Raw genomic sequence first — 62,492 nt, forward strand, 5'->3', positions numbered from 1 at the left:
AAAGATCAGGAACACAACAAGGATATCCACTTCTGACTACTTTTATTCAAAGTTGTACTGAAGTTCTCACCACGGCAATAAGGCTGGAAAAGGGAATAAAAGGCATGTAGATTGGAAAAGAAGAAATAAAACTGTTCCTATTGACAGGTGGCATGGTTGTCTTTGTACAGCATCTCGAAGATTCTATAACACTGGTGGGCAGATGGACACATAGATCAATGGAACAAAATAAAGCACCCAGAAATAGGTCCACAAAAACAGGCCCAACTGATTTCTTAAATCAATTAATTTTATTGTGGTGAAATACACATAACATAAAATTTTCCATTTTAACCACTTGGAAGCTTAAAATTCAGCTGCAATTATTAACATCACAATGTTGTGCAACCATCACCGAACTATTTCTAAAACTTTTCCTTCACCCCAATGGAAACCCCAAACTCACTAAGCAGCCACCCCTCCCTTCTTCCTCCCCCAGCTCCTGGAAACCAATCATCTGCTTTCTGTTTCTATGGATTTGCTTCCCTGTTCTGGGCCTTTCATATAAATGGAATAATACATTATGTTACCTTTTACGTCTGACTTCACTTAGCATAACGTTTTCAAGGTTCACCTACGTTGTAGCATGTATTAAAATTTCACCTCTTTCATGGCTGAATATATTCTATCGCATGACTGACCACAGTTTATTCATCCATTCTCCTGTAGACAGACATTTGGGCTGTTTCCCCACGCCTCTGAGGCTATGGTGATAGTACCACTGTGAACACACGTGTACCCTTTTCTTGAACATGGTTTTGATTGGGTGTACACCTGGGAGTGGAACTGCTCGGTTACAGGGCAGCTCTACCTCTAACCTATTGAGAACCGCCTGCGGAGAAGTCGCGTGCCCGCTTCCTGGCGGAAGACGGGGGCCTGGAGACAGCCTCATGAGCACCAGCCACGTCACTGCACCTGGTGCCTCACTGAGACACTGAGGCTCATTCCCAAGAAGGCAGCGACCCTGCTCCTGGCCCCCGTTGCCTTGACCCTCTGTGGGGCATGCAGGCCACCTTCACAGACCCCGGCAGCTCCAGGTCACCTGCAGTGAGGCGCTGTCATGGAAACCCCCTCCTGGTGGAAAGTCCAAAATTCTACAAGAGCCTCTTTGCTAATTTCCAAGCAAGTGGCTGGGGGACGCACTCGGCGGTCGGGCTCTGCTCCATGGCACAGGGGCACCTGCAAGGGGGTCATGGCTCTAAAAAAGTGAAGGGAGGGCTGATCTTCTCGGCAGTTCTTAATCCGCCTTGGACCACGTCTTACGGCCAATGGTCCCTCAGTGAGCACTCAGCTAAAGGGATGGGGGGGATAGTCCGCTGGCTGCAGAGCGGAGCTGGGGAGCGATGATACTCCAAAGAGAGTGAGGCTGAGTTACTGGAAACCGTGTTCATTGGTCACCCCTAAAACCACGGTTCCCAGGCACACTGGGTGACTTTGTGTGGGAATTTGGGAGCAGGCTGGCCCAGCAGGTGCCATTAGATGTGATGTGAAGTGGCTTTGCTTTCCTGAGGCTGGGCCCCCATGAGTGAGGGGACTGGGAAGGTTGATCCAGAAGCTTCCTTTGCAAAGGAAAGGAAGGTCAGCAGACTGTTGGCAGGTGCAGAGTGGGAACTGGCGGGTGGAGGGGGCCACGTCTCACTCAGTTACAGGGAAGTTTCCAGGTCCGCCCCTCTGGAAGCTCCCCCAGGCCCTGATTGGCTTTGAGGCAGCTCAGCCTTTGCTCTTTCCGTGGAGAGTTCGGTATAACAGGGACCCCTCGGCCGGCTGCAGCCGCAGAGGTGCGCGTCCAGGTGTGCAGGCCCAAGGGCCGGCCCTGGTGCTCGGCGGGGCTGCGAGAGCGTGAGCAGACACTGCCCAGACATCTCACAAGCCCGGTGGCCCCCCGCGGCCGCGAGACCCAGGCAGGAAGAGGGGCCCCCAGGCTCGTGCCCCCGGACCCGGAGATGGCAGGCGAGGCCCGCGCCGGCGGGGACGCGGCGCTGCGCCGCCTCCTGAAACTGCACCGCACCGAGATTGCTGTGGCCGTGGACAGCGCCTTCCCGCTGCTGCACGCGCTGGCCGACCACGACGTGGTCCCGGAGGACAAGCTCCAGGTGGGCCCCAGGCCGGCCCCCACGCGTCCCTAGCCTTCCCCAGCCCCGCCTAGGAGCCGGGGTGCGGGGTGGGGGGCGTGGCCCTGGAGAAGAGGGGTTGGTGCCAGGTGGACCTGCTTCCGCAGCAGCGGAGGGACTCTTCCGCTTCTCAAGCTCCCTCTCATGGCCCCTAGCCTCCCCTTGCCCTGCCTACGAGCCAGATGCAAGGGCCCCAGGACAATTTAGAGGTTGGCCCCTGCCTCCAACGCCCTGGCCTGCTCCAGGCCCCAGCCACCAGCCTAGAGGATTGTCTCCTGGATGCGTTCCAGTTGTGCCCCCAACGGCGATCCCCAAAGTCCCCCTCCCAGCCCTCCCTGAGCCTATGTTCAAGCCAGGGGACAGGTCCCCTAAGAAGAGTTTCAAGTGGGCCCCCCCCACCCCAGCACCCCCACACCAGCCTCAAGCTTGCCCGAGCCAAGGAACAGACACAGTGCCCGATCTCCAGCAGCCTCCTCTGGGTTGGCGTCCACCCTCTAGTCCCACAGCGGAAGTGGGAGATAAGGGGGTGCAGACAAGCACAGGCAGGGCCCCCACCGCCCCGCTCTTGCTTCAGGAGACGCTGCGTCTGAAGGAGAAGGAGGGCTGCCCACAGGCCTTCTACACGCTCCTCTCCTGGCTCCTGACCCAAGATGCGGCCGTGATCCTGGACTTCTGGAGGGTTCTCTTCAAGGACTACAACCTGGAGAGATACGCCCGGCTGCAGCCCATCCTGGACAGCTTTCCCAAAGGTGCGGGCCCTGGGCTGAGGCCGGGGGTCCCTGTGGGTCAGCCTCGCTTGCGGGGGCTGAGGTTCCTGAGCAGTGTCGCTGAACCCCAGTGAGACTGTAAGACGGAAGAGGCTGGGGGTTAGGGACACTCTGGGCTTGACTCAGGACAACCTTGAGTTCTAAGAGGCAAAGGCCCAAGGCCTTGCCCACCTGGCCCGGGGGTCAGTTCTGGCTTCCACTCTTGCCCCTGCCTTGCAGATGTGGACCTCAGCCAGCCCCGGAAGGGGAAGAAGCCCCCAGCTGGCCCCAAGGCCGCAGTGCCGATGCCCAGACCCCCAGCCAAGAGGAAGGCCCTGGAGGAGCCTCGGACTGCCCCATCAGCAGCCCTGTCCCCACGGGGCACCTCCAGCCCAGGTATGCGGTTTAAGGAGCAGGGCTGGCCACAGATCCCCCCAGGAGCCCAACACCTGCTAGCTCTGGGAGCATCTGGCCCAAGTGGTGAGCAGGAGCCAGCCTGGAGGGAGCAGGAGTGATCCCCTTTGGGTGCTTAGTGGACTCCCTGGAGGTTGCCCAGTGCCCGTGAAGTAGTCAGGTGGGTGTCACTTCCTTTTCACGGACGTGGGCAGCAGAGCCCTGTAAAGAAAGGGGGCCCACAGGATTGGAAGACAGCGCACCCCCTCCCTGTGCTCTCCACCCTGCCTGCCAACTGGCTTCGGGAGTGGAGAGCAGGGCTGGCTGCTGCAGCTCCCCCTACAGGCTCCCAGGCGAAGGCCAAGCCCCACAAGAAGCAGGAGAGCACCACAGAGCCGCAGCGCCTGCCGCTGGGGAACGGTGAGCCGGCCCCAGGGCCTCTGCTCCTGGGCCGGGGTCTGGGGGTCTGGGGTTGGGGGGCTGTCCTCTGAGGGCTTGTCCTGGGACCTGGGGCCACCTGGCCTGGCATTTGACCCCAAAGCCTCCTCCGGGAAAGGGGGCTCACCTCGGGTTGTCCCTCCTGTGCCTGTCCTTTAGAACTAGCTAAACTCTCCTCGCTCCAGAGAATCCTCCTTGGTCCCTTGGCTGGATCAGCCTGTCCCCTCTCTGCCCCAGAACCTGGGACCCCAGGGACCCCTGTGGTCACCTGGTGATGACCTAGGTTTAGGCCCTGGGTACTCTGCCTCCCTCCCAGCACAACCCAGGGCCGTGTCCCAGGGTCCCTGTTCATTCCACCTGCCGTGTTCAGTTGTCTCTCACATCTCACACAGACACACACACACACACACACATATAGCCTGTCTGCTCTGACACATGAGCTGTCTGTCTGTGTGGAGGGGCTGGGCCCCCTCTGAGGCCTGCCCTGAGCTGAAGGAAAGAAGGAGGATTCCGTGCCCAGGTGCCTCCAGCTCCCCACTTCCTGCCTGGAGCAGGTGCTCAGGGGCCCAACTGATGGCCCCCATCTGGTGCTCCCTTCCCCAGGAATTCAGACTATGTCTGCTTCAGTCCAGAGAACCGTGGCAGTGTCGTCTGGGGACGCTCCCGGAGCCTGCGGGGCTGTGGAGGGGATCCTCATCCAGCAAGTGTTTGAGTCAGGTGGACACGCTGGTCCCTGGGGTCTGCGTCCCCCCAGCTCTCTGGTGGCCCTGGAGCAGGCAGGACTGGGGACGAGGCAGCCAGCATCCCCCGAGGGGTTCTGCTGGCTCTGGAGGGGTGGTGGGGGGCAGTGGGGGTGCCGAGGGCCCCCCATGGGGGAGGGGCTCCTGGGTATGCCAGCCGGGAGTCTTCTGAGAGGCCAGAAAACTTCCTCTGCGCTGGGTACCAGCTTGGGACCCCGAGGACAGCCAGGATCAGCCGGCCCCTGAGAGCTGCTGTGGGTCCTGGTCTCTCACCAGGGAGGGACCCAAGGACCCTGCAGTCATTTCTTAAGACTGTTATGACAAACTGCCACTAACAAGGTGGCTTACAGCAACAGAGATGTCAGCATCTCGGCGTGAGCAGGTCACTCTCGGGGAGGCTTGACAGGAGAATCTGTCCTGCCTCTCCCGGATCCTGGCGGTGCCAGAGGTCTGTCCCGGCTTGCGGTCCAGTCCCTCCTCTCTCTGCCGCCATCGTCACAGGGCCCCTTCCTCTGCCTCTCTGTGTCCTCCCCTCTTCTCACAAGGACACCTGCCATTGGACATGAGGTCCAATGCGAGCCCATTTGAACTAATTACATCTTCAGAGACCCTACTTCCAAATAAGACCCCATACTAACATTCCAAGTGGACATGAACTTGGGGGACAAGCAGCACAGCTTCCCAGCAGTGAGCCCTCCTGTGCCCAGGACGTTGGCCCCAGATCTGCCCGGGGGTGCGGGGGTGGGTGAGGGAGAAGGAGCATCCAGCTGCAGTGCGGCTGGGCAGGCAGCTGGGCCACTCAGCCTCTCCTCCCAGGTGGCACCCAGAAGTGCATCCAGGTTGGGGGGGTTTATACTCCCAACAAGTTTGAAGACCCAGGCGTGGCGAAGAACAAAGCCCGCAGCAACGGTGGCCTGAAGACGCTGGTCCGAGCGAAGGGGGCCCAGGTAGCTGCACCTGTAAGCGCTGCCCGACTGCCCCTGGGGAGGCCCCTTGGCGCCCACCGCAGGGATGCACAATGGCAGCAGCATCAGCTCTGGGTCGGGAGCTCTGCCTGCAGCTGGGGCTTCCCTGCCCCGGGGTGTCCCCGCTGTTGGCAACCCTGTCTTCTCCCTGGCAGGCTGGAGGGGATCTGAGGGCCAGTCAGCAGGGCAGGGCCCCGGCCCCGGCTACGCTGCCCAGTGAGCCCCAGCTCCACCAGGTAACTCCCAGACGTGGGGGTGGGGGGGCTGCCTCTCATCCCCACGACCCTGAGGGCTTGCTGCTTGTCCAGGGCACTCACTCCAGTGGCCGCAGGACAAGGCCTAAGCTCCTATTCACAGGGCGGAGTTCGTTCTTTTTTTTTTTTTTTAATAGTATCTTTTTTTTTCTGATAACACACAATTGCAAAAATTCAAATAAGTCAGAGAAAGCGAGGCTTCCCGGGCTTTTAAAACTGTAGCGTTTGGTCCAGGTGCCAGCTGTCCCTCATCTCACAGCTGGCCCACGGCTGGGGCAGCGGGCCCTGCTGAGACCCGGGAACCCAGTGCCAGGCGCATGCTTGGGCTCCCAGCACCGTAACGAGGCAGAACTCATCACAGATCCCCGCCTCTCCGCACCAGGTTCTGTCTGGGCGCGGGCACCCAGGAGTGAGCAGGCTCCATGCCCGCCCTGCGGGCGGGGTCCGGGAGGACTGTTACAGCGAGTGTGCTCATTGCTGTGTGGGCTGCCCACCATGGCAGTTCAGGGGGCTGCTGCAGCAGCCCGCAGCCAGGAGGGCGTGGGGGTGCCATGTAGGCAAGGGCACAGGGAGGCTGGAGGCTTCAGGGGGAGGGGACAGAGGGAGCCTGGGGCCAACAGGAACACTGCTGTGCCTACCCCTCCTTGCCCTGAGAGGAAGGGGCAGCATGGGGGTGGGCGTGCAGTCTCGGGACCCCTTGGAGCCATGAGACCCCCGGCTTTCTAAAGGTCTGTTCTTCCCGAGAGAGGAGGACCCGGGAGGTGTGCAGGGTCTAGAGCCACGGAGATGAAAGGGATCTTGGGGAGGCCACGGAGCAGGCCAGGGGATCTGGGTGCCCCTGGGGGACCTGCCGTGGAGCAATTCTGGGGGCCCTTGGCGAGGCCAGGCCTCTACCCCCCACAAGATGTGGTCTCTTTCTGCGTCAGAAGAACGAGGACGAGTGTGCCGTGTGTCGGGATGGAGGGGAGCTCATCTGCTGTGACGGCTGCCCCCGGGCCTTCCACCTGGCCTGCCTGTCCCCGCCACTCCGGGAGATCCCCAGGTGAGCCCGGCATGCTGGTCCCCCCTCAGCACCATCCCCATCCACCCCCAGGTGGCTTCACAGCTACCTCCACCCACTCACGCCGAGTGGAGGCCACCCGGAAGTCTCTCTGTTCCACGAGGGGGAAGTGAGGTCCACCTTTGGGGGAGCCCTGGTGCCGGTCCCTGAGCACTGGGGCTGGGGCCGGGGCTGCTCTCACTCCACCTCCCTGCATGGCCGCACTGTCCCCAGCACGGCCAGGAGGGCCCTGAGGCCACCCTTGGCAGAACGGGGGCTGGAGGCGAAGAGCGGTCAGCTCACCCCAGCTCACTCCACACTCCCGGGCAAACTCCTACGAGCAGCTGACCCCAAGCAAAGTCAGGGATCCCAGAGGCCACAGAGCTGCACCCCAAGGCCTGGTCTACCTCCTGACACCCCCTCCCCAGCCCCCAGGAGAGCCCTGCCCTCTACCACCCGTGCGCACAGGACTGGTGGTCTGTGGGCGGGGCCTGGGTGGTGGCAGCCCCGGCTGTGGCCCTGCTCGCTGCGTGACCATGGCCAGGCCACGACTCCCTAAGCCTCAGATGCTTCACTCCCATGAGGGGTCAGGCCCAGGCCATTGTTCAGCATCCCACTGACGCAGACGGTCTATCATTCTCCCGTTCTCTCCTTCCTGCCCTTGACACCTCCCTTGTACTGGGCACCATCTCCCTTGTACTGGGCACCGCCTCCCTTGTGGAATGTGGTGGGTCCACGGGTATAAACAGACCAGGCTGAGGCCAGTGCCACCTGCAGGCCCGGCCTGTGACAGCCAGGCACGGGCTGCCAGGGGGCGAGGGTCTGGCCCTCTCGGGGCTCCTCAGAGTAGCATGCAGTGCAACACTAACCCTCCCAGGGGTAAATAGTGGGCATCCTTGGCTCTCCTGCCAACTGACCAGGCAGGTTGTTCCTGCCTGGGCTCTGCCCACTTCCTGCCTGGGCCCCAGGTCCTCTCTCTGTAAAAGGAAAGGGTGACTTGGAGGAGCCCTCAGGCCTCCCCTGAGTTTTGGGTATGGGAATCTACCCAACCTTCTGCCTTGTCCTCCATGGCTCTGGCCGGCGACAATGTGAGCAGTGGGACCTGGAGGTGCTCCAGCTGCCTCCAAGGAAGAGCCGAGCGGGACCTGCCCCGGGCTGAGGAGCCGCCAGCGGAAACCCCGGTGAGCACAGGACCTCTCCCAGGCCCTCTGTCTGCCTGGAGCCTTGCCTGCTGGCCACTCCTGTGGGTCGGGCCTGCCCAGCAAGCGAACCAAGTGCGCCACCCCCCGCCCCAAAGCCCGGCCACATCCATTTGACTTCTTGCAGTGGGGCCTGAGGGGGTGCCAGCTACTGGGCAGCTGCCCTTACAGTGGCCTTGGTGCTCAGCCTGGGGGCCTTGGCTCTGTCAGCCCAACACAGGGGATGCACTGTGACCACTGATAATGTGCACCCCCAAATCTCTGAGTGTCTGTTGCAGCAAAGACATGAAGGATACAACCCATGCCTGGCTGTAGAAAGAGCGTTCGCCCTGACGGTCCCTGAGGCCTTGGGGCACCCCATCTTTAGATGGGGAAAGGGACCACAGATGGAGCTGAGGACCACAGAGCTGGGGGCTGCACCTGGGCCTTTCCGACCCAGCGTGGGGGTGCTTCCCCAGCCCCCAGTTCCCAGCAGTCAATAGCTCCCCAGGTGGTGCCCTGTGGCCTCTCCGAGCACTGACCCGCTGGTTCCAGGTCGTCCTGGGACTGAGGTCCTCAGGAGAGGAGGTGAAGGGCCTGCTCAGGGAACCCACGGCTATGATGGACACAGCTGTCACCTACAAGCACGTGCTGCCCCCAACTTCGGCAGCCCCCCTGCCTGTATTGGACCCCTCTGCCTTACGCCCCCTACTGTGTGTGGGCCCTGAGGGGCAGCAGGTGAGGCGCCTGGGGTCCTGGAGTCCTGGGGTCAGGGAGCTCAGGGCCCAGGGCCCGCAGGGAAGCCTGCCAGAGAGGGAGAGTGATGGCGGGGTGGGGGAGGGGAGGTGGTGATTGGAAGGAGGGAAGTGGGTGGGAGTCTAACGCGGGGCAGGGGGTTAGGGGCCAGAGCTGGGGGAGGCCTCTGTCAGGGGCAGCCCCCCTGGCCATGGGGAGGGCAGCTGGGAGGAGGCACAGGGCTCAGGTGCTGGGGGAGAATATCCAGAACAAGGTCAGGGGCGCTGGAGGGATTCCTGCATGGGCGAAGCATCCTCGCATTGTTGCTGAACACCCCGCACTCCACCCCCAAAGGAGGCAGGACAGTAAAAGAGGGTGGGGTGGCATTTTGGGGACCCCTTGACCAGCCCTGAGAGGGGTCCAGGCGCGCCAAGGGGAACGAGGTTGGAGCACGTGGTTTCTCCGGGCTGCAGCCCAAAGGTGAAAGGAGCCCCTGTGTCCCAGGGCTTAGAGACCCAAGCCTCCTCTCTCCCGCGTGCGCCCCACCCCGCCCTCCAGCCCTGGTGGGTTCCTGGGTCAGGGCAGAGGGCTCAGGGTCGGTAGCGCGCCCCTCCCGGCCTCCGGACACGGCTCCGTCCGCCCCGCAGGGCCCGGCGTCCGTTGCGCGGTGCGGAGTGTGCGGAGACGGCACGGACGCCCTGCGGTGCGTGCACTGCGCCGCCGCCTTCCACTGGCGCTGCCACTTCCCCGCGGGCGCCCGGCCCGGGTGAGTGTGATGGCCAGGGGGCGGGGCGGCGCCCCCCGCGGTCCCGCGAGAAACCCCCGTTACCCGCCAGTTCTCGGCCGAGCCGGGCAGCCACAGCCTGCCCTCCTCTCTGCGCAGGGCCCTTCTGCGCTGCAGGTCCTGCTCTGGAGACCCCGCCCCGGCCCCCGCGGAGGGGGCGCCCGCCCCGAGCCCCGCCCGCCCGATTACCGGGCCCGCCAAGGTTAGTGCCCCCAGTGGGGGAGGGGGACCCCGCGGGCTTGATAGGTGCGAGGAGTGCGTCTCGAGAGCGGGCTTTGCACCATACCCTCCACCATGTGTTTCTGATTTGTATGCAAGGGTTTTTTTTTTTGTTTGTTTTTTTAAATCGACTCTTTTTTGATCATTTAAATGTATTTAAAAAGGAAACGCGTCCGTGCCCAGAGCGCCCCTAATCCTCGGCGCCCCTCCCCCAGCCCGGGAGTGCCGGGTGGGACAGGGCCACGGGCGCGCGGAAGGAGGCACCACGGTGGGAATGAGCACCCACAGGCCGTGACCGAAGGTGACCCACCCGTGCAATCACCCCTGTCCACAAAGGAAGTCCATATTCTTAGAGAGCTTTTGTAAAAATTTATCTGAGTCAAGCAGGATACACCAAGCAGGATTCAACATACTGAGAAAAGTGCCCCCACAGAAGAAGAGTGTGCAGTTTCTCCTCTGCGTTTGTGATTAAGCAGGGACAATGAGGAAGGTGAAGGGAGGCGGGAGACAGCGAGCAGGGGATCGGATTACGCATTACAGGATAGAGGAGACTAAGTGTCCCCTTGAGGGTGCTCACGGTCTAGAAGGCGGGGTCTGAAAGGGGCTTTTCAAAGGTGTGTTAACAGAAACAGTGGACAGGGCTGGTTTAAGGCAAAGACAAGCCTTTTACTCAAGAAGTTTTATGCTTGTGACAACCGCCCACGGTGGCCCGCCCAGCTAGGAGTTTATGACCAGATCGCTCAGTGAGGTTACCTTGCATAGAACCCCTTTTCCGTCCACACCCCAGTCCTCCAGCAGCCCTGGGTCGGGGCCTTCCCAGCCCCATCCTGTAGCCGGAGTCCCTGGGGAGAATCAGCACCTGTCCCCGTCCTCATTTGTCCTGGAGGAAAGGCAGCCAAGGCCCCGCAGCAGTCACCCTGGGCTCCCTCAGAACTGGGCTCCTGTGCCTCCCCCACTCAGGACCCTCCAGAGGGTGGTGCCTCAAAGGCCTTCCCGACCACTCCCAGGGCCTGGAGGAATCTTTGGGGGCTCCTGGGGGTGGTGACCCATCCAGCCCCCATCCAGGTGCCCCTGGACAGGCTGTGTGGGAGATGGTACCCCCAGGCACTGCACGAGGCCCTGCCCAGGAGGGGCTTCATGGGACCACCTGGCAGGGCTTACAACTGCGGGAAACCTCTCTCACGGTCCCCACCCATCTATCTGCAGGTGTGGGCCCAAGCCAGCTCATAGCCTCCTCCTCCAGGCATCCTTGGGGGTGGGTCTCCCAAGGGGGCTGCCTCCCTCCAGAATGCGCTTCCTTCATGGAAACCTGGGCTCTTTCCTCTTAACAGCAAAGACCCTTTTCTCTTCCTTGTGTTGTAAAATGTCATGCCATTTTGGAGTAAAACGTTGCAGCTCCCTTTGCCCCCTCCCCCCGCTGCCGTCCCCAGCCATAGTCACATGACCCTTGCCTGAAAGCTCCTGCACACGCTGGGGCTGTGCTCCTCCTTCAGGCACCCAGGGCTGGGGGCACCCGGCAGGGCCTGAGTTTATCAGACCCACCCAGGTGGCAGAGCTGACATTTGGCTCTTTGGAGCTGCAAATCGGGCAATTTCCCGTGGTTCCACTCAGGGTAGACGTCTCCCCTCCCGCCCAGGAGCTGCGTTCACTGCTCTGGCCCGGGCCATGCTTGTGGGATGGTTGGATGGCTGGCACCGGGACAGTCACTGCCCTCTCTGGGCCTGTTTTCCATCAGTGACAGTTCTTTCAGTCACCTCACATTCTCCGGGGGGCCACACGCAGCGTGTGGAGGCCGGCTGGCCTGGGGGCTTGGGGCAGCCGGCTTGCAGAGGCGTGGGGCCCTGGGCCGGCAGCCCCCAGAAGGAGCTACGTGTCAGAATTCAGTTCTCAGGGACTCCCGCCCCGAAAGAAGCACCCGCAGCATCCTCACGGCCCTTGCACCTGTCACCCACCGCCAGCCCCTGATGCCTCTGCAGGGAGTCCTGTTTCCATAGGGGTGTCCCCAGCAGGGGTGTGGAAGTTGGGGGTGATCTTCCTTTTCTGGGTTTTAGGCAGGGGATGATTCTACTGGTCAAGAGCCCGTTCTACACAGGGATGACCTGGAGTCCCTCCTGAGCGAGGTAACGCGTCACCTGGCCCGGCCTGCACCTGTCCTCCACCTTGTCCTGTACTGCTCTCCCCACCTCCCACCCCTGAGGCAGCCAGCACCTGAGCCACGGAAGGGGCTAGGAGGCCCGGCTCTGGCCGCTCCAAGCAGCCAGGTCAACCTGCTCCGGCACGGCGCTGACCCCTCTGCGCACAAGAGCTCGTAAACACAGCAAGGGGGCCCTGAGCCGCTCTGCTGTCCAGCTGGCTTGGAGGTCCTGGTGCAGCAGGGCCACCAAAGCCTGCCTTGGAGGCCATGACTTTCCCTGGGGTGGAGTGGGGGCCCCGGAAGCTCTGCTGTTTGTAGGTCTCATTCCTGCTCTCGAGCCAGGCCTCTCTGCCCGAAGATGGGCAGCTAGATCAGCTGGGAAGAATATGTGGCTTTTAGGGGGCGTCATCTTCTTTTGACAGGAGGTCAACACCTCCAGCCGTTCCCCTACCCCAGGTGGCCAGGTGGGGGCAGGGCGGGCACACCTGACCCGGAGGTTCTGGCCAGGACCAGTGCCCCCTTCTGCTCTGTCCTGCAGCAGTCCTTCGATGGCATCCTGCAGTGGGCCATCCAGAGCATGTCCCGCCCGCTGGCTGAGGCGCCCGCCTTCCCTCCCTGACCCAGGAGGGCCCAGGCCTCGCAGTAAGGGGAGGAACTGAGTGAGAGCCGACCCTCCCCTCCACCCCTGCATCAGTGGACCCCCGTGTGCCCGCTCATGCTCACTGTGCCTCTGCTCTGAGAGGGACAGAGGGGACGTGCTCCCTCACCCCAGAGCTGTCCAGGTCAAGGCCAAGGAGAACTGAGAAGTTCCAAGTGCTATCAACACAGCTTGTAAACACAGCCCGTCTTTGTAAACACAAAGCCATCTTGTGCGCTAAAATTAAAGTCGCTTCTGTGCGGTGTTAACATGTTTTCCAGTGGATGGGGTGTGTTTATTTTGGGGGTCTGAGCACCTGTGTTTCTAGTGCCTGAAGTATAGGCCGAGTGGGCTGGGTGGGAACTTGCGGAAACGGAAGAGAAATGCCTGGGAGCGGGGCTCACCCTGCGGGGAGCGCTCCTGCGCTGCCCTGGCCCTGGAGTGAAATCCGGCCTGTGTTGGGCCTGGTCCCTCCCACCCTAGCCTCTGCCCCGGCCTTGCGCCTCCTGCCTGCTCCATTCCGTAGGGGCCAAGCTCATCCCTCCCAGGGCCTTTGGGGGCTGCTCCCTGGGCTCCCATTTCCTTCCCTTGGTTCCTCACAGTCTGTTTTCTCAGCATGGAGAGCTCAGCTCCGGGGTCACCTCATTCATTCGTTCAGTCACTTATTTATTCCATCCTTCCTTGTGGATCTTCTATGCGCTGAGCATTTGTCCAGGCATGGGGTCCCAGAGGGATAGTCCAGTGGAGGGGTGGATCGCATGCAAGAGGACAGTGGCCTCAGACGGGGTAGCTGCTGTGACACAGAGGCAGGATGGGAGCCTGGGGGGCGGGAGCATGCCGGCTTGGGATGTGGCTTTTGTTCCCAGGCACAGAGTGGTAGTAAGAATAGGGGTCCCAGCTCAGGACTCGCAGCCTTGGCCTCTTGGGGGTCCAGCTGTCCCACACAGCCCCTCTGGGGCCCTCTGGGTCTCTCTGGGTCTCTCTGCCTGCACATGGGCTCTTAAGGTAGCACCTGTGGGGTGAGGTGGGGGAGGGGCAGGCCCACGTAGGACAGCTCATGCTTAGGGTCTGTTTAGCGCTGGAGGGGACCTGACTGTCACCAGCACAGGGCAGGCGCCCCATGCCTCTTGACTGAGCAGGTGTGCATGAGTGGGTGAGCAGGTGTGCATGAGTGGGTGAGTAGCTGTTCCCGGCTGGGCCAGGCCAGGCAGGCAGCGATGGGACTAACGGCAGTGCAGGAGGGAACGGAAGAGCTGCGAATGCACTTGGAGTGTCCTGGCTTGCAGGCTGGATCCTGGTCAGGGAAAGACAAAGGAGGGAAGGGCCAGAGAGGAGGAGGACTGAGCGGGAGCACCCACAGCAGGCACAGGCCCCTTCTCCCAGAGCAGGGGAGGAGGGAATGGGGCAGGGGACCCTCCCCACCTCGCAGGGCCCCGCCCACCTGAGAGCCCAGCACTGCTGAGCCCCACCCCCACCCCAGGGTGACCCAGGGCTGGATGAAGGCTGCAGAGGCCGGTGGGGGGGGGCACTGGGGTGCATGTTGGGGAGCTGACCAGGGCGAACTCAGATGCCACGGGTGCCCTGCCCATCAGTGTCCACATCCCTCCTCCCCCAAGGGCAGCCCCGCTGTGACCTCTTCTGCCGATGTGCACACATGTGGGCCGGCCCTCCCCTCAGCCTGGCGCAGCCCTGGCACCACCGGGTCTTAGCCGGTGGGTCCTGGGGACCCGGACACACCAGTTTCATCAGAGGCCCCCTAAGACAAGTCCATGGAGGCTGTCCCCTGGGAGCTCAGTGCTCCTGTTGGTGGCCCAGTGTCACTTCCTGAAGTCTAGCCTTCTCTTTAGGAGGCCTTCAAAGTGTGGGAGCCTGGTTGACAGGTTGGGGGCTCAGCTGTCACTGCTTTGAAATTATTAACAATTTATGAACAAGGGGCCTGAGTTGCATTTTGCGCTGGGCCACTGCCCCGCAGCACCCGGCCCCCTTTGGGGACTAAGAAGGACTGTGGTCCTCACCCAGAATCAGGTGAAGAACCTGGTACATGTGGGTGTTCCTAGTGGGCTCAGAGAAAGACAGGCTCGAGGCCGCGAGGCGGGCCTGGCCCTCGGCGCCTTCCCTGAACTGGACTGAATGCCCGCCTCGCCAGCCACTCCTGAAACTGGAGCTCTGTCATCTGATGGTTGACTTGGTGTTCCAAGGACAGTTTTGAGAGGTTGCATCTTCATTAGTTCTCCCAAGACTCTGAGAACCCCACTCTGGGAGGCCGGTGGCTGTCCCTGAGGGGGGCGTCTCCCAGGGCTCCTAGGGACAGGCTGCTCAGTGGGGACAGGTTGCTCCGTTCCACCTTCAGCAGCCCACCTGCGACCTGGCTCCAAGCTGGTGGACAACCGACCGGTCCCCACAGAGCGTTTGGTGTGCCGAGCTGCAGCCCCCCACAGCCCACAATAGAGAGAGAACTCCGCAGAGGAAGTCCATCCCTAAGCGGGGACGGCAGCCGTGCCCTAGTCTCAGGTAGGCTCCTGTCTGCTGCCACAGCCTCCTCTCCTCCCTGTCAGGGCACAGTCCCCTTTGTGACGCACTTTCTACCTCCGTGGAGTTACTTGTTCACTGTCCATCTCCCTTCCAAACCCTGTCGCCAGGGCAGGTTGTGTGGTTGGTGGTGCAGAGCCCAGGCCAACCAGGGCCAGGCACAGGGGTTGTTGGCAAATACTTCCAGAATAAGCGAGTAAGGCTTTGAAAATGCAGTAATCGTCCAGTATTCAAGAACGTTTTGAGAAATAATGTTCTAGCCACAGACTGGGGTATTAGCCAAAGAACAAGAAGAATGAGCATGCGCTGGCCAGGCACTCTGTTGGTTGGAGCATTGTCCTGACACCAGAAGGCTGCAGGTTCAGTCCCCAGCAGGTCACATATGCGGGGGCAACCGATCGATGTTTCTCTCTCACGTTGATGTTCCTCTCTCTCTTTTCCCCCTTCCTCTTTCTCCAAAATCAATGAACATGTCCTCAGGTGAGGATTAAAAAAAAGGAATGACAAGCACAAGCCTGATGGATAAACAGAGATAAGTATTACATTATATGCATTATTTATGTCTATAATATATGTGTATATACACAGAGTGTATACTACCTATGTGTGTATAAAGAAAAAGTATGTATGTGTATGTATTCATATATACATACATAGAAAGAGAGAAAAACAGGTGTATACACTTAGTCTATTTACTTATTTACAGGGAAAAAGTGTGTGTGAAAAATAGAAATAAATATATATTTAGAGAGTATACACAGGGTTGGGCAAAAGTAGGTTTATAGTTGTGAGGATGCAAAACACAGAGCTTATTCTTGTATTATTATTATTGTATTATTTTGCATATGAACAACTGTATATCTGCTTTTGTCCCATGCTGTATAAAGAGAAGGGAAAATATATATAAAAAGAAAATACGAGGTCTATCTAGAAAAAGTCCAGCCGTTGTTAATGTAACAAGAACGGTTTGGGTGGCATTGATGTCACCTTGCAGCCAAGGAGAGTGGACTGGAATGTGCATGTGTAACAACAATGACTTCACTGTACTAGTCGGAAGGGGTGGTAGACATCACCGAGTGAGCCTGGGTACTGTGTGGCCATCACATTCAAAGTGACTGAGCGAGTAGAACAATGAATCTGCATCAAATTTTGTGTTAAGCTTGCACATTCCTCTGTGGGAACTATTTGGATGATTCATAAGGCTGCAGCTGTGGGCACCTGGTGATTGACAGCTTCATCACAACAACATGCCTGCTCAGGCATCACATCCTGTGCAGGGGTTTTAGGTGAAACATCGAATCACCCAGGTGACTCAGCCCCCTACAGCCCAGATTTGGTTCCCCGTGACTTCTGGCTTTTCCCAAAACTAAAATCACCTTTGAAAGGGAAGAGATTTCAGACCATTGATGAGATTTAGGAAAATACTATGGGGCAGCTGATGGCAATTGGGAGAACTGTGTGAGGTCCCAAGGTACCTCCTTTGAAGGGGACAGAGGTGTCATTGTCCTGTGTACAATGCTCCTTTTGTATCTTCTTCAGTAAATGTCTCAATTTTTCATGTTACATGGCTGAATACTTTCTGGACAGACCTCATGTATGTACATGCATGTGTACATACATGTGTGTATACACATGTATGCGAGTACATACACATATGAGTATGTGTATATATCTAGAGAAATACTAGAAGAAAACACAACAATACAGACAGTTGTGTTATAGCGGGGGTTATAGAGGATTTTCCCTTTGTAAATTGTCCTGCCATTCTAATTTCTGAATAACCGTACAAGCATGACTTCCAGAAGGCAAATCCACTTCATGCGGACAGTCAGCTGCCAGCCTATACACAGGCTGTGAGCCCCCTGGCCTGGGTCAAGTGCCTATTCTATCCCAAGCAGAGGTCTGCCAGTCTCAACAACCCTGTGCATGAGTGAATGAGTGAGCGAGTGAATGAGTGAATGAACACCACTTTGTTCTCCTACGTATTCAAGTGCATCATGCGGGAAGCCAGCTGCCATGCTGTGAGGATGCTTAAGCAGCCGCGTGGCCCTGAGGCCACATAGGGAGGGGCTGAGGCCCCCCGCAACAGCCACTTGGGGGCGCCATCCCAGAAGCACCTCCTCCAGCCTTCGATGATGCAGGCCAGGCTGGGTCTTGACTGAAGCCTCACGAGAGATCCTGAACTACAACAACCTAGCAGAGCCACTCCCAAAGCCTCGGGCCTCAGAAACCACGAGATAATAACTATTTGTTGCCTTTCAGGCCGCTACACTTTGGGATACTTTCTTACATAGCAGCAGATATTCAGTGCTGTCAGTTTTCCCGGGGAAAGGGCAAGCCTGTGGCTGGACGACTGGTCACCTCCTTTGGGAGCCTTCGTCCAATGGTGGCTGTGGTGGCCTCTCCTTGCCCAGTGACACTGCATTTGCCACTTAGCTCTTCACAGCAAAACCATGTGTTTTCAAAAACATACCCAGGCATACTTAGACACGTGATGAAACTAGAAGAAAAGCAAGAAAATGATACTGGAACACGTCAGCACGCTGGTTACCCTGGGGGTGACACATGGCTCCGTATTCCTGCTCGTTAACCTGGACGTTGTGCTGGTTCCTCCTCCGTCCTTACGTTTCCCAGTTACTGAGGGCGGTCCGTGTTCATGCTCACCATTTCCCGGGCCCCCTCCCCTCCCCTGGGCAACCCTATTCCTCCACGATTTCCAAATACTTCACAAAATGGAAAATTGGTGCTTTTTTAATAAAAATATAAATTTTTTTCTCTTGGCCCCTTTATTATTATTATTATTATTTTATTATTTAGGATAAGCACACTCCCCAGAAAACCTGCCCTCGCAGCGAGGCGGGAGCGCACACTGCAGCATTGCGAACCATGCAGGCCCTGTGCGGGCCAGCGCAGCCCCGGGGCGCATTCACCTTCCAGACCTGAAACCCTGTGCCCTTTGACTAATACGTCCCAACACTCCTCCCCCAGAGTGGGATATTTTAAAATAAACTTTCTATTAGAACATAATCCATAAAGAACAATGCACAACTCCTAGATGATCCGCTTGTTAAATTTTCATAAGCAAACACACCTTTCTTACCACTCAGCTCAGAAGGCTGCCCCCTCCCAGCCTCAAGCCTCCCAGCGGCTGGCTGGGCCTTTCCGACCGCAGCCCCGGGTCAGGGCTCCCTGGGACAGACGCCCTTCCTTGCAGCCTTTGATTCGGTTTCCAGGCATTGGGTAGGGCAAGGTTCTTAAGATCTGGGCAGGTCTAAATGTTATTTCCTGATAAACATTTTAAAACAGCACAGTATTCTGCATATGCAGCAATAAGCAAGATGAGCTGACAGGAACTCAACTGGATGATAGTAGCCAACTGCAAAGAAGAAATCAACATATCATTGACCAAATAGCATATATAGGTAATGGCTTAACCGCCCTTTGAGGGGGCAGGGCTTTGGAATATGAATTGCCTGTTTCCTTTCTTCCCTGCGAGTACAGTAAATAAAACTACCTAGTGACAACCACGTCTCATTTCTTAATAGAGCCCCCAAGTGAAAACCCCTTGAGTTCAGTAACATGGGGACTCTCCCACCAGCTGCCAGGCTCTCTAAGGATTGGGGCAAAGTCTCTCCTGCCGATCACGCTGAGTCCCTACTGGGTAGAGGTGGGGGTGGGGACACCTGGCTCAGCCCAGGGGCTCCAGCCCTTAGCCTGACTGACTGTGAAGCCAGAAAAGCCGGCGTTGGGGCCGCCTGTCACCTCTGGACCCAATAAGCAGAGACAGAGATTGAATTTTTATGGGCGCTTTATTCAGAAGGCCAGCGATCTGAGAAGACAGCGGGTTATGTACCCTAGAAGACTTACACTTCATTTCAAGCCAGTCTTTTTATAAGGAGGAAAAAGTGTAGGTAAGAAATTTGAAACTCAGGAGAAAGGTTAATCAGATAGAAGCTACAGTCTGGCCATTTCCCTAATATCCTTCCATCTGTTGATGGGTAATTCTTGATCTGTGTTTAAGGTGATTCATTCCTTATCTGTGCCCTGGGAGGGGGATATCTCTCCCTGGAACACAATGGCTCAGATACCATACCTGGGGCACAAAGGTCAAATTGCCTGTGGTCTCCTGGAGTCGGGGTAGGCCGTATCTTCAGGTCCTGAAACGACAGCGTTTTACAGGTGTTCATTGCTAAGCTTATTAATTATTACTTAAAACTAAAATTTTCCAACTTTCGGTTTCTCCCATCTACTGGACCCTCTGATCGTCCAAGGTAGAGGCCACTGCCCTGCTCCAGGTCCCCGCCCTGACACGCTGCCTGGTGTGCAAGACTTTTCCAAGGGCGAAGCAAATATTCAGTGAAGTAGCGAGTAACAAAATGCTGGCCCCATTCTCTAAATCCCACCGGGTATCTTCACCGGGGCCGCCTATCAGCAGCCCCTCAGCTAAAGTGGGAAGGCCAGAGGACTACTTGCTGCTCCTGCAATGAACTTCTAAGAAACAAAGTTAAAGTAGGCCCTGGGCCTAGAATTACAGCTTCTGCGCGTCCCTTTTGCAAAGGTCTGTGTCTATGTGGCCAGCGTCCGGTCTGGCTATGCTAAGGTCAAGCTGTTCCCAAAGCCTCCAAAAGCTCTGCTAGGTTGGGTTAACAACACCTGGGCGCTTATAGATGGGACCTCAGTAAACGGACGCCTTTGTCGAACAGCTTTAGAAACTTAAAGCAGCTGGCCAAGCTCTGCTAAGGTCGCAGGTCCCCACTAGCGGTGATGCTGGGCACCCCGGGACCCTGGGGACAGCTGCGGGCGCTTTCCGAGCGGTGGCGCTGGACCCTTCCTCGGTCGTCCCACAGGCGTGGGCAGCGGTGACCTCACACGGGGGCGGGGCCGGGGCGGGGCGGAGGCGGGGCCGGGGCCGGGCAGAGCGTGCCTCCTGGGCAGAGAGCAAGCTGCCCGACTTGGAGCCACCATGGCCACCGTGGACCTGGAGAAGCTGCGGATGTGCGGGGCCGGCAAGGCCATAGGCGTGCTGACCAGCGGTGGCGACGCGCAAGGTGGGCGGGCAGCGGGGCCTATCGCGGGGCAGCGGGCGGGGGCCGTCCACCTGTCTCCGGGACCCTCTGCACGAGCACCACGGTCGGCCAGGACCTGGGGTCAGCGACGTCCCTGGGCCGCGCGGCGCCTCCCGTCCCCGCCCTGTCCCTAACCCTCCTCCTCGGTTCCCGGACCCTCCCTGACGCGCCCGCTCGCCCGCGTACGTGCGGCACGCCACGGCTTCCGCGCCCCGCCCTCGCGCGCCCGCGGAGGTGTGTCTGCACGGCGGCAGTGGCCCGGTCACTACCCGCGGGGCAGGCGCAGGGCTGGCCGCTGTCACCCCTCCTGCCGACCCGAAGGCTTCCTGCCCCGCTTCCCGGTGGCACGTGTCTGGGGAGCTGTTTCCTGAAGGCCGTGCTGAGGTTCCGGAATTCCACGAGAGCCAGGCTCTTCCTGGTTATGAAACGGAGAGCTCGGGACACTTTGAGTCCCCCAACCATGGCCTCCAGGGCGGCTCTGACGCCTGCACCCCGCCCCCTGCCTTTGCCCTTTATCCTGGCTGGCATACCTACCCAGAACAGCCCCTCAGTCTCTTTTTGAAGCCTGGTGAGGAAGAGGGTACCTTGGGGAACTGCGCTGTCTGTGGCTTGGGAGTTTCCTTTAGCTCAGACCTATTCTCAACGCCTGTGCAGGGAAAGCCCAAGGCGTCCTGCAGTTGGGGCCTGGCAGAGATGAGCAGGTGCCCTGCCTGGGGGCTGGGGGCCATCCCAGCAGTCCCCCACGGGAGCCCTGTCTTGTCCTGACCGCTGTTTTTCAGCTCCTCTGACCTGGTATGGCCAGTTCGGCACCTGTGGTGCTGGGCCATATGGCTACACCCTGAACCCCAGGAGGGACCTTAGGTAGACCAGGAGGGAAGACCGGAAGGGATGGAGCCAGCACCCCCAAGCTGCACCAGCTGGGCTTGGTCTGCCTCCCTCCAGATCAGAGAGTGTGGACACACACCTCCGCTTCCCACCTCAGGCCTGGGCCTCCCCATTCCCCACTCAGAGTTGCAAAGAGTTTTTCACAAGCCAGGGAAGGGCGGGGAGAACCGGCCTCTGTCTGTGTCCCCACCTGCAAGGGGCCTCCTGAAGATGCAGGCCAAACCCTTCGAGCCTGGCCTGGCTGGTGCTCAGTGTGCCCTCCCGCACCTCCACAGCCCCTCATGGCCAGAGCACCTGCTGCCTGTTCCTCTGGACAGCATGGCCAGTGAGCCCGGGCTGGGGGGAGCAGGCTCAGAGGGTAGCCCTGGGGAAGAAGCATCATCCTGCGAGATTAGACTGCGAGAGAGGGCACACCCTGGGAGGGCCGGACCTACGTTGCCAGACAGGCACCAAGAGGCCAGCGAGGCCCCCAACTCCCGTGGCTGGTGCAGGCAGAGCGGTCTCCACCCCGCACTGTTGCCTGCACAGCGGAGACAACAGCACCCAAGGGGGGCTGGGAGGATAATGGCATGCCGAGAGGTCAGGGTGCAAAGCTGGTCTGAGTTGTGGCCCCGGTGCCTCATGCAGAACAGGCGGCGCTTCCTGAGCACAGCTGGAGCGTGGCCATCAGAGCACCTGCTGGCTGACCTTCATGCCTTTCTCTGCAAGTGTCGCCACTGCCCCAGAGCGCTGGCAGCCTCCGCGCCTCTCCTGTGTGCTCGCTGCAACCCGCAGACATGGGAGCTGGCCGTGGTTTCTGGTTGGAACTACGCAGAGGAGAACTGCACAGACTCCCCCAGTTTACGGTGCTGCTGATGCCGCGAGGAAGACTCAGGGCCAGCGGGGACAATGGCAGAACATAGCGTTTTAATTTTGTAACTTCTGGGAAGTCAGTAGGTGCACTCCTACCTGGTTCCCATCCCGGCTTCTGTGATCCAGCTCCAGACGTGGGTGCTCAGGTTGTCTCTGGGTTTCCCGCAGGTCCTTCCAAATAAAGGCTGCCCTCACGGAGACATGATGGTACCGTGGAGGCCCTCCAGAGGCTGCCTTCCTGGGTCTCGCATGTGCCCTCCCCATCTGTCCTCCTTTGTCCTGTGCATGCCCTCCCTGGTCGGTGCTGGCCTCCCGCATGCTACAGTCTGCTTCTGTTGGAACCTGCACACCGGCCCGCCTCACGGTGTGGAGGGCCAGACCCAGGTCCTGGTTGGCCGGCACTGACCATCCCTGTGACCTGAACCAAGCACTTCCCTTGGGCCTCAGTTTCCCGTTTTGTAAACAGGGCTGGGGGAGGGGAGAGGCAAGACAGGCCACCTGGCAGGTTCCTTCTAGTCAGCCTGGAAGTGGTGTCCTCCACCAGCTCGGGGGCCTTATTGACCACAGGAAGTGTCAATAAGCTGAGGGACAGCAGTTGTTCAAGGAAGTCAGAGGACTGTGCAGAAGTAGCTGGAGTCGGGCCCACCCTGCCCCCCATCCCGCCCCACACCACGGCCACTCCCTGTGAGCGGCTTCCTCCTGCCCCCTGAAGAATGGGCAGGACCTGCCTTTTCCTGTAGATCAGCAGGACATTGATGTCCAGTATTTGCAGCTGAGGCTTCAGCTTCCTGACCCCCCATCTCGTATGTCCCAGCCAGGCCCTGTGTCTCCATGTCACCTGTTAATGTAGTTTCCTGCGGAGGCTGGTGTCCTTTCAGGATCACTCTCTTGTACCTTTTGTTTTTCTGGGAGCTGACCGTGGTAAAATCACAAACACATCGACCTCACTCTCTTTGGTGGCATCGCGGCTTCCCGCCAACAGGAAGTCACGGGATGCACCTCCCTGGCTGGTCCTCACCGAGGGTTTGGGCCTCGTGCCCCCTCAGCCGGTACATGCAGCCGCCCTCCTGCCCACTCTCCTGACTGGCCCAGGGTTTATTTTGAGGAAGAAAAGCAGATTAAGAGGCCGTTAAAAATACCTTTTTAAGGCGGCTACTTACAGTGAGTTGCGCTGGGTAACCCATGCGTGCAGGCTACTGTCTCCATGGCATCGCTTCCGTTGTGGGGTGTCCTCCTCCAAAAGGCTGAAAATGTTACTCTACTCCTGGGGTCCCTCGAGCCCACCAAGCTGGCTAGAGAGGTGGCCTTGTTCCCAGGCTGGCCAAGTCAGGGGTGGGTGACCAGAGAGAGGTCTGGATGGGACGGTGGGCCTGGGTCCCTGGCCACCACCCATACACCCCCACCCCCTCTCCTCGCCCTGTTCCCAGCTGCTGGCGTCCCCCCTTGAGCCTGCGGTGCACCCGAAGTGGCCTCACCAGTGAGGGCGGCCGGGGCAGGCAGACACCCTGGAGTGAACCACCCGCTACCATGGGTGGGTGGGGATAGGGGCCACAGCAGGGAGCTTTACTGCTGTCTCGTCTTCCTCAGCGCCCCCCACCCCACCTGTGAAGCAGGGTGGGCCGGCGACCCTGCAGTCCTTGGGCCCCCCAACCACGGGCAGCAACTTTTGAGCTTCCAATCTGGGTCCCTCGGCCAGCCCAGCTGTCTGGTGGGGGAGTGGGTGTTCTCCGGGTCCCTGCCCCCAACATCAGCCTCTGCCACCCTAGTTCCATGCACTGGAGGGACACGGACCATTCATGATTTATTTAGAAATGGGGTTCTCTGGTTACAGCCCTGCGTGGAAGCTGCGAGTGTGGCCCCTGTGCTCCTCCTGCCCCGACGTCTGGGCACCCCATGCCAGAAGCCCTGGGCGCTGGACAATGGGCAGCCAGAGCTGTGGCTGCAGGTGGGGACAGGGTGGCTCACTGCGCCCAAGGAGGGGTTGGGGTGCCCTCAACTGCTGGGCTCTGGCAGGTCCCTACCCTCCCTCCGGGACCTGGGCTTCTCATCTGTAGCCGGGTCAGTGCCAGTGCCTGCTGTCGTGGGAGCCCGGCGCCCTGAGCCTCCGAGGTCCTGCCCGCTGGGTCTTCCTGAGGTGCCGTGCGGCCCTCCATGTGTCGCCTATGTCCTGCTCACTCCCCCGGGCCCTGCCTTCTGGGCTGGAGACCGGCTGAGATGCCTGTAACCAGGGTAAAAGTTGAGAGTCCTCACGTCAGAGTCACCGTGTGGGCCGCGCATGACGCCAGGGAGCCTGGCAGCTCTGGCACCCCTGCAGGACACCCGAGCAGACGGGCACCACCCGCTCCATGCGCTCAGGGACCTGGAAGGCAGGGTTCCGGGGGGGCCCTTGCCCCACTGGCGTTCCTACAGGCCTCCAGGGAAAAGGCTTTCTTTCGAAAGCTCGGGACAGGATGTGCATGTGTGCTCTGGCTCGGGGCCAGGGACAAAGGCCGGGGTGGGGGGGGGGGCGGTGCGGGCAGCAGGGTCCTCGGGGGACACCGAGCGCAGCGCTCCTGTGGTCCGGCCCTGGGCCCAGCGTCACAGGACGGAACCCTGGGTGGTGACTGTGGGTGTCATTCTTTCTTCCTCTCGGAGGGCAGGAGGAATCCTGCTCGCCCCTTTTGTACTGAAACACAGGTGTCCTTGTGGCGTGGACTCTCAGTAAAGACGGTTTTGGTCAGTCCCGCACCAGGGCCGCTGCCCGGGGACCTGGCCTGGCATTCTCCAGACCTGTGGTGGCCGTGGCCCTGGCTGTCGGGCCACCTGGAGGCCTGTGTCTGGGGCAAGGCCCCAAAGCACCCTCAAAACGCAGCTGGGGGGGCCACCATGCGGGGCCATTACGGGTGCTCGGTGTCTGTCAAGGGGTCCCTTACGTGGGCTTCGTTCAGGTTGCATCTTGTCGGGAGGACCCCAGGTGGACACCTTTGTCCTCTGCGGGTCTTGGCACCGGCCTGAGGGAAGGGCCTGAGGCTCCTCCGGGTTCAGAGCTTTCCCCACGTGCTGCCCCCGGCAGCCCCACGAAGGTCCCCGTTTTCCAGGATGCCTATGCTGCAGGGGAGTAGCCAGGCGCAAGGGCCAGGCTTGGGGGACAGGGAAGAGGGTGGCCTGCCCGGCCCTGCCGCTGCCCGGTGCGCCTGCCGGAAGGGGGCTGCGAGCCTGCTCAGCCGCCCCGCCTGAGGCTGCGGGCGCCCTGGCACCCCACGCCCTCGGGGTCGCTGCCCTCTTCTTGTTTCACGGAGCCCACCTGTGGGGGCCTGGAGCAGGGGCTTATGGTCTCAGGGTGGGCACTGTGCCCAGGGTGCTCCCTGAGCTGCCCCCAGGGCCGTGGCCGGGGAGCTCAGTAGAGGCGGCGGGGGCAGCACGGGGCCGGATGAGGCCTGAAGTGACCGGACGTTCGCACACAGCTCGTTGCCACGCTCAGGCTGAATGAAGCCTGATGGGGAGTGTCCGGGTTTAACTCTGGGGCGGCTTATTTCTGACGGTCCGGAGCCGAAGGGACTGGGGTTCACCCTGTGACCTGGGGCTGGACCTCCCACTCCTGGCTTGGCGTCCCCTGGAGAGGCTGGTCTAGGACCCTGACATCTGTGCACCTCCACTGACGGTGTCGCCCTGACTCCCTGGCAGGTATGAACGCCGCCGTCCGGGCTGTGACGCGAATGGGCATCTATGTGGGAGCCAAGGTCTTCCTCATCTATGAGGTAAGGCCGGGCGGGGTCCGGGCCCCACACGGGGTGGGGGGCTGCGTGTGCTCAGCAGGGAGTCGTGGGGGACGCAGGGGGACACCTGCCTTGTCCCACAGTGGTCCCTTGTGGTTCAACTTGAGGCTTAGGCCCAGAGCGAGGGGTGGGTGACGAGGAGGCGGAACGGGGGGGGCCGGGCCCGGCTCTGGGGTGTGGGTGAGGAGCCTTTGCCCCAGCCTGGGTCCTTGTGGGGTGGGCCGTGTCCCTGGGGAGATCGGAGGGCACCAACTGCTGTCCTCCTCGTCTGAGGCCGAGGACCTCAGCCCCCATCTGCCGTCCCCCAGCCCCCCTGCACCCGTACATGCACACACCCTGTGCGAAGCATCCAGGTAACAACAGCAAACAGCCCCCTCTGGACCAAGTGGCAGAGACGTGTTCTCTTTTGTTCTAGCCAAACTGCTGCCCCCTTTGCCTCATCCACTGCCCCCTCCCCCCAAAATCCCTGTGTCACATTTGGGGCTCACAGACAGATGGACACACACACACTGTGGAACCCCTCCATTGTCTTGTGGTTTTCTGGAGGCACTGTGTTATTTTGTTTGCACTTTTTAGGCAAGAAGTAGCAAACCCTGGCCTCCCTGCTCTCCCTGAGCCTCCTTCCTCATCCTGCGGGCTGTCCCTGTCCCTGCCCCTGTCCCCGGCCCCACGCTGGGCCAGGCCACACCCAGCCCTTGGCTGCATGAGTGAATGAGTGGCAGTTTGTGGGCCCCCCTCTCCGCAGGGGTCTGGCCCTCGGATCAGGACTGGGTGGCTGGGACCCTGCACAGCCCCAGGTTGTTTTGGGAGGCAGGCGTCTCAGAGTCTCAGCCGCTGGGCAGGTGCGGCCCACACCCTGATGCTGGTCTAGAGTTTTCTGGGGGACAGGGGAGATTCTCTGGGGAGTGGACTAGGTGTGTGGCCTCCAGGCAGGGAGGGGTGGGTCCAAGGCCTGCCTGAGGTTGTCCACAAGTGACAGGTGTGTCCCTTCACCTCTGTGACCCTCAGTTTCTTCTGCTATTAAGTGAGGATACCTATCCCTTCTTTGTGGGGAAGTTAGGGCACAAAAGCTAAGGCAACATTGTTAGTTAAAACGCTTTTCACAGCCAACACCACAAAAGGCTCAGTGAATGGAAATGGCTTTTATTCACCCAGGAGCCAAAACTGGACTTGTGGGCTCAGCATTGACATAGAAGAGCTGCCAGCAATGTACTTGGCCTGCAGCCAGTTTTGGGGCTGCCTGGGGGCCTGCCCTGGGTGGGGGGAGGGAGGAGAGGTGGGGAGGGTAGAGGTGACGGAAAGTGGGGCGAGTTGTGCAGAGACATTCTAGAAAAGGTTCTAAGGCTAGGAGAGGAGGATTGTGTCCATGAGACTTTTTTAAAAACAGTTTTTTATTTTTCAGTTACGGTTGATGTACAATATTATATTAGTTTCAGGTGTACAATCTAGTGATTAGACAGTTCTGTAACTTATGAAGTGGTCACCCCTATAAAGCTAGTACCCATTTGACAGCATACATAATTATTACAGTGTTACTGTCTGCTGAGTCTGACCCTTGAGGGTGTCGCCTATGGAGGTGGTTGGTTTGTGCTTTGGTGTGGGCTGGACCTGTCTGTTGGGTGCACTGGCTCTGGGGCCTCCCGGGAGGTGCAGACCAAGGTCAGTTGCTGCCTGTGCCCTTCCTGGGGACGTCCTGCCCGAGCTACAAAGTAATCTGCAGATGGCTGCTACTTGTACTAGGCCTGGAGGCTCCTGAGAGAGGCCAGGCTGTGAACCAAGGCCGGCTGCTGCTAGTGCCGGGCCTGGGGCTGTTTCGCAAGAGGAGAGGGGCAAGTCGAGGCCAGGTGCTGCCTGTTTAGGAGATTTTAGGAAGGTCCACAGCATGAACCAAGACAAGCCATTTGTATGGAAAAGACCCAAGAGTTGGGTGGGGTGGGGTCTTGGAATCGCCAGGATGGGGCACACGGTGTTAACCAGGTTGATAGTGATTCAGATATGGTACACACCTGCCCGCTTTGTGGGACTGGGGACACTCAGCAAAGGAACAATGACCTCTGCCAGCTCTTCTCTCTGGGTTAGCCCTCACTCAGACCAGACAGTTGAGTTCCTTCCAGTATGTCCCTGGTGCCTGTCAAGCTCTGCCCCAGCACTTGGAGCTCAGAGGGAGTGAGTCCGAGTCACTCCCTGCATGGGCTCTTTAAGAGGAACGCCTGGGACTCCAGAGCCCTCCATATCACTTAGCCACAGTCCCTGCTGGTTTTCACAGCCAGGAGTTATGGGAACTTCTCTTCCTGGAACTGGATCCCTGGGCTGAGGTGTCCGGTGTGGGGCGGGGCCCCTCCCTCCTCAGGGGGATCTCCGCAGCCGGGATGATATCCCTCCTGATTTTTAACCACCACACATGGGTGAGGGGCTAGTCTTGACGTGGCTTCTTCTATCCTTCGTTCTAGGACTTCTGTTCAGCTAGGTTTCAGGCAGCTCTGAATGAGGGTGGTTCTGCAATTTTGTAATTTTGATGTGGTTGTGGGAGGAGTTGAGGACCGTGTTTCCCTACACTGCCATCTTGACTGCAGGCTGTAATCTGTTCTCTGTATTCTGAATTCAGCAGAAGTGACATTCTAGAACTTACAAGGCTAGGTCAAAAAAAAGTCTAAAGCCTTCTCCCGAGTCTCTCAGAATGGCGGTTTAGGAGGGAGCCAGCTGACACATGAGAACTCCAGCTGCCCCGAGGCTGCCATGCTGTGGGGGAGGCCTGAGCTCACAATACGGAGAGGTCTGCCCGGCTCCCAGCTGTTCAAGCCATCGTAACCCAGGCGCGTGATTACGGAGGCTGAGAAGCCCTGTGATCTGCCGTCCGCAGGTTGCAGACCCAGCAACGCTGGTGGTGTAAGTCCTGTTTCCAGTGCAATCCTGAAGGCCGGAGAGTCCGGAGCACTGAGGTCCAAGGGCAGGAGGAGCTGGGGTCTCAGCTCCAATGGGGCTGTGTCTTGAGACTTCGATACGAGCCGGTGTGCGGGGGCAAGCAGGGGCCAGGCTGGCTCTGCGCTCGGGTTCTGTGCCCGGTCCTGGGTTTTATAGACTGAGGTCCGCCTGTTTGTGTAGTTGGTTGCTCTGGGTAGTGCCTGCTCTGGATGTTCGGGTAATTTTCCTGTTTTTCTGTTCAAGGGTGGTGGTGGCAGGGCTGGCTTGTATCCTTGTGGCCAAATTCCTGACCAAAGAGTGGGGGAGGGAAAGAGGGAAGGAAGAGAAAGACATAGCCTGGCCTAAGCTGTTGAAGGTAGCTTGGTGGTCCCCAGACTGCGGTCTTACACCTTCTGCGGCCCTGAGGACCTTCTTCTAATCCTGGTTCCCGGCAGGATGGGCACCTGCCTGCCATCGTGGGCTCGGCTGTAGCCCTGAGCGGGAGAAACATTCCTCCCTGGGACCTCACTGCAGCCTCTTGTGTGTAGTGCCCCACCTCCACTCCCAGGGATAGGAGTATTTGCCCCTCCCCGCTCCAGGGCCTGCTGCCCAGGGCCGTATAAGCCTGGGTGACAGAACAACAAGGCTGGAATGGCCCAAAGGGAGGAGGCAGGGGAAAGTAGATGCCCCAGAGCCAAGCTGGGCTCCCACCCCAAGCAGGAGCAGTGGCTCATCCATTACTTCACTGGAGGGGCTAGAGGGCTGCCTGGAGGAGGTGACCCTGCTTATCTTAGCTTGATGGTGGCACGTCTTTTCGCCATTTATAAAATGCACCTGTCCTCTCTCCAGACTATATAAAGAACTACTGATAAGAAAGGAGTAGCCACACAATAGAGAAAATGGACAGGACATCTGACCAGGCACTTCTCACAGAGGTGGTCCAGCCGACAAGTGGCCTATGTCATAGACAATCAGCATGTGGTCACCAGGGAAACTCGACACACTACCACCGGCAGGGACCCACATGCAGCGGCTGGGATGAAGACTAGCATGGCCCGGCGCTGTGGGGTGGAGCTCCCAGAAGCCCGGCTGCACGGCTGGCTGGTGAGGAGGGCAACAAAGCTCAGCGGGCGCCTGCCTGTGAGCCGCCGACGGCGCTCGTGCGCCCAGCCCTCAGGAGCCCTCGTGCAGGGGACGTGTGTTCTTCGCAGCCTTATTTCTTCTAACCTCAAACTGGAGGCCTCCCACGTGTCCGCCATTGGGGCGGACCCAATCATGACCGTGGGGCGCGCTCAGCGGTCTGGGGTACAGCAGCCAGTCAGACCCTGCTGTGCACAGCGGCGTGGGGCCTCGCAGATGCCGGGCTGAGGGGCACTCAGACACACACCGCAGACACTGCTGTCATCTCTACATCTAATCAGTCCGGCCCTTAGGAGGCAGGATAGCCCGTTCCTCTCAGAGGGAGGGTCCTGGAAGGGCAGAGGGCGGCGGGGCACTGGGCTGCTGGGTGCTGGGCACGGTGACCTGGGTGCTCGAGAACACTTGCCCAGTGGGCTGCCTGTGAGGGGAGCACGCTGCCCTGTGAGCTACACGGCGTAGAACATCCTTGCCAGCCCTGCAGAGGGGTTCCGGAAGGGCCACCTGGGCGCCCTGGCCTCACCCCCGACAGCCCAGGGCTGTCGGCCCGCCCCGGCTTCATTATCCAAGCCCCTGGGAGGGGGGGCAGGAGCGGCCCAGCGGTCAGGACACATGAGCCTGCTTCCTGCCGGGTGGGGTTTTGGCCAGGTTCCCAGCACCCTGCTTGCCGATGAGGGGGCTGTCTGGCCGCTGCGGGGGCCTGTCTCATGCCTGTGCTCCTTGGTTTCAGGGCTACGAGGGCCTCGTGGAGGGAGGCGAGAACATCAAGCCAGCCAACTGGCTCAGCGTCTCCAACATCATCCAGCTGGTGAGGCCTGCAGCAAGCCCTTTGTGCCTGTGAGCGCGTGTGTGGCACACAGAGGCACACGGACACGCGGGCGCACGGATGCATGGACACGTGCACAGAGGCACACCCTGTCCCCCCGGGGCTCGGTGCCAGGCTGACCGTGCCCCCTGGCAGCCATGGGGCTGTGGAGTTGCAATGGCCCCGGGACATCTCTGCTACAAGAATTTGCCCTCGGTTCCAGCTAAGGGTGCAGGGGAGGGGAGGACACTTTGCAAAAGGCATGGCACAGCATTGGAGTGGCCTCACTGCGCCTCCACCTGGCCCCCCACTGACCAGGGCCAAGGCTGCCCTCCAGCTGACTGAGGGCAGCGGGCAGGCGCCTCGCTGGCCGGGACTCCTCGGAGGGGTGGTTTTTGAACCATGTCCCTGTGGGGAGACCCTCGTTCTCCCACAGGGCTGGGACAGTGGTGCAGGCATGCGTCACCTGTTTATCCCAGGCCACTAGGCAACACCGGCTCATTCAAATGGCCGGTCATCAATCATGAGGCACACATGGGTGGGTGGGAGCAGCGGACAGATGGGCGCAGACCCCGGTGCCCAGCATGCTGGTGCGGGCCTTGTGCGGGCATGGCCAACCCCGAGGGGCTGCCTGCCGCTCCTGCCCAGCCCAGATGGCAGCGACGGGCTGTGCTCTCCTGGCACCTGGGGGACGGAGTGGGTTTGCCACCCTGGCCCTGGTTGGTCCAGCAAACAAGCAGGAGGCGGGACAGCCCCTGGGATGCCCGAGGGGTGCTGTGGGGGACAGAGGAGGGAGGGCTTGGGCTCTGCCTCTAGGGCAATACCACTGGGTGAGCCCAGCCCGGAGCGTCCCAGGAGCAGCATGGCGGTGGGGGGGGGGGCCCTATGTCCTGGTGGGCTGCCTGGAGCACAGCGGGCAGGCAGGTGTGGGCTGAGGGCAGGGTCCCTGGCGGAGCTCGGCTGAAGCTGAGCAGGGAGGTGTCACATGACTGTTGGCCCAAGCTGCCACAAGCGTGTCTCCTCGGGGCTCTGGGTTCTCCCCGTGTTGTTACCTGGCCCGTGTGCATGCATGTGTGCCCTCAAGTGTGTGTGTCCATGCGCACATGCACATCGCGTGGCCCCTTAGTCTTCGGAGCCTGCTCACTTGGTTACCTTGTTTGAACTTCCCAGTCCTGACAGGTGGGTGTTCTCCGCGTTACCTGTCTGCAGAGAAAGGCCCGGGGGTGAGGGACACCTGCCCAGGCTTCTGGAGGAGGCCTTGAGCTACACTCTTTCAGTTCTGTAGGGTCCACCAGTCCCCCCTGCCCAGCACCAGGTCCCTGCAGCGTCCTCGTGGGGCCCTCTGCTGCCCTGTTGGCCAAGGCTCCTGTCTCCTTTGCGCAGGGCGGTACCATCATCGGCAGTGCCCGCTGCAAAGCCTTCACCACGCGGGAGGGGCGCCTGGCAGCGGCCTACAATCTGGTCCATCGCGGCATCACCAACCTGTGCGTCATCGGTGGGGACGGCAGCCTCACCGGAGCCAACATCTTCCGCAGCGAGTGGGGCAGCCTGCTGGAGGAGCTGGTGAAGGAAGGTGGGGCGGGGAGTGGGGTGGGGTGCGGGGTGGGGTGTGCAGAAGCTGGGCAGTGGGCACAGGCAGGACTGGGGGTGGCGGGCGAGAGCAGCGGCCTGGCCCAGCCTGAGGTTGGGACGACCCTGGGCGGCTGCAGAAGCTGTCTGGTAGAGAGCTCAGTGTCTGAGCTGGAGCCCCTGGAACCCCACATCCGGGACCCCCAGGCATGGTGGACAGCAGGTGCAGGCTGGTTCACCCCACGCTGTGTGGATAAGACTTGGCTGTATTTACCTCCTGGGTGTGGGTTACAGACTGTCACAGTTTGCAGACGCGTAATAGTTAATATTCGGTAACACCCAAGACACGTAGTCACAAGGTTGCCAGCTGGAAAACGACCTCTTGAAGTTCAGTCTGTGCCGCTTGTGCGGGGCCTGGAAATGAGGGGCACGGTCCCTCTCTAAGGTCCCTGGAGGTCTCCCGCTTGGGGTGAGGAGTCTATGCTTGGCATTAGGGGCTCAGCAGCCCCCTCCCTGCTTGGGAGTCCCGTGGCAGGACCCGGGTATGGGGAAGCTGGGCCTGGGGACCTTCCCATGCCACACTGCCAGGTGGACGGGCTGGAGGTGGGGCCTCTTGCCCCGTGCTGTGGCCAGTGGGCCTCAGCTGGCCCCCGCTGCTGCTTCCAGGCAAGATCTCAGAGAGCACGGCTCAGACCTACTCACACCTGAACATCGCCGGGCTGGTGGGCTCCATCGACAACGACTTCTGTGGCACCGACATGACCATCGGCACGGACTCGGCCCTGCATCGCATCATGGAGGTCATTGACGCCATCACCACCACTGCCCAGAGGTGAGCAAGGCCCATGGACTGTACTGGCCCCGCCCAGGCTGCAGACGAGCAAGCCTGTCCTCCTGGCGAGGGGCGAAGCCACCACTCTGCAGGGCCAGCAAGGGCCCAGGAATGGTGGTACATCCCGCGGTGGGGGGAACACTGGACTGTTGCTGGCCAGTGATGGCCAGGCCCGGGCAAGGTAAATGGCCTTCAGCTTTAGGAACAGAAAGTGAAAACCGGACCGATCGCTGGTCAGGGACCCAAGGCCCTAGTCTGCTCAGACGCTTGGCTTCCCTGGGAATAAGAAGGGCTGTCTGTCTTGCCCGCTTCTCCTGTGTTCACGGTGTCACCTGGGTACTCCTGAGCAGAGCTGGGCCGTGGGTGGTGTGGCTTGGCTCCTGTGGCCTGAGGGCGGTTGTTTCTGCCAGCCTGTGACGCTGGGCCGTGAGCCCAGCTCACGGAGGCTCAACACTGAGGCCTTCTGTCCTGCTCCTGTCCACAGCCACCAGAGGACCTTCGTGCTGGAGGTGATGGGGCGGCACTGCGGGTAAGGGGCTGCCCTGGTCAGCCAGGGGGGTGCGGGGCTACCGGGAGCGGGAGCCGGGCGAGGTGCCTCTGTGGCACCTGGTCCAGGGCTAGTGCTCCTTTAACGTCGTGGGTGTGGGAGTCCATCTCTGGGGCTGGATGCAGGGAGGACAAAGGTGGCGAGGCCCAGGTGACCCAGGCCTGGGGTCCAGCCCCGAGCAGGTGGCCCTTCCCGCTCCTCTAGGTACCTGGCCCTGGTGTCCGCCCTGGCCTCAGGGGCTGACTGGCTGTTCATCCCCGAGGCGCCCCCCGAGGATGGCTGGGAGAACTTCATGTGTGAGAGGCTTGGCGAGGTGAGTGGGAAGGGTCATCTCACCGGTAACCATTTGCCTTGTCCCTGGCTGGAGGGCCTTCCGCCTCCTTTGCTGCCCCCAAATTCCCAGGCCTGCAGCAAAGCAACCCCTCAGCCCACCTCTCCCTGCTCCCAGGAGGGCCAGGGGGTCCCTGTTGGCCCCTCCTCACGTGGGTTGTGGGCCCTGCAGTGTGGGCCTCAGGAAGGGATGGTGGGTGGTGGCTGTGTTGGGGCAGGTGACCAAGGTCGCTGAGCCCGGGGATGTCTCTGACCCAGACCCGGAGCCGAGGATCCCGGCTCAACATTATCATCATCGCCGAGGGTGCCATTGACCGCAATGGAAAGCCCATCTCCTCGCACTACGTGAAGGACGTGAGTGCAGAGGGGCCCCCAAAGCTGCCTGGGTCGTGTGGGTGGGATGGAGGTGGGGCCTCAGTGGGTTGGGCTCCCTTTATCTTCAGTCCCCAAGCTTTCTTGCTGGGGCACAGGAGGCTTCTGGAGGGTTTCCTCAGTGACAGCCCCGGGCTCTCCAAGAAGTCCTGGCCGCAAAGGCGAAGGTTCCCCCCATGCCTGGTGGGAGCTCTCCATCCACTGGCTCTCGGTCTTCATTCAGAACATGTTCTCCGCAGAGCCAGGCCTGCCTGGGACTCTACATCCACACACTTAGTCGGAAACACATACACAAACATAGCCTCTGCACATGGAGATATGTGCACACACTCACAAGGAAACACATCCATGGAATGCACACCCATGCACACAGAAACACACCCGCACACCTACACGCTGTGGGCATGACCCTGGGCCAGCTCCATGGGGACCCCGGGGCGCTGACACCCTGGGATCCCCGAGGCCTGGCAGGAGAGGGGTGGGGGCCTGGGAGTGGGTCCTGTGGGGTGGTGGGGACAGCGGGAGTGGGCAGCGGACCTAAGAACCCCCTTGCTCTCTCCCGGTGAACAGCTGGTGGTGCAGAGGCTGGGCTTTGACACACGTGTAACTGTGCTGGGCCACGTGCAGAGAGGCGGGACCCCCTCCGCTTTCGACCGAATCCTGGTAGGTGGGGTGGGGCCCTGGTCCCCAGTGCGTGTGTGTGGCTAGGTGTGCATGTGTGTGTGGTGTGTGAGCATCTCTTCATTGTGTCTGTGCTCGCGTGTGAGGCCGAGCTAGGGCTCCTCCGTTACGCTGCGGGGCTGGGACGCACAGACCTGGGACCTGTGCCTCCTGGCCTAGCCCCGTCCCTGCCCCGTGAGCCAGCAGCTCCCAACCCTCCTGGCGGCGGCTGTGACAGGTGCCTGGGAAGGGAGGGCAGGGTGCGCAGCGGCAGGGCCTGTGGCTCGGCTCTCCTGCAGTCCGATGCTTGGTGGTTCTGAGTCCGGCCCGCGGCCGAGGCCACCACAGTTCTTATCCCTGGGGGGGTCAGGTGCTGGGGAGGGGGTGTGTCGGATTCTGGCCCGTGTGTGCCATTGTCGTCTTGATGATTGCTGGGTCCCACCTCGTCCTCTGTGAAGTGGGACCCGTGTTGCATACAAATGGAGATAGGGTCTCAGGCCAGGGAGGGCCCCATGGGTGGTAAAGGGTCTGCATGTGAGGGCCAGTCACCCTGGGTAGGGGCTGGAGACTGCCTGGGCCACTGTGCTGGCGTGAGGCCAGATGACCTGCTCGGACCCTCAGCGAGCTGGAGGTGCCCTGCTGCACCGAGCCTTTCCCAGGAGGCAGTGCATGGTGTCCTCAGTCCCACACAGAGCGGCGGGACCCTGGCCTCATGGAGGGGCCTTGCCGACCCGGACAGGCACCTCTGCACCCTGTGTGAAGCCTTGGGTGGCTCAGGGCAGCCTCCTGAGGGGCCTGGGGCATCAGGGCCAGGCACCGACCCTCTAGCAGGCCTGGGCAGCTGAGATGTGCCAGGGTGGGCCTGGGGCCTCTGTGGCTTGCAGGAGAGCAGGCTGGCCTGCCGTTTCCTGGGCGCTGGTGGGACACGTAACGAGATACCTGCGTTGGAGCAATGGAGTACATTGCTCACAGACATAGCGGCAGCATTTTGTGCTGGTCCCCTGAACCCTGTTCCCACAGGGCGGCACTGGCTTACGCAGTGTGTCAGGTTATGGGACACTGAGCTCCAGGAGCCCCAGGCTTCCCTAAGGAGCCAGCAGCACGGCCCTCCTGAGGGGAAGGGAACTTTCTTCTATAGTTGTTACTGAAACAGATCTGACCAGTTGGTGACTCGCTCCCAGAGGGGCAGGAAGCAACGGAGACCTGGGGCGTTGTCTGCGTGTGCCACAGGAGCAGGGGCCCCGCCTGCCACACCTCGCAGAGCAGAGCTCAGTGACTGCGGGCCTTCCTTCCTCGCACACCCGTCCCCGTCGACTGTGCCAGGACCTGCATTTGTGATTTGTCCCCAGGGAGGGCCGTTCCTAAACGTTTCAGCTGGCCCAGCCCGCCAGCCCACGCTCCCCATTTGCACACACACCAGCAAAGCCCTGACATACGGGAGCCCTAATCGAGAACCCTTGTCACGGCGGAAAGAACCCTGGGGACCTGGTTCCAATCCTTGCCCTTCCCATTGGGCTGAGTGACCATGGGCAAGTCACGTCACTGCGGGCCTCGGGTGCGGGGCCACACCGGCTTAGTAGAGCTGTGCGAGACCCCATGAAGTGGGGCTGGATGGGCTGTTGTGAATGGTAGACATATTAAGTCACTGTTTCTGTCGCCATCTGTTCTAGAAGCTTCATCCAGTATGGGTGCGGGGAGCTCTGAAAGTTGGGGGTTTTCACATGGCGTGGGTGCTGGCTCGGTGTGGCTCCCAGAGCAGAGAACGGCCCAGCAAGCGCGCGTGTGCGCGCATGTGCCTGTGTCCGCATGCGTGTGTGTGTGCGCCCCCTGAGGGGTGGCACCTGAGCCCTGCCCCCCTACCGCTCAGAGCAGCAAGATGGGCATGGAGGCGGTGATGGCGCTGATGGAGGCCACGCCCGACACGCCGGCCTGCGTGGTCAGCCTGTCGGGCAACCAGTCCGTGCGGCTGCCCCTCATGGAGTGCGTGCAGGTGGTGAGTAGGCGGCCTGGCCTCCGAGGGAGGTGCCCTGGGGACCTCGGTGGCTCTCCCCTGCCCCCAGCACCGCCTGTCCTTTCAGGCTCCTCTGGTGCTCCCGGCAGGGGTCCCCTCTCCCCCTTGTCCCCTCGTGTGTTACGTTCCCCTGCCCCCTCCCCCTAAGCTGGCCTCAGGGTATCAGCAGCCTGCAGTCCTGGGGAGGGGAGTGAGCATGGCCCCAATGTGGGTGAGCCCTGAGAGAGGTGGGAGCTAAGCTGAGGTCCCTTAGCTTCCCAGAGCCAGTAGCCACGGATTTACCTTGTAAGTTAGGCAGTCGTGGGGGTCATGTAGGGCAAAGATGGGAGGGAAGAGGAGGAGTGGGTGGCCGGAGCCACGGGGTAAGTTCTGGCAGGTGTGGGGGACATTTGGTGTGGCCAGAGCGGGGACCACCGGAAGCGGGAGTGGGAAGTGAGAGCAGAGAGGTTGAGAGGCTGGGCATGGGGGTGCTGACCCTGGCTCTACAGGTTTGGGGGACCCTGCAGCCGAGGGAGGGTGAGTGGGTGGGGGTGGTGTGGGTCTGAGGGCCAGATGGGCCTCAGAGTCCTTTCCCAAGGCCCTGGTGGGGCCCCATGGCACTGAGAGGGAGTCAAGTGGCTGGGAAGGGCCCATTGGCCAGGCCAGGCGGGGCCCATGCAGCCTCAGCCAGCTTTCCTGATTGCTGGCCTTGGCAGTGACTGCTGCTGGGCAGGTCTGCAACAGGCCCACCGAGTCAGGTGGCTGCTGTGCACGCTCCAGGCCTCCTCCAGCCTGCGCTTTTGCTTTTCTTTAAGACAAAGGATGTGCAGAAGGCCATGGATGAGAAGCGGTTCGATGAGGCCATCCAGCTCCGTGGCAGGTGAGGGCCTGTGGCAGGAGGTCCACGGCAGGCTCCTGGCAGCTTGCACACGTCTGTACCCCTGCACAGAGGACACGCATAGCGGTAGGGGTGGCCTCTGAGTTTCTCCTGAGACCCTACCTTCCACGTGTGTGTGGCTGAGCAGCCTGCCGTTAGGAACAGGGCCTCAGGGGTCCCCATGGAGGGAGGCAGGCGAGCTGTGGGGCGGCGGGTGGACAGCGGCTGCCCACCGCGGATGGGCTGGATTCAGGTACTGGCTTAGCTGAGGGCGTGTTGGGATTGCACGTTGTGTGGGGTCTTCCACCACCTAGTGATGGCACCTGGCCCCGGTTTGGGGCAAGAAAAGAGGAGGGGGCTCCTTTGCGGCCGAGCAAGGGGCCAGGCGCTGTGCTTCCTCGTTTGACTGTGGGCTATGGCCGTGGGTTGGGGAGTGGACTGTGGGCGTGGGCTGCACCATGCATGACTGACTTCCGTTCCAGGAGCTTTGAGAACAACTGGAACATTTACAAGCTGCTTGCGCACCAGAAGATCTCCAAAGAGAAGGTGAGGTGGTGTACATGGCAGAGCCTGTGGGGCCAGGGGCTGCCCAGGGGGCTGCCTGCTGCTGCCCACCCAGGAAGCAGGGTGCTCTACCTGGCCTAGGTGGGCTGGGACCCTCCCTCCTGTGTGGGGTCGGAGCTGTGAGCTGGGAGGGTCAGGCTCAGCCTCTGCTGGACCGGCAGGTGTCCAACAGCCAGTGTGCAGCCTGGCGATTATCTTGGCCGGTCGCTTATCAGGCAGTCCTAAGAAATTAAGTCAGGCCCATAGATTTAGCTCAGGGGAGAAGGCATCCTGCGTGTAAGAGCTGTTCCAAGACAGCCAGACACCAGGGGAAATGGCCTCTCTTCAAGGGAAGTGTGAGAGTGGGCCTTGTTTCCGAAGTCCTGGGGGACAAGGAAAGGGCCCCGTTAAGACACTGTTGGATGCTGGGGCCCTGGAACTGCCCCTGGAACCACTGTCATGGGGGTGGCCGACACAGGGAGTGGAAGCCACCTCATGGCAGAAGCTGCGGGGTTGGTAAATGCTTGTTGTGGCCATTGTCACTAATGTCACCATTTTGAGGAGACTCTGCAGTGTGTCTCTAGCCTGGGGGCACCTTCCGTGGTCCATCTCTCTAGCCCCCTTTTATCCCAGGAGCTAATGAGGGCCCAGCAGCAGCCTCTGCACCCCCCGCCCCGACCTGCCGTGCTGCCTGCAGGCCCCTTCGGAGGGGGCAGCAGGGCGCGTTACCAGGGCCCGCTGCCTGGTGAAGCCTCCGGCCACCTGTGGCCACAGAGCACTTGGCGTGAGGCCAGGTTCTAAGGCCGGACAGATGTGAAACAACCTGTTAGGAATTCCTTACACTGATCCCAGGTGGAGGTGATACTATTTTGGTTTTACCAAGTTAAATTAACCCAAGTAGTATCATTTGCTTGTTCGTACTTAATGTGGCTACTAAAACACTCACAACTGCGGCGGCCCCCTTCCTCTCCCGGTGCTTCCGTCCCGCGGACCAAGGCCTTGGGGGTCCTGGATGCTGACCCCCGCGTGCAGGGTGATTGCTGAGGCTGCTGGGCAGGCGTGGACTCTGGCCTGAGCCCCGCTGTGGCCACCGCGGGGGGTGCGAGGCCCTTAGGGACCACATCCTGCGGCCAGGCCCCTGCTGCTTATGAGCGCGGCCTGCACTGCAGCCTGTTTGCTCTTCCCCAGGAGCTTGTGGCATCCCGAGGACAGATGCTTGTCACTCCCAGGGCAGTCAGGCTGGCGCGACAGCCTGCCTCTCACTGACTTCTGTCCTGTCAGGGGTCTCTCCCCACCCCCGTGCTCATGCTCTCGTCTTTGTCCCCTTCTCTGAAGACCCAGTTCTCCCTGGCCATCCTGAACGTGGGCGCCCCGGCGGCGGGCATGAACGCGGCCGTGCGTTCAGCGGTGCGTTCCGGCATTTCCCAGGGCCACAAGGTGTACGTGGTGCACGACGGCTTTGAAGGCCTGGCCAAGGGTCAGGTAGGTGAGAGGTGGCGGGGCCTGCTGGTCGTTGGCTGATTTATTACCTGCCTACCCACCCACGACCCAGCTTGCTCACACACAAACCAGGAAAAGGAACCACCCAGGGGAAACGCAGTGAACAGCCAGGTCCATGAAGAAAGCAGATCAGAGGGTGAGGGAGGGGGGTTGGTTCCCGGGGTGGAGCTGCCCAGCCCAGGCACCAGAGACTGTGCTGTTCCCCTGTGGACATGCTCTCCCTGAGCACAGGTTCATCATCTGGGGAGGAATTGGCCAGCACCTCTGGCCTGTCCCTCTGAAGCTGTGCCTCCCTCCTGCAGGTACAAGAAGTGGGCTGGCATGATGTGGCTGGCTGGCTGGGGCGCGGAGGCTCCATGCTGGGGACCAAGAGGTGAGCGGCTGGCAGCTGGGAGATCCAGAGCGCAGGCTGGGTTGGGGGTGGGGGGTGCAAGGGGAAACCCATCCTGGGCTCTGGGCTAGGTCCCCCTTCTGGCTGGTGACCTGCCAGAGTGGGGTACGGGCCCTCCTGCCAGGGGCTTCCTTGCTGCGGGCTCTCCTGGGATCGCCTGCGTTGGGGAGGGCTGCTAGGCTGCCCCATGGCCTGCAGGGAGCTCACAACGGGCTCCAGGGGTGAGGGGCTCCTCCATCACCTGGCAAGTGCCTGGCAAGGCCACTGAGGGGGTGCCAGGCTGCCCCCTCAGTGACGGCCCCACTCGGCTCAGGCACTGAGCCCTTGCTTCCGCCTCTGCCCGGGAGTTGGAGCCTGTACTTCCTGCATTCCGGTGCAGGTCGGAGGCAGGTCAGGGGCAGGGCAGGTGCAGCGTGTGTGCGTCCTTCCAGCCTGGCGGTCTGTGCAGAGGCCACGTGTTCATCTCACTGTCTCCCACTGCAGGACGCTGCCCAAAAGCTACATGGAGAAAATCGTGGAAAACATACGCACGTACAACATCCACGCCTTGCTGGTCATTGGAGGCTTCGAGGTGAGGCCACCACAGGGGATCAAGCCTGGGGAGGGGACCTGATGTATCTCCCTCTGTCTGGGCTGCTGAGGTGGCCCTTCCAGAAACCCTATGTGCAGGGAGGTTATCGCCACGGTCCAAGGAAAGTGGTGTTGGGCTTTGGGAGGTTTTCCCTTCTCCCGAGGCTTCACAGCCGGGATTAAAGCCGGCGGTCTGGGTGCTGGGGGGAGGCGGGGGCCGCAGGGGCAGGGCCAGCTCTGGCCTGAGGCCAGGGAGCAGTGCCCAGCCTGGCCCCTGAGGTGGGGGCGGGGCACTCTGGGGCAGGGCACTCTAGGGCAGGGGTCCGGAGCAGCCTCACTCCTGCCTGTGTGCTGGCTCCGGTGCTGGCAGCCCAAGCGACCTAGTGATGGGCAGACGTCCTTGCTCTTCCCCGAGGAGCCAGGACCCCCTGCCTACTGCAGGCAGTGGATCGGGGTCAACAGAGGGCCTGCAGGCCTCCTTCCTGTCCTCCCTGGACCCCACTTTCCTTGGCCAAAGGAGCCGCAGGGCCCCTGGGCGGGTCCCGTCCGCCACCCCTGTAGCCCCCCGCGCCGCCCCGCCTCTCTGGCCCTGAGCCCCCGCGCCCACCCCGCAGGCCTACGAGGGGGTGCTGCAGCTGGTGGAGGCCCGCGGCTGCTATGAGGAGCTGTGCATCGTCATGTGCGTCATCCCAGCCACCATCAGCAACAATGTGCCGGGCACGGACTTCAGCCTGGGCTGCGACACCGCCGTCAACGCTGCCATGGAGGTGGGGCCTCGTGGTTCAGACACCCATTACCTCCCTGTTTTAGTTCCCTTTTCTCAATTCAGAGTGAGGAGTGTTATTACCTGTCACTGGCACATCGTCGTTAGCATCTGAAGAACCCGTGTCACCCACGCCCTTGATTACCTTGACCAGCGCTGGCAGCAGGGCCCTCCCTGTGCATCGATGGGGGAGACCCTCGTAGTGATGTCCTTGGCCTGAACCCAGTAGATACCAGCGACACCCCCGTTGTCCCCCAGGGGCAGAGTCACCCTGGCTGAGGGCAGCTGTACGTGGCCTGTGGAGAGCTCATGGTGAGGGCCATCAGCACACGGCCTCCCAGTGACCCTCAGTCAGCGTCGGAGAGAAACCGGGTCCCTGCGGCATAGAGGGTTCCTGTGGCCCACCAGGGGGACCCTGACCACCCTGTCCCCCCAGAGCTGTGACCGCATCAAGCAGTCGGCCTCAGGGACCAAGCGCCGGGTGTTCATTGTGGAGACTATGGGGGGCTACTGCGGCTACCTGGCCACCGTGACCGGCATTGCTGTGGGGGCTGACGCCGCCTACATCTTTGAGGACCCGTTTAACATCCAGGACTTGAAGGTGAGCGAGCTGGGCCCTCCGCCTTCTCCTGCTGCGGGGTGGAGTCGGCCCCTCCTAAGACACACACAGGAGCCAGCCTGGCACGGGGTGGCGCCCAGCCATGGAGCCACGGCCCCCTGCCTGCGAGGGGACCTGGCCATGGGCCCTGCGCCCCTTTTCTCCTGTAGCCACACCCAGTGTCCACACTGCAGCTTCTGTGGCCTCGTGGCCCAGCTGGTATCCCGCAACGCCCTCCTGCCACCTGCAGACCCACATGCCCCCCCTCACCCCTGGGTCACATTGGCTCTACCTGTTGGTTGGTCTGGAATAGTCCTTCCCAGGCAGCCTGCCTTCTGGCTGCGGTGGGGCAGTGCAGGCTGCTGCCCCGACCCTGGCTCACTGGTCCCTGGCTCCTATAGGCCAACGTGGAGCACATGACGGAGAAGATGAAGACAGAGATCCAGAGGGGCCTGGTGCTGCGGTGAGGCTGCGGGCAGGCCCGGGCCCGGGCGGGAGGAGGGTCTGCCCAAGCTATGGCAGGGGCTTCCAGACCCTGGGCTGTGGGTCGGAAGAAGGTGGGCGGTGGGGGGCACTTGGGGAGGGATGGGAGGGGTCAGCATTCCCCTGAGGCCTGTGTCCTGGCCCAGCAGACTCAGCATCGGGGAGGCCTGAGCAGGCTCCTGTGTAAAACTTGGGTCCTCTCGTCCTCTTCCCAGAAATGAAAAGTGCCATGAACACTACACCACAGAGTTTCTGTACAACCTCTACTCCTCCGAAGGGAAGGGCATTTTTGACTGCAGGACCAATGTCCTGGGCCACCTACAGCAGGTATGGCGTTAGGGGCATGGGTCCCTCACCCCGTGCCTTCATCTGCAACTGGGCCAAATGGTCCAGAAGGACACAGCAGGATGAGGGCCTTCTATATGCACAGCTTTGTGGGGTCCTGGGTGTAGGTCACTGCCTGCTTCTCCCTCCTGGCCCGGAACAAAGTGCTTATCACCCCATCACTTCGGTGGGGACATCATGCTCCATCTGCTGAGGGCTTGCCGCCGGCCAGGAGGGGGTGGGGCCAGACCCCTGGGGTCACCTGTACCTGCCACATCCGCTCTCTGTCTCAGCCTCCTAGTTACCGTACAAGGAGCTAGAGCGGTGGGGTTTCCCAGCCCAGTGTTAGGACTGTGTGCACCCCAAGGGCTCCCCTCCCTGGGGGCGTTCCTTGCTCACTGTGATGGGACCTGCCTGCCAGACACCTGGGCCCATGGGGACTGCCCCACCCAGTGCCTAGTCAGCTTCCTGCCTGGCCCCTGGTAGTGGCTTTTAGGGCAGATTTGAGGTGGAAGGGTCAGGGGTGCTGCAGGCAGAAGGGACGGGGTGTCAGAAACTGCCTGCAGAGCTCACCTGAGGCCACAGCAGGGCCAAATTTTGGGACTTGTGGGGACAGGGCCTGCCTTGGCCAAGTCTCCTCTCTGCAGGCTGGATAATAGCTTCACCCACTGTGTCTCCAGGGCGGGGCTCCAACCCCATTTGACCGGAACTACGGGACCAAGCTGGGGGTGAAGGCCTTGCTCTGGATGTCCGAGAAGCTTCGGGCTGTCTACCGCAATGGTACGTCGGGGTGGTGGCTTGTCCTGCCCTTGCCTTCTGCCCCCGGCTGTGGGGGCGGGGCCACAGCACGTGCCTGTGTCCACAGGGCGGGTGTTTGCCAACGCCCCTGACTCGGCCTGTGTGATCGGCCTTCAGAAGAAGTCAGTGGCCTTCAGCCCTGTCACTGAGCTCAAAAAGGACACCGACTTCGAGTGAGTGCCTCCCGAGTGAGGGCGGATGGCTGGGCCCAGACCTCCCCGGGCGAGCGCGCTGGGGCACGGGAGGGGCGCGGTGGGTCAGCTGGACTGCAGGTCTCGGTGCACGCTCCCCGCTCCGTTCCTGGCGAGGGTACTGAGTCCGTCCTGGGTGCATGCCCACCCAGGGTGCATGACCACCACCGGGGGCCACTCCTGTCAGGGGGTGCGTCCGGTCCAGGGCTCAGGGGAGGAAGTTGCGGCTGAGGGAGTGCCCTGACCCCTGACCCCGCCCTGCACCAGGCACCGCATGCCCCGGGAGCAGTGGTGGCTAAACCTGAGGCTGATGCTGAAGATGCTGGCGCACTACCGCATCAGCATGGCTGACTACGTGTCTGGAGAGCTGGAGCATGTCACCCGCCGCACCCTGAGCATGGACAAGGGCTTCTGAGGCTGCCTGCCACCCTCCTGGCCACCTGGCCCTTCCCTGCCGGGCTGCTGCCGCCTGGAGCCTGCAGGCAGGCGGGCGGGCAGTGGGTAGGCTGCGGCCCTCTTTCAGCCCTGCCCTGGGGGGCTCACGGCCCTGCCTCCAGGACCCTGGCCACCCACCTTCTAGCCCTGGGGGACATGGGGCCTCCGAGTCTGGACACCACTGCCCCTCCTCAGCCCCTTGCATGGCCCTGAGTCACTCCCCATGCCGGCCCTTCGCCCTCACCAGCCCTTGGGGTCCAGTGCCCGAGTCTTCGTGCCAAGGGAGGTGTGTCCCTGGGGGCCTTGCTGCGCACTGGACAATGTGGTTGGGCAGAGCTTGCCATCTTTTGTAGGAATAAAAGCAGCCCAAGAGAGGAGTGCCAGCGGTCTGTGGAGAGCAGAGCCCACGGGACTCTGTAGGGAGGCCGGGCTGCTGGTGGTTGGCAGAGGGGGTGGCTCTGGGGTTGTGCTCTGGCTCCGGGTCCGGGGCTCCATGACATATGCCCTCTGGGGCCACACTCTCCTCCCATGACCTGAGGCTCTGCTGGCCCTGTCCTGAGCCCTTCCAGACTGTCCGGAGGGGGGACTAGAAAGCCCTCAGCCTTGTCGTGAGAGGGGACCTGCACCCTCCCGCCCTGTTCTGACAGTGGACAGGCCTGGCCTCCGCCAGGCTGAGGGTTTCTCAGCCTGGATCCAGGCTCCAAGCCTGATCTTGAATGGCCCCCCAGACTCAGCCTGGGCTGGGGTCTCTCAAGCCGGGACGGGAGGCTGATCTGAGTGAGGCTGCCGGGAGACCCTAGTGGGGGTGCACAACAGGAGGGGGAGTAGCCAGCAGCTCCATCACCACGGGCCGGGCCGTGGGCTGATCCCCCAGGAGTTCCAGGGCAGCCTTGAGGAGCCTCGGTCCTCGGCGCGGTGCCGGCTCCCAGGAGGGCTCGCTGACCTGGACCGCGCCAAGGGGCGCTTTGGCGGGACCCGTCACCCCCGGGCTCGCTGCCCCACCCAGGTCTTTTCCCGCCATGGCTACCAGGGAGCTGAGTCCCGGGCTGCTCGGCCCGCACTCTTGCCCTCACCCCCGCAGAGGCCCAGGACATCGGGGGTTCTGGGCAGGGGGTCTCCTGGTGGGGCCTGGCTCGGTGGCTCCAGAGGCCAGGTTGGGCCCTTCCTCCCCCGGGCTGCCTCATGTCCTGCCTGTGGCAGGGAGCCTTGGTCGCTCCAGGGGGCCAGCAGGCAGGGCTGGACACACCAGCCTCAGCACGGCGGCCCTGAGCCTGAGCACTAAGGGGCCCGGGAGCTGGGCGCTCGGGTCCGCTCTGCCTGCCATGAGCGTGGGCCTGTCCGGGCAGGCTGAGCGGTGTGTCCTCCTGGGCCGGGCCTGTCCTGGGTGGACTGGGGCTAATGGGACACACACAGGGTGTAATGCCCAGACACGCCGTGCTCAAACTCCCTGTTTTCCGGGTTACTGGGGAAGGTCAGAGTGGGGACTATCAAGTGCCTCCATTGAAAACCACAGGCCATGGCTGAACATGCTGTCCTTGGTCCAGCACTAGGGCTTCAAAGGCCACCAAAGAAGGAGGTGGCCAGGAGTAGAGGGGCTCCGTGAGCTGATAGAGCCTCTGATCTGGGGGAGTGGGGGCTGGGGAAGCGCAGTGAAGAGCTGAAGGGCTGAGGCAGGCAGCTCCTCCTGACGGGTCCAATTCATGGGTCCCCGAGGTGCACCAGATCGTGGGGCAGGCGGGAGGAAAGCTGGTGGGAGTCCCACCTGGAGAGTGGGGAAAGGGAGGGCGTTCGTAATTCAACAGAACCACCCCCAGCTCATTCTAACCAAGGCACAGCTTTACTGAGAGCAAAACCCCATGAGAAGACCCACGCACAGCTACCCTTCCGGGATGACCCTAGGTAGCGACTCCTTGCCTCTCACTGCTCAGAGCTCACCCCTTTGTCCTGACAAAGGAGCCCCACAGGTAAAGCCTCTGCTCCTGCCCGGGGCCTCCCCTGATCCAGCGTTCGGAGGGCACTGGGGTCCGAAAGAGCTGGCAGCACGGTGCAGCTTCATTTAGGAGGGCCGTGGTCTGCCAGACGCCGTCCTTCCACCACTGGTGGCTTGCCCGGCACATGTTGCGGCTGTCACCTCTTCGGTTGGTGAGGCTCTCACACAGGCTGGTGCCCTCAGCTCTCACAGGGATGCAGACATTCCTACCCCGGAGGGAGGAAGGGGGCGGAGGGAATGACACCCTGCCTCCCTCCCCAGCTCCAGTCATTTCAGTCGTGGGCAGAGCGGACTTGTCTCTAGTGGGTCGGGGGCCATTCCGCTCCCCTTCCACGTAGACGCTTCCTCAGCTCTTGGGGGCACTACGACGGCCACCAGGGCTGTAGCATCACCACCTGGATGATGCCTCATGGCAAGGCCTGCGACTTCCCAGAGGAAGAAAACGTGTTAGATGCAGTTTCCAAAAGTCCATCCTTCCCACTCGGCTGCTCCACCTGCGACCACACCTCGATCCCCAAGCGGCTGTGGCTGGCCTGTCCTCGCGAGGCCTCTGAGGCAGGGTCCGCACAAACCTTGTATGTGGCCGCAGGGCTCTTAAAAAGCTGAGCGCTTTCCTCTCAGCCACCAGCCAAACGGAACACCCCCAGATGGAAGGCGGCGGCGGCCGTGGCTGTGCCGCGTGTCTGTCAGTGCGATGCTGAGGCGGGGCCTGCCTGTGAGGGGGCCATGGCTCTGGAAGGCTCCTGTGGCCCAGAAATCCACCCCAGGACTGGGGAAAACGCAGCAATAGCTCTCAGCTTCACCAAGAACGTCATGTCTGTCACTTAGGAAACCTGTATCCAGGTCAGACTTTGGAAAATGTTTATTGGGGAGAAGGGCCGGGTCACCTGCACAGGAGGCACGGGAGCGGGGTCTGCCCAACCAGGCCCCAACGCCCTTCCGGCCCTCTCCGGGTGCCATCTGAAGTGACAGCTCGGCCTTCCTGGGCGGGTTGAAGCTTCCTGAGGATGTGGTCCCATGTGCTGGGGCTCAGCTTGGGCTCCGGCAGTGGCTGTGGCTCTGACAGTCAGCCCCATCTCTCGGGCGCTTGAGAAGACACACAGGAACTTCGGCGCAGGGTCCTGCGGAGGGCCTGGCGGCACAGGGTCCCTGCTGGGTCACTCCACGTCCTCCTGCAGCTCCTGCCTGTGCAGGGCCCGCAGCCGGCTGACCACGGTCTGGTGCACGGCCTCCAGCCCCTCGATGTCCAGGTCCCGCAGCAGCAGCAGGATGGCAGTCAGGATGTTGTCCTGGGAGCACAGAGGGTCCCTGGCTGAGTGCCGCGTCCGGCAAGGCCAGTCTGCCCACACCACGTCATGCCCGGAGCCCTGGCTGGCAGCGTGCTACATCCCGGGGGCTGGGCCTTCCAGGAAACCAGGCCACACGGATGGAGGCGCGTGCAGCCTGAGGCCCAGCTGCAGCTCTAGCGTGGCGTTCGCTGCCTTGGGGGCTCCCTACGTACCATCTCCTTTCACACGCACAGCCTGGAAGCCGGAGTGGCTGAGTAACTGGCCCTTAGTCACACAGCTGGTCCAGCAGGAATCAGAAGCAGCTGATGACTCTAACACTTGCTCAAACACATATGTGCATGTGATGCACGTATGTGTCAGTATACCTATACTCAGTTTCTACCTGTAGCCAAGCAGGGAAACTACGCTGTTTGTGCTATGAAAACCTGGGAAGGATTTTGCACATGGGGGGCTATGCGAGCTGATTCCTCCTGTGAGGGGCCTGGAGGACTGGCCGTGGGCACGGAGCACACTGCGCTGTGATCGAGTGCTCAGAGGAGACAAGGGAGCTTTGTGCCGCCCCCACCTCCTGAGACCCGCACCCGGACGCAGACCCCTGGCCTCTGCAACACTCACGGCTCCCGCTCCCCGCAAGTCTCCCACCCGGCCCGCCTTGTCCCCGAGTCTCTCTGCCACCTGCATCCTTGCACTCTGGGACTTGTGTGGGCTCACTGCCCTCCGGGGTGCCCAGAGTGGCTGGGACCCTCCGAGGCAGGTTGAAGCCATGTTTCACATTCACAGCAGGGCCAGGCCGCCCCCTTCTCTGTTTCACGGAAGCAGGCCTCCTTTTTAAAGCAGGTTCCGTGGTTTTCAGCTGACATTTATGGAGGGCACCGAGCTGCATCAGTATTCTCAATTTCTGGTCCATTCTCCCCGAGGACGTGCAGTGCCCCCACATGGGGCGGAGGGGCTTTGTGCCTCAGCCCCCTGCCGGGGCAGACCTGCTTCCTGAAACTGAATGGACGTCGGGGGCTCCTCCTGAGATGGAGAAGTGTGTCCATGGCCCACCAAGCTGGCTCCAAGCAGCCACCCCAGTGAAGAGGAGAGTGAAGTCTGGAGGGGGCTGTGCTCTGGGGGTGGGGACGTGGGGCACGGGCCCAGCGACAGCGGCTTACACCAGCCTCCGTCTGCGGTCACTTTTGTCCAAAGCTCTGGGGTAATGCTCTACCTGGGGGGCGAGCTGACACCTCCCATGGATGGGGTGTCAGTCACCCACTTCTGCAACGCCCCCCCAAGCTTTGCATTTTCAGTGGTCACTGCACAAATGCACGAGGGTGACACAGGGGCAAGTAGACACATGGAAGTGACCGGGACTTTGGTGATATCACCCAGTGGCCCACTTCTTGTTAGGTCAACAACCTGTTCTCCTGACAGGGAAGGCTCCGGAGCCATGGGGCCTGCTTCCTGGTCACTGTGGGGTGACACGAGGCTCCCTGGCCAGGATGAGGGGTCCCCGGTCACAGCGCAGGTGGGAGGCCACTGCACAGCAGCGAACCTCTGCAGCTGACGGGCGGCCACAGCCTCCCCTCGGCCCCACAGACGCGGGGCTCTCCCTGCGGCCTCGGGCCCGCAGTCCCCACACATAGGCAGAGGACGCATACGGCAGACACAAAGCTGGGGCCGGGCTTAGTTAGCCTCTGCGGCGTCCCCAGCCCCCACCCCACTCCTGCCACGATCTCCACACTCCGAGCAGAGGCAGCCCAGGACCACCCCCGTCACACTTACCCTGTTCTTGCAACTGCTCGCCGCGTCCCTCTGTGAGAAGGAAGGAAGCCGGTCCTGGGCAGGGGGCTTCAGGCCGAGCTGTCCCCGGATGTGGCTGGTTGGGGGGGGGGGGGTGACAACGCATGAAGACTGAGCAGGGCCGACTCCCAGAGCCTCAGAGCACAGCAAGGAGGGGGCGCCTAGCAATGGTGCCTCCCGTCCCCGGTGTGAAGGGAAACCCCCACAACGAGACTACTTCTGCAGGGACTGAAGCACCAGACAGGAAGGCGGGAAGGTGCGACAGCATCTATTTCTCTCTGATTCCCTGGGGGCTGCCTTGTTGTACCCAAGCTCCTGCCCAGGGTCCAGGGCGGGGGTACTAACACAAATGACATTGTGTGAGATGCCAGGAAAACACAACAGCCTTTCATCTGCCATGTGCACTGAACCTGGCAGCCCCTCTGGAAACAACTGTCTCTACAATGTTGCCCACATTCAGTTTCTGCTCAAAACCATCCAAGACAATCACAGAACTGCCTCGGAGGCCACCCTGCCCTCTGCTGGGGGCTCCTCTAGTCGGCATTCCCTCCTCCGACTGGTACCCAGGTGCCCACGAACCCACCTCTCTGGGCAACGCCCCCCGCCCCCCGCCCCCGCGCACAGAGCTTGTTCTGCACCTACACGTGCACTGTGCCTAGAGCGTTCTCTTGGCCATCGAGGGCAGATGAGCAAGAACCACTGGGGGCAGCTTGCCCCCCATCCCTGGAGAGGGGATCATGGCGGGCTGACTCTCCTCAGGAGGGCGGACAGGCCCACCGCTCACCTCCCCTTCTCCTCCTCGTCGCAGAAGCTCAGCTGGTCCCCTTGGGTCTCGGTGGCGGTGTTCATGGCACTCAGGGCATAGGACAGCTCGGGCCTGCCATTCCCTGTGCCCTCTCTGCTGGGGGCCGTGACCTCCTCTCCCTCCATCACTGCTCGGGCCAGCTCCTCCTCAGTCACAGCTTTGGGGGGAAGGAGAAGGGGCAAAAGCTCAGGGGGCCTCGCCACATGCAGGCCTCGCGTGCTGCAGCACTCAGCACAGTCTGCCTTAGAAAAAAGGTGTCTGTCTACTGCGTCAGCCATTCCCCAGCCCTGGCAGGAGCTGGGCACACAGCTGATGGCTAACGACTGCTTGTGAATGTGAATTTCAGCATTTCCCAAAAGCAAGTTATCATTAAAAAAAAAAAAAAAGACAAACCCTCAAATTAAATTTTAAAAAGGAACAGAATACACTGCATTTATTCCATTTGACTTAATTGCCCTGGAGTTTATTTATATTAAAATTGTTCATCTGGGAGAAAATAATTATGCACGTAAGACAAGGATTAGAAGCCAGCATGCAGAGGATGCCAGACAAACCAGAGAGAGGGCCAGGCCCTGGGAGCGGGCGGACCTGTGGAGGCGGGAGCACAAAGACCCGGCGCACTCGGCACAGGGCAGAGGCAGGCCTGCGGCTCCTGGGGAGGTGCAGGTGACACTCCACAGCCCCGACAGGTAGAGGCCAACACCAGGTAACCCAAACCTGGGAGCATAGGGGTACCACCACCCTGGGTCCCCAGGGACCAGCAGCGACACCGTTTAGCCCACTGGACATTCTCCTGCTTGTCAGGGCGTCTGGATGACTGTTGGGGGCAAAGTGGACTTAAGAGAAAAAAACAAACCTCCCAAAATAGCCCAGTGCAGGTTGGCAGTTGGATGGACAAACAAGTTGTGTGAGGTCCACCCAAGCTCGTGTGCTCTGCAAGTGTGAGGCTGCACCCCCATAATGGAATCCCAGGGACACTCTGCAAGAAGCACAAACCTGGGGGGGTTCTTTCCGGGAGACTCCAGAGCAGGAGGCATCTGCGATGTCCTGAGAGGCCAGGGGTTTGCAGAAAGGGGCAGAGGAGGGAGGGTGCCCGCTGGGGTGCTCAGTGCAGACACCTACCCTGGTTGTCCAGCTTCTGCAGGTTCGGCAGGTTGCGCAGGACGGTCATGCGGTAGAGGTGGGGGTCAGCGCCGCAGCACGGATTCTCGGCCAGCCACAGGACCCGCAGGCGCGGCAGGCCCTTCAGGTAGCAGAGCTCGGTCAGGCTGGCGATGCGGTTCCGCCGCAGGTAGAGCTCGCTCAGGTGCTGGCACTGGCTCACAGGCTCCAGGGTCGACACGCTGTTGACGCTGCAAAGACAGTGCGACACGCTGTTGACGCTGCAAAGACAGTGCGGCGAGCACCTGTCTGGCATTATCTTGTGTTACAGAGTGGGAAACTGAGGCAGAGAGATCTGCACTTTGCCCCGGGTGGGAGGACTGAGACTGCGCCTGGGCACAGCTGTAAACCATTTGTTCATTTATTCCAATGAGCAGGTGCCGACCAGAGGCTTGGGCCGGGGCTGGGGGAGCCGTGAGCAGAAAGCGGGCAGCGCAAGCACCCAGCAGGCGACCGCAGAAGGTGCAAAGGATGAGCGGAGGGCTAGCGAGGGACACACAGGGTGGCCGGCCCTGTGATCAGGAAGGTAAGCCACAGGGGTCAGCACGGGAGCCCGGGCCATGACTACAACACTCAGGGAGAGTTCCAGAGCCTGCTGAACTGCCATAAAGGGATAGTCTGCATTCCCTGCAGAGTTCCGATCCCCATAAGGTTTTACACAGGGGGACCTGCAGGAAGCACGCCAGCATCAGAGCAGCATGGATCCGCCGGGCTGGCTGCCACCCTGGGTCCAGAGCGGGCAGGAGGGCGTTTGGGGGAGACCCTTCGAACTCCCCAGCTGCCTGAAATCCCAGTGACAGAATTTGGTTTGCTCAAGGTTTCCTAGTCTGTTAAAATGCCATGACTCAATAAGAGGTAACATCAATGACAAAGGAGGTAACAAAGTGGCAGAGCTCCTAGCAGTGATGGAACCAGGTCAGAGAAGGCTGGGGGCTGGGGAGCAGATGTGGCCACGATGTGGCTGTCCGTCACTGGGGGGCCACCCTCACTGACCCACAGCAAGGGCAGGCAGGACGCAGCAGCAGGGAGGCCCGGGTGAGGCCCCAGAGAGGAGGTGGGGTTGGGTGGAGTGGAGGCGCCGGCAGCCCTCCCAGACTTTCCCGGGAGTTTGCAGATTCTCTGGGTCCCCCTCCTCTTTCAAGCCCCAGTGACAGAGGGACAGCAGGCCTTCGGGTACCTGAGAGTGATCACTTCCAGGCTGGGCATCTCCCGGCATATGGAGATCTAGGGCAGAAAAGGGCAGGGCTGCAGACACTGCTGGGCACCAGCACTGCGACGTCACCTCTCCCCAACCAACAGAGAAACAGGTTGGGGACACCGTCACCTCCACCTCCCAGGCCTAAGCGAGGTGGCCTCCGCCTCACCTTGTACTGACTACACAAGCGCAGTGCGCTCTGCGCTCCACTCCACTCTGCAGCCCAGATGTCCCCTCGGCCTGGAGAAGCGGGCGCTGTCCCTAACACTTTCAAACAGCACCATGCCATAGCACGCTGCTGGCCACCAGGACAGAGCAGTGCTCGTTTTAGAAGCCCTCCAAGGACATCGCATAAGGGGACCTCAGTGCCCCCTATGCTGGACAGAGAGCCTTTCTACTTGCTGTCCCCGATCTACAGGAAAAGGACCTAAGCCCCTTCTTGCCATCACAGCTGGGCAGGATTGACAGGGCTGAAACTGGGATTTCAGATTGTAGTAATACCGTTGATTCTGTGGGTAAGAGCAGCGAGGGGCTCTGGTGGAGCCAAAGCTCCCTAACCTGTCAGGTCATTCAGTGGTGCAGCGAGGCACCCCAAGCATCGAGGTGCCTGCCATTCCAGTCACCAGGCATGAAGCTAGACAGTCCTCACCACATCAGCTCATGGTGTGGTCAGGATGCTTCATGGTGGGATGGATTTTTTTCCCTGCTACCATGGTCATGTTTTTGTTTATTTTCCTGCTAAATATGCAGCTCTTCAGCCTACTGCATGAGGTGGACTCAGCTTTTCTGCAGAGCCCAGTAGCTCAGCAGCATTCAAACTTTGTTTTTAAGGAATGGTACAGTTCAAGTTACAAAAGTAGATAAGAACTGAACGACCGGCACTCAAACTCTGCACAAGTTGCAGGCATTCATTCTAGGGGTGAGAAAAAAAGAGATCTATTCACAGACCCATGGCTCGCTTGGCTCTGTGCTGCTCCCTCACCCCCCAGGTCCAATCTCCTCCTGTCATTGGGGGAGGGGGGTGGCATGAAGCTGGATATGACCAAGACGAGGAGCTGAAGTGAGGAACCTCATCCAGAGGAACCTCCTCCTCGGTGACACGAAGTCCAGGAACCCACAGGACCCCCAGCCGAGTGTGCTTCTCTGTAAAGTGAAGCCAGCCCTGGGTTCCTCCCCAGGTCAGGGCAGGGCTGCCCCCGCTTCTCTGAGACCTGCATGGACACAGGAGCCTCTCAACAACATGTTTAAAGCGAATGTTTAAAGGAACTTCAAAATAAACTTGGGTGCCAGAGAAAGTGTTTTTTTTGTTTGTTTTTGTTTTGTGTTTTTAATGAGTGATTCTGCCGTACAACAACTGCCAAATGAACAAAGTACCAGACTAGGACCTGCGTTGAATGGGTGCAGTCCTACCAGTTTAACAATTCCCTTGTGGAAGAGGCTGCCACTTTGGAGGTCAGGGGTCAGCATAATACTTACATCTGTGAGGCGGCTGCCCCTGGGGAAAGAAAAGACACGTGCTTTAATTTTGTTAAAGGTTAATACAAAAAAATTAAAGAACTCCAAACATTTACAAATGCCTACAAACTTTAAGATAAACTTTCAATGATAAAGTAAAAGCTTGCCCAGATAACACAGGTGTCAAAAATTGGTTCATGGTTGATTTTCCACAAAACCATACATATATTTGGTGCCTGAGAGCTGCTTCTTAGACTGGAGTGGTAGAAGCTGCTCCATTTGGAGGACACAAGATCAACTCGTTCTTAAGACTGTGGCAGAAGGATCATTTCCCTCGCTGATGCAAACAAAGGAGTCTTTATAAGAGGCCAAGTTCAAAGGCTAAACATGTACCTCATGAAACATTTTTAAAAGCCTGAAATAGGATGCTGTTTCTCCCTGCTTAGAGAAAGTATGACCACCCCAAGCAGAACAAAGAAATGCATTATTGAAAATGAATGACAGGGGATGTTGTGGCCAAAGTACCAGATGTGCCAGAGCAAGAAGAAAAGCTTTTTAATGAGCAAGCAGGGCTTCTACCGTGCAGTCAATCTGCTGACCCCAGTGGCCAGGTCTGCTCTTGGCTGAGCTTCCTACACTCACCTGAACTGTTCAGTTCACAGTCACGTGTGATGCCTCGCTCTGAGCACCTGCACCTCTTTCAGAAGTTCATAAAACGCTTCTGGTCCTGCCTCAACCCTATTAGACCACCCTGCCTTGGAGCCTGCACTGACCCCACAGCACCCCTATCCTGCTGTGACATCCCAGACAGTGAGTCACCTGGGGACAGCTCCTCTCTCAAAGGATGCAGCTAGAAAAATGATTAAATCACTGCTGAAGTGTCTCAGTTCTCTCTTCTTTCCTTTAGAAAGGGTTTTAATCCCCTGGTCTCCCACCTTGTTGGTAGACTTGGCTCCCAATGAGGGGCAATGTCAGAAATCAGACCCGCCCACAGAGGAAACCATCTGTCCCACTAAAGTTATCTAGAAGCCCCATAACAAGTCTTTAAGGTGATTCTAATTGTTTCCAGCAAGGATAGCAGGTTTGGAGCCTGTGTACGAAACACCACCACAGGAAAGGGTGCGGTGTGAGAGCATGAAAATTCTGGAATGACTTTTGCCAATGGCCATCTGAGTTTGTGGCAGTACCTCCCAGAGGCTGTGGGCCCTTGGGATCCGGAAGGCCAGCCTGGCCCAGAGGCCAGGAAGGCTGGGCTAGCGGTGATCTCCGCCTCGACTGGCCCTTGTAGAAGCCATCTTCGGCCCCGCCCCAGAGCAGATATATAAAACTGGGGGCCACAAGCCAGGGCGGAGGTGCCGAGCCGAGCCGGGGCGGGGTGAGGGGGCGGCCCCACCCCGGGGAGGGGATGACGGGCGGGGATCCTCGCTCCAGGACAGGATGGACGCCCCGGGTTCTGGGCCTCACCAGCAGTTGAGCTTCCTCACGCTGTGCAGCTCCGAGGCCTTGGCCCGGGACAGGACCATCTTGCGCGTCAGCTTCATGGCGATGGCCCGCCGGGACCCCAGCCACCGGCCGGGCCCTGGACCCGCCAAACACCCTAGAGGAGTGCGGCTCCGCAGCGGTGCGTCTCCAGGGGGCGGGGCCCGCGTCGTTAGGGCGTCCTCTGCGAGGTCATTGGCCTCCCGGTAAGGGGGCGGGGCTGCACGAGCCTAGTGGGACCACCTGGACTTCCGCTCCCCCGCTGGCTCCGCCCCCTAACGCGCCAAGAGCGGAGCGCCTGGTTCTGCGCAGGTCGGCGTGGGGACGCCAGGCTCTGACGTCATTCTCCGGCGACCCAACATGGTTACCCTCTTTCAGTCCTGAGCTCCAGTCCTGACCGCCGATCTCTCAGTCCCGAACCCCGACCTCCGAAAGACATGGGGCTGCCCTAGCAGGGACTTCACAAGTATTTAAGCCTTTTAGAATTTAGAAGTTACCTGGGCTGCAAATTTCATTAAGGCATTTGGCATCTGAGATGAGTTAGGGGTGGCAAGACCAAAAGAAGTGTGAGAACTCTTTCCACTAGGCCCCTGTCGTGGCTTTGGTCTGCCAGTCAGAGCTCTCAAACAGACACACTGGCTTTAGTCGTGGCCTTCTGGGGACCTGTCCCAGGTATCGGAAGGAGAGGATTGCTCGTGTTGGAAGCCTGCAGTCACAAAAAGCCAAGGTTTTGGTGGTGGCCTGCAGGGGCACTGCGGATCCATCACAGGGAAGAAACGGTCCAGGCATATGCTGGTCTGCAGGCTAGAGAATGAGGAAGGGTTCCGTGCTTAGGGTGGCAATGAGTGGTTGGGTCAGTGTAAGTTTTGGGAGAATAGGGCGCTTCAAAGTAATGTGTTCCAAGGTCTGTCTGAGCTGGCCAGTAGGCAGAGAACCATCTGACTAATGAGGCTTGAGATAAGAGAAATACCGACCCTGGGCTCGGCCACATATGCAGTGGTGTGAAGCTTCCATATAGCAGGGCCAGACTGTATGAGTTTGCAGAGGGCCCCTGGCTGTCCCAGCTAGGGAGCCACGTCAAGTGACAGGGACAAAGCAGGGGCTTCCAGGAACCATGGAGAGCAGGCTGGGGCAAGAGGTGGTGCAGAATCATCAGAGAGACTGTCCAGAGTATAGAAAAGCCACAGACAGAAGAAAACAAGTGTGTGCAGGAGTTGGTTCTGGGGGAGGCCAAGCAGGCCTGTGACAAGGTGTACATTGTGACAGATGCCATTGGGCCATTGGCTGATGGGAAGAGGGTTTTAGGTTTGTTGCTCCCAGGCTTGATTCCACCTGGCTGAGACAGCCCCTTCTCCTTCTTTGGCTGATGTAGCCCAGGCAAAGTGAACAGTCAGGTTTGGGGCAAGCCATGCCAGGGAGGGCTGGGGCCCGGGCCCCATGATCCTTGTCAATCATGGAAAGTGGCACCTGCCCAGTCTCTTGCCAGTGCCTGCAGGGGTGGGCCTTCCTGCGAGAGGGCTGCACCTAGAGGGTCTTGCATAGGTGATAGGGGTGAGGGAGAGTGGTGTGAAGACCCCATAGGTCTGCCCAGAGTGGGTCAAGGACTTGAATTCAGGACATGTGATTTCCCGGCACAGAAGGGTCACCAGGGAGCAGGGACCACTCCCCGCTGAGTCCAGGTGGCCTGGGCACCTGGCAAGAGACATCTGTTCTCGGCTGAAGCTGGGACTGGGTTCCTGTCAGGCTTCCTCACAGAGGGGAAGAGGGGGACACTGACATGCCCACTTGGGCGCTTCCGCAGTCCTTGCTGCTTCTGGGTGGCTGGTTGAGAGGGTGGTTGGGTATGAATTAGTTGACTGTGATTCAGGTGACATCTGTAAAGTGAGGACTCCGCACAGTAAGTACAAATGTGGTGGTTTGAGTTGTGTCATGGCACCTCCCCCAGAACTCCCTCCCTGTGTAGCTCGAGGAGGACTTGTCCCTAAGAAACTGGCCTGCACTTTGGGAGGTGGAAGAGGAAGAGTGGCCATCACTCCCTGAAGGCCTCCCCGGTCAGATGGAGATGAACAGGATGGGCGGTGGGGTCTCCCCTGTGACATGTGCCCTTCTTCCCCACAGTGGCCCTGCCTGGCGGGGGGCTGCTCAGTGACCCTCTTCTCCAACTTTTCTTTTTGAATGTCTAAGCCCCTAGCTCCTCCCACAGTTGTATAAAGTCAAATTACTATAATATATTTTGTATTTCGTAATTTCCATAGAGGTTTTGCTTCCTTAAATGAACCCTGACAAACAAATGCAACCAAATTTGCTTAAACCAAAAGAGAAACATTAGCACACAGAATGGAGAAGCCAAGGGTACAGCTTCAAGCATGGCTTGGTCCAGGGTCTCAGTCTTCATTATCCGGCCAGGCATCTACCCACCCTGACCCCTCGAATTGCCAAACCCCGGTGCGCCACACCCTAACAGCATCAGGTCCGTGGAAAGAATGCTTTCCCACAGAGAGTTAGGTGTGAGTTGGGGATTGGCCCAGCATGGGTCCCTTGCCACCTAGACCCTGTGGCTGTGGCTGGCTGGGCAATGCCTGACTGCTGGCCTGAGTGGAGGAGACCCAGAGGGACATCGGAGAAGAAGGGGCAACCACAGCTGCTTCTGGGCCTCAGTGGCCACGGGAAAGGCGACCACCACACCCTTTCCTCGTGTTCCCTGCTCGAACTGCACCATTCCGGTGGAGACTCCCCTCTCCCAGCTGTTGCTCTGCGGCTTCCATTCACAGTATTCCCACGTGGACAGTGCCTTGGAGTTGTCGTGTGGCCCTGGTGGCCTCTGCTGTCTTAAAAAAATAAAAAAGTAAATTAGCCCTGGCTGGGTGGGTCAGTTGGTTAGAGCATCATCTTGTACACCAAAATGTTGCAGGTTTGATTCCCAGTGAGGGCACGTACCTAGATTGAAGGTTTGATCCATGGCTGGGGTGCATATGGGAGACAACCGATCAATACTTCTTTTTCACATCTCTCTCTCTCTCTCTCTCTCAAATCAATAAACATATCCTCAGGTGAGGATTAAAAAAAAGCAATTAACATCTCTAAAGGCTTTGCTGCCTGAATCCAATTCTAATCCAGCTGAGTCATGAGCTTCATTTCTGCCTACATCGGTGCCCAGACCTGCATGGCTCCCCAAACCTCCCAGGCAGCATTTCCTGTCCATGTACCTGCAACGACTCCTCCTCCCGGCTCTGAAGCCCTTGGGACTGCAGGGAGATGGGAGGCACTTCTCGTTGCCAGATGGCCTGCAGGGTTCTGGGCCCCTGTGCAGTCTTGGTGATGGTGCTGTTCTGGCAGCGATGACATGGACCCAGGGAAGGGGCCTCTTCTCCTCCCTGCTGCCCAAGAGTGGGCCCCCCTGCCAATCACTGGTGGAAGGGGCCCAGTGGCTCAAGATGCACAGCTCCATGGGCCACCTGGCCTGAAAGAGCACCTGCTAGGCAGGGATGCGGCCTGGAGCTGCTGGTCTTAAGTGAGCAGAGCTCTGCCTTCTGCAGTTGGGCCAGTTCAACACTCCCAGGCTTTAAAGTGGTGGGAAGGGGGTTTCTAGCAGTTGTTACCAGGGGTGCTGGTGCCAGGAGAGGGACTCCACTCTGGCCAAGCTAGCAAAGGTGTTCTGACCACACAGTGCCCCGGGCCTCCCCTTTGCTCCATTCACCCTCAACCCTCTCCAAGGCCACTGCATCTCATCTTCCCAACTGTGCAGGTGGGCTGTCGGTGGCTGCTTCGTCAACTGCCCCAGCCTTAGCTTCTCAGGACAATGGACACTTACCATCTCAGCACCTGTGGGGAGGGAGTCTGGGAGTGCCTGGCTAGGTCCTTCCCCTGAGGTCAAGCTGTGGGCCCAGCTGCCACCCCTGATGGCCTGGCTGAGGTCCTCCAGGCCCATTCAGACAGCTGTGGGCTGTGGAGGTTCTACTCTCACCACAGGCCCTGCCAGAGTGAGTGATGAGGTGGGGAGGGAGAGGGTCGGAGAGGGCGGATCCCTTTGGGGGTCCTTGGGCAAGTTCCTTAGTTTCCCTGAGCCATAGCTCTGTCACAATGAACAGGAGATGAGGTTCCCTGCCACATGGGGTCTTGACTGCAGACATGGGGAGGTTAGCATGGTGCCTGGTAAGGAGGGTGTGCTTGCTGACCTTCTCCAAGAGCCTTGAGGCTGGTGCTGAGAGATCAGGAAGGACGGACTGCAGACGTGCTTCAGACCTGCATTCAGACCTGGAACACACATGTAGAAGAGAAGAAGAGTGACCTGCATGTACTGATTTTACCCAGTGTCCTGAGAGATGATGCAAGTAAGGGGTCATTTCCAGCTCCATGCTCATCACTTTTTTATGGAAATGCACCCCCTGTTAGAGTGTCCTGAGCAGGCTTGCAGCCATGAGAGTGTCCACAGTAGCTGCACCGCTAGCTGTATTCTCTATACTCCTGTGCAGCCCTTTCATTCTCATTTACTTTTGCATCTTATGGGAAGTCTTTTGTGATACGATGGTTCTGGAATGCAAGTGACCTGTTGACTTGACATTAAGAAATACAATGGTGTCCCCCGGCACGAAGCCCACTTCTCTTGTGCTCTCCCTAGACCAGGAGTCAGCAAACTTGCCCACAGGCCAACCCCAGCCATTGCCTATGTCTGCAAATAAAGTGTTACTGGCACACAGCCGTGCTCATCCATGTTTTGCTAATGGCTGCTTTCTGGCTGCAGCGGCAGAATTGAGAAGCTGGGACAGAGACCATGGGCCTGCGAAGCCTGAAATATTTACCATCTGGCCGCGTACAGGACAGTCCACAGCCCCTGCTGTGGTTGTGGCATGTGGGCTCCCGCTCTCAGCCTCCCGCCTTCAGCTGCGCTCCTGGGTATTATTCATGACCAGAGCACGTCGATGTCCTGGGGGCAGACTGCCATCTTACTCCCTGATTGCGGGTTTCTGGCTGCCAGAGCAAGGGGCTTTTCATATTGGGCAAGATGTCCCTGCTGTGAAAAGCCCTCCGCTTTGCACTGCCTTCGCCTGAAATTGAAAGAACCCTCAAGCAAGACCAGTACATGCTGTGTTCCTGCTTTACAGTCAAATGCCTTTTTACTTTTATGGGAAGGATGTTTCATAATTGCTCTTGCAGTGGTGTCCTGGCAGATGGAACGGGGCCTTCTTGTGAAATGTGTGGTTTTCTAGAAGGGAAGGGGCCACTCGGGGACAACATGAGCACAGATATTTTGTCAGAAGCCTGTTTCCTGAATTACTTTACCTCAAATGAGGCCCCCACGGGGCCCTGGGATAGTTGGAAACAAAAGCCAGCCCGTGTGCCCGTCCACCGCACAGCTCTGCCATTATCGCCGTCTCATGAACTATTAATAGCCCCCAGCATGCTCTCGGTCAATGAGATGGCCCCCCAGGGAAGGGGAACGGCATGAGGGTCTGGACACAGCTGCTAACACCCAGCTGCTGACCCTGGCAGGTCTCAGGCGCCTCTCTGGGTTGTGGCAGCGGTGGCAAGCTTTCTCCTGCAGCGGGCCACCACCCGGGCCCCTGACAAGTCGCGGGGCTCTGGGAACGCAGCCGTGATGGGTGGAGGGTGGTGCACCTATGGTGTGTGGGCAGCAGAGCCGCCCTGTCCACAGTGACGCCCCCTGCTGCCCGTTCTTCTGTTCTGTGGTGCTAACTGCTTTGCAGGAGAGGCTCCGGCTGCCTTCATGCCTCTCAAAGTGTCTGAACAAAACATTCAAGTGCTGCCCTGTACGAGGGGCTCTGGCAGGTTCTGGCACCTTCCCCACAGCTGCTGGGGATCTCTGGATGGTGGGATAGTGAGACAGGGGACATCCGCCAGCCTGTGGACCCGTGGTACTGCGAGCCGTCTCCTTTGTGGGGAGGCAGGGCAGAGGGGGGATAGGGGCTTTTCAGAGGAGGGTGCTCTGGGCAGGAGTGTGGGTACTAGGTCAGCGAAACCCCGGGGCGGGGAGGGGGGAGTGGGAGGGTAGCTGGTTAGTCAGGAGTCATCTGGCAGCCCTCAGGCCCTGGCTGGAGAAGCCACAGGACACTCTTCACTTCCTGGGACCCGGAGCAGGGGCCCAGGGGTGGCCATGAGGCATTTTGAGCTGGAAGCCTGAAGGAGAGGGCAGAGGGCCTCTGTGGGGTGAGAGAATTGTGGTTTGGACCTTTAGGGAAAGCCGGGTCTTTTCAGGAGTCAGAACTCAGTCTCTGCCAGTCCCCCTAAGAAGGGGCAGCGCCGGCCATAGTGGAGTGGGGGCCGCTGCACAGTCGAAGGGGGTCATCGTGGGGGTGGCTCACCCAGCCCCGGACCCACTTGAGTCTCATGTCCCTCGCGCTGGCACCCCTTCCCCTTCCCTGCCCCGCCCCCATTCGTGGGTTTAGGACTTGAGGAGAATCGCTATTTAACTGAGAAACTTGCCACTAGCCCCTCAGGAGGCAAACACCCGCAAGAGTTTGGTCCGGCGGTCCCTGGGGAGGCCAGACTCCGCAGGTCAGGTGTCTGGGGTAGGCCGGCTTGTCCTTGGCCCTCTCCGCAGGCGAGCGCGGGCGCGGGCGCGGGCGCGGGACGCGGCGGGCTGCGCTCTCCAGCTGAGTGACGCAGAGCGCGCTGCGGACCACACGGAAGGTGTGGAGGAAAGCGGCGCGGGGCGCACGCTCCGCTCGGGATGCAGGCGGTCCTGTGGGGCCAGGGCGGCCGCCCCGAGTAACGCGCGGGCGGGGGGCGCTCCCAGCAGGTACACGCTCTGGCCGCGCTCTGGCCAGGGTGAACACCAGCGGGGTGCGGTGGTGAGCGGGCCGGAGCGGCGCTGGGTGGAGGCGCGGGCCGGGAGAGAGTGTACCGCGGTCCGGAGACGCGGGCTAAGGTGTGTGCCACGGGGTGCGGAGACCTTGGCTCTGGCCAGCGAGGGCTGGAGCTGGGGCGTGGCTGGGACTCAGGGAAGAGTGCAGGCTCACGGTCGGTCGGATGTGGGGTCAGGGAGGCGGGAGGGGCTGGGGCGCAGGCATCGGCTGGGTCTCCGTGCGGTGGCCCGGGAGGCTCTGCTCGTGGTCATGGGCGCTGCTACAGGGCAGGGGCAAGGTCTGTCCTGGCATGCGTTGTCCCGACTTGGGGAGGTAACATAGCTGACCTTGGGCTCTTGCTCTGGACCCCTGGACGAGAACACAAGACCCACTTCCTCTGCCCCTGGTGCGTAGCTAT

General features: G+C 60.3%; 3 protein-coding genes across 3 annotated transcripts; 2 read left to right on the forward strand and 1 right to left on the reverse strand.

Moving 5' to 3' along the window:
* Window positions 1–1,982: 1,982 nt before the first annotated feature.
* On the forward strand, window positions 1,983–12,394 carry AIRE (autoimmune regulator). The gene is made up of 14 exons (XM_054577553.1): window positions 1,983–2,132; window positions 2,725–2,899; window positions 3,137–3,292; window positions 3,635–3,709; window positions 4,331–4,444; window positions 5,284–5,426; window positions 5,588–5,668; window positions 6,613–6,728; window positions 7,822–7,906; window positions 8,459–8,641; window positions 9,286–9,404; window positions 9,522–9,624; window positions 11,693–11,761; window positions 12,314–12,394. Exons 1-14 carry the CDS (start codon window positions 1,983–1,985, stop codon window positions 12,392–12,394), a joined length of 1,650 nt encoding a protein of 549 aa, XP_054433528.1.
* A 7,467-nt stretch (window positions 12,395–19,861) lies between these two features.
* Window positions 19,862–44,480, forward strand: PFKL (phosphofructokinase, liver type). Its single transcript, XM_054576400.1, has 22 exons — window positions 19,862–19,989; window positions 25,408–25,481; window positions 30,268–30,345; window positions 31,726–31,915; window positions 32,578–32,743; window positions 33,228–33,272; window positions 33,495–33,603; window positions 33,879–33,974; window positions 34,563–34,655; window positions 36,520–36,645; window positions 37,458–37,522; window positions 38,002–38,065; window positions 39,398–39,544; window positions 39,865–39,935; window positions 40,437–40,524; window positions 41,138–41,290; window positions 41,723–41,887; window positions 42,286–42,347; window positions 42,583–42,694; window positions 43,372–43,471; window positions 43,557–43,662; window positions 43,948–44,480. The coding sequence occupies exons 1-22, from the start codon at window positions 19,905–19,907 to the stop codon at window positions 44,093–44,095; spliced, it is 2,343 nt and encodes a 780-aa protein (XP_054432375.1). The 5' UTR covers window positions 19,862–19,904; the 3' UTR covers window positions 44,096–44,480.
* A 1,463-nt stretch (window positions 44,481–45,943) lies between these two features.
* Window positions 45,944–55,443, reverse strand: CFAP410 (cilia and flagella associated protein 410). The gene is made up of 7 exons (XM_054576411.1): window positions 55,257–55,443; window positions 53,814–53,832; window positions 52,320–52,366; window positions 51,104–51,333; window positions 49,961–50,138; window positions 49,159–49,252; window positions 45,944–47,394 (listed from the first exon to the last, which is right to left on the reverse strand). The coding sequence occupies exons 1-7, from the start codon at window positions 55,331–55,333 to the stop codon at window positions 47,263–47,265; spliced, it is 777 nt and encodes a 258-aa protein (XP_054432386.1). The 5' UTR covers window positions 55,334–55,443; the 3' UTR covers window positions 45,944–47,262.
* Window positions 55,444–62,492: the final 7,049 nt, after the last annotated feature.

Source organism: Pteronotus mesoamericanus, unplaced genomic scaffold, assembly GCF_021234165.1.
Source record: "Pteronotus mesoamericanus isolate MK-2021 breed Mesoamerican mustached bat unplaced genomic scaffold, CSHL_Meso_final contig_116, whole genome shotgun sequence".
Classification (NCBI taxonomy): domain Eukaryota; kingdom Metazoa; phylum Chordata; class Mammalia; order Chiroptera; family Mormoopidae; genus Pteronotus; species Pteronotus mesoamericanus.

Bases quoted from the DNA above. Each gene is read 5' to 3' on its own strand.
- AIRE (XM_054577553.1), top strand. From the start codon at position 1,983: ATGGCAGGCGAGGCCCGCGCCGGCGGGGACGCGGCGCTGCGCCGCCTC. The intron at 4,445-5,283 runs GTGGACACGCTG...CTCTCCTCCCAG, and splicing joins CCAGCAAGTGTTTGAGTCAG to GTGGCACCCAGAAGTGCATC. The intron at 9,405-9,521 runs GTGAGTGTGATG...CTCTCTGCGCAG, and splicing joins CCCGCGGGCGCCCGGCCCGG to GGCCCTTCTGCGCTGCAGGT.
- CFAP410 (XM_054576411.1), bottom strand. From the start codon at position 55,333: ATGAAGCTGACGCGCAAGATGGTCCTGTCCCGGGCCAAGGCCTCGGAG. The intron at 50,139-51,103 runs GTAGGTGTCTGC...TTCCCCCCAAAG, and splicing joins GCAGAAGCTGGACAACCAGG to CTGTGACTGAGGAGGAGCTG. The intron at 49,253-49,960 runs GTGAGCGGTGGG...CCCCCCAACCAG, and splicing joins GACGAGGAGGAGAAGGGGAG to CCACATCCGGGGACAGCTCG.
- PFKL (XM_054576400.1), top strand. From the start codon at position 19,905: ATGGCCACCGTGGACCTGGAGAAGCTGCGGATGTGCGGGGCCGGCAAG. The intron at 32,744-33,227 runs GTGAGCAAGGCC...TCCTGTCCACAG, and splicing joins ATCACCACCACTGCCCAGAG to CCACCAGAGGACCTTCGTGC. The intron at 33,604-33,878 runs GTGAGTGGGAAG...TCTCTGACCCAG, and splicing joins TGTGTGAGAGGCTTGGCGAG to ACCCGGAGCCGAGGATCCCG.